The sequence below is a fragment of the Bubalus bubalis genome, chromosome 5 (genome assembly GCF_019923935.1).
Source record: "Bubalus bubalis isolate 160015118507 breed Murrah chromosome 5, NDDB_SH_1, whole genome shotgun sequence".
Taxonomy (NCBI): Eukaryota; Metazoa; Chordata; class Mammalia; order Artiodactyla; family Bovidae; genus Bubalus; species Bubalus bubalis.
In genome coordinates this window covers 78,138,849-78,205,759 of record NC_059161.1, presented here as the reverse complement: position 1 = coordinate 78,205,759, position 66,911 = coordinate 78,138,849, and the positions used below count along the sequence as shown (strand labels likewise).

The following is a 66,911-nucleotide window of genomic DNA, read 5'->3' as shown; positions in this document are numbered from 1 at the left end:
TCTATTTTTCCCCAGCTTGAGTCCTTTGAGGCACAGAGCTTATTGCCAACCCCAGAGGGAAAAGGCTAGGGAAGATCCAAAGAGACGATGTATTCATCTGTTCACCGAAGGTCTTTATGTCAGAGATGGAAGATACTGAGGTGAACTAGACAAACTCTTTCCCTTTGATCATCTCAAAATCTATCCAGAAAGATGGAGGTAAAAATAAGGTAAATGACAATAGAGCTCGGGAACTGCTACAATGAAGCCATGATATAAAGAGCATCCAGCTGCCAGAGGAGGGCTGGGTTAGCAAATTTCCCGTCCCTTGATGACACACCTTTCATCACATACGTTTCACCCATGCCTCGAAAGCCTTCCAGCCAGACAGTCCTTTCTGTCGCCTAAGTCCCTCTTGCTCAGCAGTGCCCAGTACTCCTGGCCATGCCCAGTTATCCTAGCCTGTGACTTTAGCAGCTAAGTGAAGGGCCGTGAGGCCTTCATGAAATCTCTAGCCAATGCTCCCATTATACAGATGTGGAAACTGAGGCCCAGAAGGGGGCAGTGACTTGCTCGAGATGGCCACAGTGAGGTGCAGCTTGAGTCTGGGCTCTCACTGCAGATGACACACACCTGGAACTGACTGAGGAGCCCCTGTGCTCTGTACAGGGTCGGAGAAGGAAGGTTAGGTGATTGAGGGAGGCAGAGGGGGTCCAGACTCCACCCTGACTAGAGGAAGCGCTGCAGACAGGGAGTAGAGGGAAGGTGGGAAGAAGGCCCTTGTCAGGAGGGGTTCAGATGGGGACAGGGCAGAAAGCTTACTTCCGAAGCCCTGCAGCATCATCCACTGTCTTACTGAACCCTCAAAAGCCAGGCCTAGTCATTATCAGAGTGGTGGTGGTGGTGGTTTAGTTGCTAGGTCATGTCCGACTCTTGCAACCCCATGGGCTGTAGCCTGCTAGGCTCTTCTCTTCATCGGATTCTCTAGGCAAGAATACTGGAGTGGGTTGCCGTTTCCTTCTTCAGGAGATCTTCCTGACCCAGGGATCGAATCCGGGTCTCCTGCACTGCAGGCAGATTCTTTACCAACTGAGCTACAAGGGAAGCCTCTGGTGGAGTTAATTATTGAATTCCAGTTAGGCGCAGGACACTGTTCTAAGTGCTTCATATAGTTGGCATAACATTATTTTCTTGGTTTCCTTGATGAGGAAACTGAGGCACAGAGAGGGAACGTCACCTACCCAGGGTCACACAGGAGGGGAAGAAGCAGACGTGGGATGAGAAGATGGGCAGTCTGGGTTGGAGCTCCTACCTCCTGCGCCACCCTGACCCTAATATAGTGCTGCTCTCGCATCTCGGACTCAGAACTCAGCCCTGACGCATACTCACGTGCGGCGAGACGTTGTGGGATGTAGCCGCTTCACCCACTGTGTGCGGGTGGGGTCAGCGCATGTGAGGGGAAAGAATCCCCCCAAAACGCACAAGACCAGAGCATGGCTCATCGCTCTGGTTTCCTGCTAGCTAAAATTTTGTATCTATTTGTGACTTGGGAAAAGGGGTTAGAATAAATTTGTAATTCAAAAAAAAAAAAAAAAAAAAAAGCCAGGCCTATTTAAGTTAAATATAAATTAATAAAAAATTGATAAAATTAAAAATTCATTTCCTCAGCGGCACTGGCCACATTTCAAGTCTCAGGAGCCACATGCAGACCGTGCCTGCCATACTGGGCAGCACGGATGGGGCGCATTTCCATCATGGCAGGGGTGCTGCTCTAGACACTACACGTACAATCTCATTTAAATAGCATTTCCTGAAGATCATTAATACATGCTTGTTGTAGAAAATTGGAGAAAACTCCAAAACAGAAGATGCCGTCCACCCACCTTTATTCTTTCTTTAAAAGAATATTCAAATAATGCACAGTTGGTGTAAAAAGTGCAAACAGTATGACGGCAGAGAGAGTAAAAATGTCCCTTGCCGGAGGAAAGCCCTGGGGGCAGCTTGGCACATGTGGCTCCCGAGTCTGGGCTCCACCCCAGGCTCAGGAACACGGAGGGGCCGCTTTAACCACAGGGCAGCCATTGCGCGGGCTTTGCCTCCAGCGGACTTCCGGCGCCTGCCTCCCACTAACCGGAAGTGCTGCGGGCCCTGGACCCAGCGCCCTTTCAGTGGGTCCGGCTTTGGACCCGGAAGCCCCTCTCTCGTCTTCCCTCACCCAGCTCTGCGCCCTGCGACACCTCATCAGGGCCTGGGGCGGGGGTGCTGCGGCCTTTCCCTTACTTGACCCGTCATCTCTCCCAGCCATCCTGGGGGGACAAGCACAGAATAGTGGGGCGGCCCAGAGCGCAGGCCCTGGGATCAGACTGTCGCGGGGGATGTCCCAGCTCTACCGCTCATGGGGTTCCCAAGATCCTAACGGCGGATGTGACCTCTGAGCCTGTTTTCTCATCTGAAGGTTGGAGACAGCGTTCACCTCAAAGGGTTTCTGTGAGACGCTACTGTTACTGCCACTGCTAAGTCACTTCAGTCGTGTCCGACTCGGTGCGACCCCATAGACGGCAGCCCACCAGGCTCCCCCGTCCTTGGGATTCTCCAGGCAAGAACACTGGAGTGGGTTGCCATTTCCTTCTCCAATGCCTGAAAGGGAAAAGTGAAAGTGAAGTCGTTCAGTCGTGTCCGACTCTTAGCGACCCCATGGACCGCAGCCCACCAGGCTCCTCCGCCCATGGGATTTTCCAGGCAAGAGTACTGGAGTGGGGTGCCATTGCCTTCTCCGCCGTGAGACGCTAGATGCGTGCTGAAATACATTCTGCATTTCCAGAGGCTAAGCAGTTGTCATTTTGCAGGTGACAAAACTGAGACTCAATGAGACCAGCGGTCAAGTTCCCGCTGGTAGGAGGTGGCAGGAACCGGGGTTCTGACTGTGTGTGTCTGGCTCCGGGCCCACGCTGCTGTCCCCACAGGCCACCCCTCTCTTTTGTCCCTTGGAGCACCTTCACATGGGCCCACAGAGAAGCCAAGAAGCAAGGACGGCAGCAGCAGAGCTGTACAGCGGCCCTACCCCTCTGGCTTTTCCCCGGTCAGAGGCTGCCCGGCCCGGAGGACAGGAGTCCCCCCCGCAGCAGACTGGGCAGCCTGCTGCTTGCGTCTGCTCTCTGAGGGCCTCAGTGTCTCCGAACATATAACAACCGTGACTGCCCGTCATTCTGCGCTTTCGCGACCTCCACAACCCCACAAGGCTTCAGGGACTCAGACTCGCCTGGAGGTGGGAGGCCTGCGTGCCCCTCAGAGCAGACCAGGCCCTGATGAGGGGCCGACCCACAGTTACCTCGCTCACCCTAGGCTCCCCTGGGGCCCTGAGGCGGGGCACGGCGCTCGACAGGCCTGCTTGATGAGAGCAAGTTTGGAAGGAGGTTTGGGATGGGTGTGGTGGAGAGGGCGCGCCGGGCAGGCTCAGGTGTGGTCACCAGAGAGGGGGCACGCCCGCCAGCTTCCTCGGCTGTGCCAGACAGGCCGGGCAGCTTCTCCCACAGGCTGCGCCCCTGGGCTGCCCTGTGTGACCCCCGCCCTTAGTGAAGAGTGGCGGAGGTGGACACACTCCCCTCAACACGGTCCAGGGCCCTGCCCTGCTGGGTGGTGGGTGAGGAGGGGCCCCGGAGCTGTGAGGCCAGGCGTGGGAGACCTGTCCTCACAGGCCCAGCTGGCCAGAGGCCTCGTCTGTCCCAGCCACCCTCCCCCAGAGGGAACGGGAGCAGACAATAGCCATGGGTGACTCACCAATGAGCCATCTTCCATCCCCACCCCCGGCCTGGCCCAGAACATCCCAGCCTGTCTGTCAAGGGGGCTGGAGCCTAGTCCCTTCCTCTGTCCTCACCCAGCCCTGGGTGCCGCCCTCTGCAGAACATCAGGCTTGAGGAGGGAGGGATTCGACTGCAGGGGATCCAGGCAGTTAGAGAATTCATTTGTGAAAGCAGACACAGGGTCCCAGATCCGGCCTGCTCTTCTCTGCCCTGCCCCTTCTCGCCTCTACAAGGCGACACCAACTCTCCCTGAATCCCAGAGGAGGAGTGGTCATTGTCTCTTCTTCTGGGATAGAGCTTGGACCCCACAATTTATTCCCTTCCGCCAGACCAAATAAGTGGAGAGTTCCAGTCTGTCTACTCCCTGAAGGACTGAGCTCACTGTTAAAAAACATTTCCCTTTTGCTGAGTTTCTATCTGCCTCCCTATAGAATCCACTAGATACTATTTCAAGAATTTAATATCCACTCCCAGTCTTCCTCTACTCCAAAGTCATTCCTCCTAGAAGACTGGATTTAAAACATTTTGACACCTTGGCCTATGTCCTCTGGAATCATTTCCATTTATCTGCTTTTTTCTTGTAACATGGTCTCTAGAATGGGAATTGGCTTTCCAGCCAAAATCAGGCCAGCACAGAGAATAGTACAGAATCATCGCCTCCTAAATTTTGGCATGATGTAGATCCCATGAGCTCTATTGTCTTGCTGGTCTGCATTGAACTTGGGGTCAGCAGACACTTCTTTGGCGATTTTGGACTCGTGGCTGTTTAGCCGTGTCCATGTTGAGTGGGTACACAGGTCACCCAGCCTGTGTGACTGTGGCCTCCAACAATTTGGAGGCCCCTCTGCCTTCTTGGGTCAGGGTTCCCTGGCACAGTATCTGCAGAGATGAAGCCCAAGGTTCAGGCAATGGCTCTCAACAGGTCTTCATTGTGGACTCTCTTGAGGGTCTGATGAAAAACTCGGCACCCTCTTCCCAGAAAATGTACCTTCTGAAATGAAAATGAACCCTGCAGATGACACCAGGACTCCCTGAAGAACATCTGGATCCTGGGTTAGGAATCCCCAGCTGGAAGATGGTGCCCGAAAAATAAACTCTGAGATAGCCTTCCTGTTCTAACTGTGGGGTCTGAGGGCTCCCACAAGTTAATAGACTCTCACACCAGTGCTGTGCTTTATAGCTCACAAAGCATGTTTACGCATATGGCACCAGACAGACCCTAGAGTACAGACTGCGTGCTAAGTTGCCTCTGCTGCTGCTGCTGCTAAGTCGCTTCAGTCGTGTCTGACTCCGTGCGACCCCAGAGACGGCAGCCCACCAGGCTCCCCCGTCCCTGGGATTCTCCAGGCAAGAACACTGGAGTGGGTTGCCATTTCCTTCTCCAATGCATGAAAGTGAAAAGTGAAAGGGAAGTTGCTCAGTCGTGTCCGACTCTTAGCGACCCCATGGACTGCAGCCCACCAGACTTCTCCATCCATGGGATTTTCCAGGCAAGAGTACTGGAGTGGGGTGCCATTGCCTTCTCCATAAGTCCAGTTCTTTGCGACACTATGGACCATAGCCCACCAGGCTCCTCTGTCCACGGGATTCTCCAGGCAAGAATACTGGTATGGGTTGCCTTTTCCTCCTGCAGGGGATATTCCTGACCCAGGGATCGAACCCACGTCCCATGTCTCCTGTATGGGCAGGCGGATTCTTTACCACTAGCACCACTTGGGAAGCCCAGAGTACAGATTACAATTGAACAAATAGGAGGCCAAGGTCCAGGGACTTGACTAAGGTCATGTAGACAATCTGGGCAGAGTTAACACGCTCCTACGCACACGGGGCCTCAGAAGAGCCCCCACAGTCTGTCTGCCAGCAGGGAAGACACAACAGAGGAATGGATGCATTTGGCCACAGGGGAGACTGGTCCTGACTGGTCCTGACGGGTCCAGCGGGCTCCCACCGCTGCTCCAGGAAGACACACCCAGCTGCCTCCATGCTGAGCTGTGCTTCTCACAGCCTCCATCCTGGCAAAGCAGTGCCAGGCTATGGCCTGAGGGAGAAGAGAGACAAGGGCAGAAACCAGGCCTAGAGCCTGAACCCCAGGAACCCAGTGGACCGGGAAAGAGCCTTTGGACCCTGCCTTTCCCTGGGGTGCAGACACCTGGGCAGATCAAATGGGCCTGGGAAAGAGTGGGAGTCAGGACCCAGAGAATACCCGAGGGACTAAGGTTTGCATATAGGCACCAGACAACTATTTGAGGTCAGTTTTAAGTTGTCAAGGAATTCTGGCTCCCGTAAAACACCTCTACTTGACCCAGTAAACTCCTCTGCCTGCAACACCCAGCTCAATCCCTCCAAGAAGCTTTCCCCCCTTGCCTGTGATGCAGGGCTTGCTCCAGCCCTGTGTTCACACCCTCCTCAGGCACTGTCTGCTCACTAACTGATCCCTGTAATGGCCTGTCCCCAGCAGGCCAGGGCTCTGGACTCAGCATCTCCCCGGTCCCCTGGCAACAGGGGCTCAATCCATGTTATTCAATAAGCTAGACACCAGAAGCAAGGAACCATCTTTTGTCTCGACCTGTTGTGTGACTTCAGGTTGGGTTCTAAACCTCCAGGGTCAAAGAAGGCCAGCCCTGCTCACACACGCCCCTTTAATCAGAAGCCAATAATGGCCTTTAGAAACCCTCTCAAGAAGCGTCTAACAGTTTTTCCCAGTCTGGCATGGGGTGAGAGAGAAGGTTAAAGAAAGAAAACTGTCATTTTTATGTCTTTCCCCAAACTAGGATTATTTTCCTTTGCTCCAAACAACCAGCAGAGATGTGTGGGGAGAGAAAGGGTCTGGAACTTGGAGCGTTGCTCTGCAAGCCTCTGGGCGGTTCTCCGTCCTCAGCTGGGTTGCAGCCTGGCCTGGGCTGGTGGTTGCTGAGGCAGAGGCCCAGGTTTGCAGTGGGTGGGTGACTCTTAGCACAACGAATTCATAAATTCGTGTCAGTTTTATACACCTGTCTTCTCTACTGGACTTCCTCCACTGCTTTGGAGGGCAGGAATCACATTTTATCCAAATTGAGATCCTCAAGGCCGGATACAATGCCAAGTACACAGTAGATGCTCAGTTACATAGTTAAAGGCCATTAAAAAAAATTAAAAAAAAAGCATCTTAACCTCCCTGCTAGTCTTATCTCTGGGGTACCCTTGCTTCTCTTTATGGAAAGAGCTTCTTAAAGTTTCCCCCTGCTGATGGGAGGAGGAACCTGTGACTGGTCTTCATTCTCTTAGCTGGAGGGGTGGGCCTTTCTCCCCTGGGCTGCTCCTGAGACTAATTCTTTGTTTCTATTTATTTCTAGCCCCAAATATGCCTCTTAGGTTTTCCTGCCACCTGGCCTGACACCCCAACCACCCCAGCTGCACCTCTGCACAGCCCCACCCAGACACGAAGGTTCACCCCTGGCTTCCTGACCGCACTCACCCCTATGGCAGCCACAGCTATTTTTAGCAGAGCTAAGTGACCTCACTGCCTCCTGTTTTTACATCCTCCAGAGACCTCAGTCCTCGCCAGCCCCCACCCAGCCTTCATCCAGCCAGCATCACGTCCTCCTTTTAACAACAACACGATGCTGAGTTTCACTTTCCTTTGCTTTTGCTCATCCTCCAGCTGCCTGGGTTTCCTCCTGGAGGCTAAGTGAACCTCAGGCCAGCCCAGGGAAGATCTTTGCTGCTCATACCCACTCCAGGTTGGCACCTCCAACCTTAAGCATTTAGGGCCCTCAGGCCCATTCGTTTTTGTTAAAAGTTGTCAGAAATTCTCCATCTGTTTCTGAGTTAGGATCCCAAAAATCTGATTCAGGTTCTCAGCCTGACCTAAATCGTTCCTACTGTCAGGGTTGACAGATTAGCAAATAAAAATACAGAATGCCCATTTAAATTTGAATTTCAGATAAATAATACATACTCTTTTAGTTTAGTATGTTTTAGGTAATATTACACTACAGAATTATTCATTGTTTAATTGAAATTCAAACTTAACTGAGAAGAGAATCCTGTATTTTGTCTGGCAACCCTACCTGCTATACTCCTTATTGGTAGAGCAGCAGTTTTTAATGTTTTGGTCTCTTTACACTCTAAAAAATTATTGAGGACACTCAAAGAGCTTTTATCTAGGTGAAATGATGTTTACCATATTATCAATTAAAACATAAATTTTAAAATATTAATTTATTTTAAAACAACAGTCTAAAAAACAATGGTAATAATAACTTACTACACGTTTATATATACAAAACACTTTTTACAAAAAAAGCTATATTTTTCAAAACAAAAAAATTAATGAGAAGAGTAGCATTGTTCTACGTTTTTGCAAATGTTTTTAATGGTTGGCTAAATGAAAAAGAGATAGATTTTTTTAATTAAAAAATTTAATTGCAGTAACAAAATACATAAAATTTACCATCTTAACTGTCTTAAGTGTGCAGTTCAATAGTATTAAGTAGTTCACATTGTGCAGAACTGGATTCTTGTACCTCCTCAACATTCAGTTTGCTATAATTCACACACTGTGAAGCTTCTGGAAGATTCCACTGTCCACTCATGAGAGAATGACAGCAAAAAGCCAAATGACATTTTCACATTATGATGAAAACAGTTTGACCTTGTGTATCCTGTGAAAGGACTTGGGGATCCCCCAGGAGACCCTGACTACCCCTGGAGACCTGGTGCTCCTTCAGTGGTGACCAGTACCGGACTTCCGTCTGGGATGGGTGCAGTATGGCACAGCACACACATGGCTGAATGTGATTCCAAGCTGGTTCTCATTTCTGAGCTAAGCGGCGGGGGTGGGAGGAGACTGAGGCTGGCTCTTGCCTGGTGCCCTAGCAGGGATGAAAAAAAATGGGCCTAGAAAGACTCGGGACCTAGGGACCTAGCAAATGGCACACAGGCTGTGAAGCAGACCAAGCTGGCTTAGAGAGAGAGACAATTCTGCTTCATCTTGAGGCTCTGAGAGACTAAAGAAGGCAAACTCCTCCAGGCAGGGAGGAAACAGTGGATGCCTTTCTCAGGACATGGTCAGTGACCAGCATGTTTGATGCCCCAACCCGCCCTCACGCGTGGCTGGCGAGGCGGGAGCTGTCCTTGCCCAGTGCCGGCTGCTCATTCTGGCCCTCACCCTCATTTCCTGCCATGACTAGTGGCTGTGGGGAAGGACCGCTGGGCCCTCCCATTTCTGCTGAGTGGGCTCAGGGAGACCCTGCCTTGGGGCTGGAACACCATGAGCCTTAGTTATGGGCGCTTATTCCTTTTCTGACCAACCTAGTGACCAAAGCCTGGGGGCCCAAGACAGCCAGCCAGGGGAACCTGGACACATTTCCTGTACCAGACACACAGCCTTAGCACGCTCACGTCTGTGCTGTTCACGGTCATCCTGTGGGTGTTATTTTATGCCTTCAACTTTATTATATACACATTCCTTGAGGGAGGGAGCCCTGTCTTGACTGCCTCTGTGTCTTCCATAGCGCCTACAACAAAGTAAGGTCTCGGTACGTGTTGACGGGTTTATTAGGGGGTGAGTTTTCACTGATGGAACTATCAGATCCCCTTTTCTAAGGGGCTGGGGCCACGGGAGCAGGTGGAGGCCCTTTATTAAACATTTATTGAGCACCTTCTCCCACTCCCACTCCCACTCGGTACATGTTGACGGCTTTATTAGGGGGTGAGTTTTCATTGATGGAACTATCAGATCCCCTTTTCTAAGGGGCTGGGGCCACGGGAGCAGGTGGAGACCCTTTATTAAACATTTATTGAGCACCTTCTCCCACTCCTTCATTTGCTTTGGGAAGGTGTTGCTTACAAAGCACGTTCAGGAGTCATCGTGTGATATCCCGGGGCAGCAGAGCTGACGTGAGTGCCCTGGGAAAGTGACTGTCTAAGTGATTGCACTGGGCTCTGCCTACAGGAGGAATGTGCTAAGCCAGGGAGCTTGACTCTGGGGCAGTGTGTGTGGGAGGCTCTCCAGAGGTCTGCTGGGGGAGGGCGCCCTGAACCAGCCACCTGGTGCATCCTGGCTGAGAGGCTGCCACGCCACGAAGGCCATTCATGGCCACAGTGTTCTCTGACCAGTTTCCATGCTCTCTGAGTAAGCTTCCCTCTGAATCTCAGCTTCCCCTCATGTGGAAGCAAAGGGGGAACATGCTCATCAGCAACCCAAGGGCCTGGTTGGTTTGACAGCAGTTTACAAACCAACAAACTGATGTTCTGGCTGTGTCTGTTCATCTCCTGGAGATTTTTTGCAAGTCTGCCCCTGAGTCTCCTCGGCCTGTGGCTAGCAAGGTTTCTGAGCAGCCATATGAGGCCCAGACCCTGAATTGAGAAAGCATCTTAAAGGGGACCTGGCCACCATGTGAGACTCTGAGGAGGAACCAGCCAGCTCCCCCCAGGTGCCACCCAGCCCGCGGTTTCTCCATTCATAGAGCACTGCGCTTAGAGACAGAGCCAAGCCAGTGGTCCTTCAGCAGAAGTGGGTCTCCATGCCAGGGGCCGACCTGCTTCAGTAGGAAGCCAAAGGACCAGGAAGACACTGCAGATCAGGCTGGAGGCGGATTCGGAATCCAGCCAGAGAACCTTGAAAGGTCACTGCACTCTTCCCCCTGCTGCTGGGTAAGGCATGTGGTCAGCCCTGCTGGGGAGCTGGGTCAGCACCCCTGGGAGCTGGTGTCCTCCAAGGAGGGGAAAGCAGGGACGAGCAGGGAGTAGGTGGAACCGGCTGGGCCCTCGCTTCCACCCGGAAATGGGATTTTGGCCTCTCGGGCTGGGAAAATCCCACTATGCTTTTCTGTTTATTAGGGAAGCTGAGTCAGTCTCCTATCTCCTAAAAAGCTATTGTTTCTAGAATTTCATTGGTCAAAGCCGGTACTCCCCTCTCCCAACAGCTTCCTTTTCTCTGGGGAATTCCTGTGGGGGTAGGAATTGGAGAGTGAGACCTGAAATCAGAGTTTTTACCCATTTATGGACTTGAAGCCCCCTCCCCAGCTCTAGGATGACTCATTCCCCCAACTCAACCTAAACATCCCCAGAGGGGAAAGGGTGAAATTGAGTCAGGGGATTAGCTGGAGTGAGGAGGGAAAAGCCTGAGAAGCATGGGGTGCTGTGCTCAGTGGCTTCAGTCGTGTCCGATTCTGTGCGACCCCATGGACTATAGCCCCCCAGGCGCCTCTGTCCGTGGGGTCCTCCAGGCAAGAACACTGGAGTGCTGTGCCCTCCCCCAGGGGGTTTTCCCGACCCAGGGATCCAATCTGGGTCTCTTATGTCTAAGCTGCACTGGCGGCTGGTTTTTTACGACTAGTGCCACCTTCTTATGAAACACAATCAGTAAGGAAGATTTTAGAGCCAAAACCAGGCGGAATAAAAGAGAGATAAAGAAGCTTGCAACCCAGAGAGGAAGCTGCCTGCCCAGTGGCCTGACATTTCTCTAAAGGCAGCAGCTCTGTAGAGAGAGGTTAAAAGCCCTCACTTGGAGTCAGTCCTCCAACTCTGGTGTCATCAGAGCCACTCACCAGGCCTGTTAAAATGCGGGCTGCGTGGAAGCTTGCCCATGATCTGAAGCAGGAAGTTCTGAAACAGCGGAAGAGAACTGGGACTCCGGGAGCCGGCTTGTTCTCTGGGGCCTGGGTTGTACAAGGCAACTCCCCTCCCCTTTGCCAATGTCAGAGGCAGAACCCTGGCCCAAGAGTGACATTTCCAATGTGCTTATAAAATCTCTAAAACCTTAGAAGATGTGCGGTCATGAAGTTTCACGGCTGCATGGTTTTGAGAGGTCTTTTAGCACAGCCCTCTTGTATAGGAAGACAAAGGACGATCCCCCTCAGTCTTCTCCTTCCATCCCTGGGAGAAGCCTGTGTCTTCCTCAGGAGGAGAAAGTCAGTTGCATATGGGCAAAACTGCCTTCCTGACTCAGCAATACCCATCTCCTCCACTGTCAAGCTTTCACAAACTGATCAGCCACAGAATAACTGCTTTCCTAGTTAATGCGTGTGTGCATGCTAAGTCGCTTTAGTTGTGTCTGTTCCTGCGTGACCCCACGGTCTACAGGCCACCAGGCTTCTTTGTCCATGGGGATTCTCCAGGCAAGAATACTGGAGTTGGTTTCCATGCCCTTCTCCAGGGCATCTTCCCGACCGGGGATGGAGCCCGTGTCTTTCACAGCTCCTGCTTTGGCAGGCAGGTTCTTTACTACTAGCGCCACCTGGGAAGTCCTTCCTAGTCAATGAAATCCAGGAACTTTAGAACTCAGGGACTTCAGAGATCAACTAAGCTGACTTTCCACCCAAAGCAGAAATTCTTTCCTAACAACTCCTGTCTTTATCTCCAACTCACATGTCTTTCCGAAATTCCAGACTCCAGATAACGTTCATCTCCACTGGAGATCTAAGTGCTCCCTAGCTTCCTGCCCCAGCCCCAGTCTCTTATAAATGCCAAGGCTGCTCAGCTAACCCTTTGTCCTGGTCCTTCCCAGCTCAGACGCTCTGGCTCTCAGTGAGTCTCCAGATTCTGACTGGCAGAGCTGAGCAGAAGCTCTGGTGGGGTGTGGGCACAATTTCATGCAGAGGACTACTGTTGCCCACCCATCTGAATTGCCATTTCCCCTTCCCACCAGCCCACCAGAAGGGTCCGAGGCAGCCCAACTGAATGGGGTCCCTGGGGATCGGGCGGCTCCTCCTGATGTGCCAGGGTGGGGGGGGGTCTCCCCACTGCATGAAGTGGAGCTTCCATGCTCCCCAGCGAGGGGGTTTCCACCCAGGGACAGCCTGGATGGACTTGCCCCAGGGAAGGGCTGAGGGTATGGAGAGAATTCTGACCAAGACTTTCTGGTCTGGTTTCTGAAGGCCCTTTCCTGTCTCCCAGAGTTGCTCCCCGGTGGTTGTCTGGGTTATTCACATTCCGGAAGCGCTGATGTGGCACTAAATATTCCTAGGGCCCCAGACTTCCCCCCTGGGGCTCAGAGTCATCTCTCTGAGTCTACTTTCTGGAATGTTTTTGGTATGAAGCATCTGGCAGGTGAGGGGAAGGGCCCAGCAATATGGAATCCACATCCCCAGAGCCTGGGTCTCCGTAGGGGCTGGTGTAATAGATACTCTTTTCCCCCCAGAGTCTCTTTCCCCAGCGGCCTGCCCACCTCCCCCTCTCTCCTGCCCACCCCTCCCAGCCCCTGGATTGAAAGAGATTAAGCAAACAAACCTCAAAGAGGACAAAAGATCTCAATCCTGGAGAATTGCATGGACTGTATAGTCCGTGGGGTTGCAGAGAGTTGGACACGACTGAGCGACTTTCACAGCCACAGCCCCTTCTTAGACTTTCCACCCCCAGCAGCGCTGGTAGGATGTGCTGCTGGAGCTGTGGTGTCCCTTCTCCGATCCCGGCTCCCCACACCAGCTTCTCCCTGTTCTCACTCACCCTCTGCTTTTCCAGCTCCCTTTTGAGGCTTTCGAGGGAAGGGGAAGGTATTTGGGGGCAGAAATAACTGCTACCTCCATTGTGCCTAGACAAGAGCGGGGCCTGTACATTTGTAGTTCCATTCACTGATAAACACTGGTATTCTCCCAACTCTCCACAGCCTATCTAGATTAAATAAATCCCACATCGCCCACTCCTGCTGAGATTTGGCATTCCCCCAGACCTGGATTTCAAGAGATGTGGTTTTATCCCTAGGATGGAAAGATCCCCTGGAGGAGGAAGTGGCAATCCACTCTAGTATTCTTGCCTGGGAAATCCCATGGAAAACCTAGCGTCGCAAAGAGCGGGACATGACTGAGTGAACTAACACTTTTCACTTTCACCTGCTGGTTCAGTGGTAAAGAATCCACTTTCAATGCAGGAGACACTGTTTGATCTCTGGGTCAGGAAGATCCCATGGAGTAGGAATGGTAACCCACTGCAGTATTCTTGCTGGGAATCCCATGGACAGAGAAGCCTGGTGGGCCACAGTCCCTGGGGTCACAAGAGTTGGACATGACTTAGTGGTTAAACCACCATCACCAAGTGTTTGATACATAAGCACTTAAATGGTAGCCCGTTACCTCCTAAATTGCAATTATTCTTTTCCATCACCCCATTTCCCCTTCACCATTATCTGAACTGACAATTTTTCTACTGAACTTTATTTTTAATACATGCTGGCTTGCTGCTCAGTCTGCACCCTCTTTGAGGTTACGATCTTCTGTGTCGCACCAGCAACAGAGCAATCACCTCTGTCTCTCACAGAGCTTTCACTTTTTTCCTGAGTCAGTGAATAAATGAACACAGTTGATTCCACATCTGAACTCTCTGCTTCTTGGGTAACGATTTTCTCTTAAGCTTTTCCTATGTCTACCCAGAGTTTGGCCCAGAGCTCTGGCATCCATTTGGACCACAAACAAAGATATCAGACTGAAGTATCCCATTTGCAGCCTGAACAGTTTGCTTCCTCTCCCATCCTGACCCCACATTACCTGGCCTCCTCACTTCCTTCCCAGACTCAGCAACTTTGCCAGCTTCGCACAAGCAAGAGGGGGAGGAGAGGGCAGGTGGTCCACACCAGCAGGCACTGCAGGCTGGCGGGAGAGCAGGTGTGCATGGAGCGGGCAGCTGGAGCTGGCCAGGACTGGGGCTGTTTGGGGGCCTGTGCACAGCAGAGGCGGGTAAGGCATGGGGGAGTGAGTCTGCTTGGAGCCGGAGCCAGCCGGTTGCTGGCCTGCACTTTGTGCTTATCCTCCCTTTCATCCTGGCCCTCGGAGCCTGGGAGTTTCTCAATGGAACAGGCGTCTGGGGAATGCTCTGCAGGGGGTGGAGAGGGCTGGCCAACGAGGGGGGCATTCCAGGCATTCTTCACATCCTCAGGGAGCCAGGCGGTTGGGCGCAGAGAAAGGAGAAGCTGCCCTGCACTAAAGGGAAAAGGATTTCTTTGGAAGGAGAGAATAAAGGTGGCGGGGGTGCCTTCAAGCAGCCAGGGACAGAGCTGGATAGGGGAGGAATGGAAGGGCTATATAACTTGACAAACCCAGTTCTTCAGTGCTAAAGGCAGAAAGGGCACGTTGGGATGCTCAGTCCAGGGCTCTCTCCCCTCTCTGCGCTTACAAGGGCAGAACTGCTGATGGAGGTATACCCGGGAGACTTTTGGGAGACAAGAGCTGGGTTTTTATTGTGTGTTTTGCTTTCATTAAGCAGGGTCTCCATTTTTCACCCCAGAGACTCCAAGGAAGTGTGTGTTAGGAGAAAACTCAAAGATCTGTGTCCCACTCCCCAAACAGAATGACTGAAGCTATTTTCCAATCACCATTCTCATTTTTAATGGGGTGGTTCTTTCTAGTCACAGGAGGGAAGAGGGACCATCAGGTAGACAGAATCAGGGCGTGGAGTGAGGGAGCCAGAGACCCCTTCCAGATAGTGCAGTGGGACATGTAGATTTACAAAAGATCCCCACCCCCGCCTTTAATCAGTAGGGAAGCACTGCAATAATACCTCCCTGTACACAATACTTAGATGTCACAGTGGAATTCCCCAGAACACAGCATTCACATTATTGAAAATAGTAAGATTTGCTTTTTTAAAAACACAGAGCTGAAAACATTAAAATAAATAAGAACTTTCTAGGGCCCTAAAGGCCCGGAGAAACAGATACATCCATTCTCAATAGCAGGAGCAGCTTGGAGGCTGGAGAAGTTCAGAGTCCTTGAGGTCCAAAGTGGGGTCCAGGGGAATCTGAGCCCCTTGAGATGAAGTCCATTAGCAGCCTGAGCCTTTTCAAGTCTTTTAGATTCATAGCAGCGACTCCATTCACCCTACAGCATGAGGACCTCCTGGCTGACCCTCCCTCAGGTGGACAGCTGGTCCCTGGGCGTTCTCCTCTACATCCTGGTGATGGGCAGGACCACAAAACACTGATAAAACAGATCAGCAACGGAGCCTACAGGCAGCCTCCTAAACCCTCTGGTGAGTGACGGATGTGGGCGTTCTCATCCAGACCCTGGGTGTCCTTTGCTAATTCCTGATGCAAGAATTAAACAGTGACAGTAAAGTGAAGCTTCCCTGGTGGGTAAAGAATTTGCCTGCAAAGCAAAGTGGGATTTGATCCCTGAGTCTAAAAAATCCCCTGGAGAAGGGAATGGCAATCCACTCCAGTATTCTTGCCTGGAGAATTCCGTGGACTGGGAATTGTCTGCAATTGCAGCCTGGTGGGCTACAGTCCATGGGGTTGCAATGAGTCAGATGTGACTGAGCGATTTTCACTCTCACTTTCCAAGTTTGGAGGATGGGAAAGGGGAGAGAACCTTTGAGGAAACAGAGGTTGTGTTCTCTTACTCCTCAGGTAAGTATGGAAGGGCACACTCTAGGAGACCATTCCCAAGACACCCCAGGGAAAACTGGCGGGGAGGGCCACATTCCAGTTTGAGTGGTTCTGTCAGGGGAAGCACACTGACTGAGGACCCCCCCCCCACCCTGGCCAGGCACCATAGTGACCATTTGCATGAGTTGTTTTACAGGAGGTCCTGGTAAGGAACACGGAGCTAATAAGCCTCCACCAACTGGCAGAGTTCAGGAAAGGTCAAAAGGAGACACCACCTGTCCCACCACCTCCCAGAATCCTTCTCTCTGGCATCCACCTTGGCTGAACAAGACGTGCACCACCAGGAAGGACTCTTGAGTCAGAATGACTGGCCAAGGGCAACCCGGAAACTAACCCCATCACCGTAAAACCCGAGACTGCGAGCCACGTGGCAGAGCAGCTCTCCTGGGTTCCCTTACCCTCCTGCTCTCCACCCGGGTGCCCTTTCCCAATAAAATCTCTTGCTTTGTCAGCGCGTCTCCTCGGACAATTCATTTCCGAGTGTTAGACAAGAGCCCAGTTTCGAGCCCTGAAAGGGGTCCCCCTTCCTGCAACAGTTGGTGGAGATGAGAATGTGTATGTGAATGAAGAGCTTCTAGCCCCACCTTGGCAGGATGGCATCACACACAAACTTACTCTTTACAGGAGCTAGGCACTAATAGAGTGCTCTTTCCAGCTCTCTGCAGCCCTACTATGGGGAGGGCACAGGCAACCCTGTGCCCACACACAGGTGGGCACCCGGCAGCAACCCTGGCTGGGCCTCCGTGGCTCAGTGGCTGCGGCGCCAGCCTTTGTTTAAGAAGTCCAGGAGTAAGAACTACACAGCCCAGACCCTCCAGGGGGATGCCGCCCCTCGTCCTGGTAAGGGTGGCCTCAAGCTGCCAAAGGCATTCTCAAGAAGAAGGCATCGACCCCCTAAGAGGGGGCAATGAGCAAGGCAACCTGGAAATTAACAGGCAACCTAGACTCGGCCACGGGCCTTCTTCGCTGCTTCTCTACTCATTTCCCCTCTAGGGCTACCTTCTTGGTTCCACGGGGCTGAAGACATTGAACCCTCAACGCACTTCACTTGCCCACTGCCCACATCCAGCCCTCCCCAGGGCTCAACTGAAGCCACCTCAGCCTTCTGGGCTGGGATGCGGGTCCTGGGAGGCAGGGAAGAAGGCAGTCTCCCCCTCAGGGTGCATCCAGCTGCATCTCAAAGCCTGCCCACATGGGCAATGCACCCCCCTTCAGCTGAGCTCCGAGCAGACCCTCAGTCCCTGCTGGCCGTCCTCTGTCCCCTCCGGGCAGTCCAGCAGGGAAAAGCAGCTAGTCCCCAGCAGGTCCTGCCTCCAGCGCCTCAGGCCTCGGCTTCCGGGGCCCTCCGACGGGGGTGCCTCCAGCCCCAGGAGGTTGTCCACAGACACAGAGCCCCGCAGTGGGGGCTCTGGGAGCCGTTCGGGCAAGTCCAGCTGGTCAAAGGACTCAGAGGACAGGATGCTATCCTCACTCACGGCCCCTGAGGGGCGGCTGGCCCTGGCTGGAGGGTGTGGGGAGGCCAGTTCATCCAAAGAGCCGAAGGTGGTGGGCGCTGTGTGCTCCAGAGCCGCGTGCGAGAACTTGCCGTTGTGTTTGAGAATGCCCTTGCGATGCGGCAGCCGCCCCGAGGCTGGAGGGGGCTTGTGCTCCACGGTATCCCCACTCACAAACACGTTCCCGGCATCCGTATCCCCACTCACAAACACGTCCCCCGCATCCAAGAGCTCCCCAGACTCACTGGGCTCAGGCGAGGAGTAGTAGCCGGACTCCCGCTGGCGCGCCTTCTTGAGGATCCCCTTCTTGGGGAGCAGCGGGCCGGCCTGGCCTGGGTTGGCGGGGCTGGGGCCGGGCTCAGGGCCCTGCCTCGCCCCCTCTGCGGGATTTGACGTCTTCTTCTTGAGAATGCTTTTCGGCAGCTTGAGGCCGCCCTTCCCAGGGCGAGGGGAGGCATCAGTGGCCGGGGCCCCCTGGAAGGTCTGGGCCATGTCGTTCTCCTTGCGGGACTTCTTGAGCGAGTGCTGGCGCTCCAGGTCAGGGGCGAGGGCCCTGCCGCCCGGCGCCTGCTGTTTCAGGAAGCTGCAGACCTTGGCGCCGTTCTCCAGGAGGGGGCGGGAGGAGCGCCAGAGCCACTGCGCCACGGAGGTCCGGCCGGGGTCGCTGCCGGGGTGCCCGCCCTCGTGCGGGGCCCCCTGCTCCCCGACACGGGTGGTGTAGCCCCAGTTGAGCCACCAGTGGCTGGCCACGTCCTCCAGGGTGGCCCGGCGGGTAGGGTTCACCATCAACAGCCACCGGATCAGGCCACAGGCATCTAGAAGGGGAGAGAGAGGCTTCAGCTCCGTAGCCACGAGCTCGGGCACCCGCAGCGTCCCTTCTGGCGCCCCCCATGGATGCTAAGACGGGGCTCCCCCCCAGGTCAGCTGTGCCCCCAGGCGGGCTCCCCAGTCTCCAGGCCCGCAGCCATGTTTACATGTCTGCTCCTTTGCTCCCGTGAAATGCAGGCCTCTGGGGGTGGGGCTGCGCTGCTCAAGAGTAAACCAAGGCCCTCACACCCTTCTTCTCACCTTATACATCGTACACAGAAGGACAAAAAGATTTCTAAGGACAAACGCAGTAGGAAATGAGACAACTGTGGCAGATAGGATCTAAACTAGGCTTTAGGACGCACGTCCCAAATAAGCATGCCCGTAAAGGAAGACTCAGCCCTTCCTTCCTTGCAGGTCACAGACACAGGAGGCAGAGAGATGAGAGCAGGAGGTGGGGTGGAAGGCACCTTCATCTACACTGGGTTGCCGTCTTCACTTAGAAAGTGAAAGTGAAAATCGCTCAGTCACGTCTGACTCTTTGCAACCCCATGGACTGTAGCCCACCAGGCTGCAATTGCAGATAATTCCCTCAGTCCATGGAATTCTCCAGGAAAGAATGCTGGAGTGGGTTGCCATTCCCTTCTCCAGCGGATCTTTCAGACCCAGGGATCGAACCCCAGTCTCCAGCTTTGCAGGCAAATTCTTTACAGTCTGAGCCACCAGGGAAGCTTCACTTTACTGTCACTGTTTAATTCTTGCACCAGGAATTAGCAAAGGACACCCAGGGTCTGGATGAGGACACCCACATCCCTCACTCACCAGAGGGTTTAGGAGGCTGCCGGTAGGCCCCGTTGCTGATCTGTTTCACCAGTGTCTTGTGGTCCTGCCCGTCAAAAGGCATGGAGCCGTGCACCAGGATGTAGAGGAGAACGCCCAGGGACCAGCTGTCCACCTGAGGGAGGGACGGGGTCAGCCAGGAGGTCCTCATGCTGCAGGGCGAATGGCTCCAGGCTCCCCTTCAGTACCCACAGAGGGGATCCCAGAGCCCGGAACATCTAGGGACCATCTCCTTCTAGTACCCAGGGGCCGAGAGGGCCATACTGTAGACGGGACTGGGAGTAACGGAGAGAGGTGTCACCTGCCTCTGCTTGGGGAGGCTGGCTGGGGGCTAGCAGAGGCAACGGGAATGCAGAAGGTGAGGAGCACCGAGCCACGCTGTCAGGGGTCAGAGGACTTAAGCTCTCATGCCAGTTTTGCTACTCCCAGCTACAGAACTGGCTGGACACTGCTCTGGCGGGGAAGTGAGTCTTGCAGTCTGAGAAAGGGAATCATTAGAAAATCAGCTCATCCCTCTCTCAAGGTCTAAGCCAAGAGATTAGGAGGAGGCCAGGTACTCACCTCTGGTCCTGTGTAGGGCTTTCCATTGACGATCTCGGGCGAGGCGTAGAGGGGGCTCCCACAGAACGTCTGCAGGAACTTGCCTTGGTGGTAGAGGTTGGAGAGGCCAAAGTCAGCAATCTGTAGGATTGGGTCAAACATGGACAGAGTCACACCAAGGCCTGGATTGTTTTGTAGCTCCTGGTCTGCCCCTCTCCAGACTCCAAGGAAACACAGGCCCTGCCAGAAGGAAACAGTGCCCATGACCTCTACCCCATACTGGGCACCACCAACACAGCTCAGGCCCTGGAAGAAAGAGCCCTTCAGAGGCTGTGTCAATGAGGTGTGCCTGGGCAGAGGTGAGGAGAGCTCCAGAGTCCTCACGGTTCCCCAGGCCCTTTGCTCATGCTGCGCTCCACTCCAGGGACGCTCAGTCTGCCTACACACGTTCTACTAACCCAGAAGGCTCCTCCTGGAAGCCTTCCATTGCCCTGAGATCTCCTCTTCCCATAAAGCCGTACAATTTCCAATGACTCACAGAAGCCCCTGCTCATCAGGTCTGTCTCCTCATGCTGCCACGTCAATACGCTCCCCACATGGACCACCTGCCCTGACCCCTTCTGCAGCTCCTCGCACAGCTGTGACCCATGGATGGGACTAATGGCCACTTAATGACTGAAAGACGGCTCTCAGTTGGAGGGGGAGAGGCAACGTCTCATGTCAATGCCAAGGACCTCAGAACACAGTTACCCCATGGGCTGGGGTTGCCTTTCCAGCAAAGGGCTCATCTCGGCCCACATCCAGGCAGGGAAGTGGTGGTGGGGCTGGGGTCAGTCCAGGAGATCTGAGAAGCCACAGTGAAGGCAGAGCAAAGATTAGGGCCATCATTATGGCCCAGGAGAAGCAATCTTCTTACAGGACCTCCTGAGCCCTCTGACACTGAGGGTTTGAGGGCCCTCAAGCCCATCTTCTTGCTCCTCAGAGAGACCCTTCCCCCAGCTCTCCTCAGACAGAGGCTGAGACCTATGCCCTTTTGCTCCCAGCCTTCCTCCCCAGCAGAGGGTCATGTGTGCCCAGGGTGGGGAGGAGCTGTTTATGAACTCTGGCTCCTTCATTTATGGGTTTTATTGGCTTCTTATCAAGCAGTTACCTACTGACGCCCATAACGAGGCAGATGACTGGTACAGATGGGAAAGTTCATGCCTACCTGGATTGTGTGCATTTACTGGCTCTGGCCTCCCCCTCCCTGGTCAGCATCAAAGCGAGCCCCACCTACTCCGGGAATTGGAAAGGAGAATGAACTCAGGGCACCTCAGGGCACAGGTCAGGGGCCACTGGGGAAGAGGCTGTGACCTGAGTTCGGGAAGATTCTGAGGAGGGTCCAAGTGCAGAGTCAGAGCCCTCCCAGGTGTCTGCAGGGCAGGCTCTTGCTGTCTGCCCCTTCCAGCCCTGAGATCCGAGCTTATCACGTCAACATGAACTTCTCAGACCTAAATTTAACTACTTAGCCATGGGAATTCAGCAGCAGAAGGAAGCAGGAAGCTGGCGCTGGAGTGCTTGCTGTGGTGAAAGGTGCCAAAGGGCTCCTTAATGGTGGCAGATTAAAGTGCACATGCGTGCGAGTGTATGTGTGCCTGCGTCACACGTGTGAGTGTATGTGTGCCTGCGTCACGCGTGTGAGTGTATGTATGCCTGCGTCTCTGTGTGCACGTGCAGCTGGGGCACACGCAGGCCACGGCCTCTCCCTGCCAGTCCCAAGGCCGTGAGCAGCAACCGACCCTAGATCTAGACTCCTTCAACCCTGTGATGTTGAGCAAGTTAGAAGACTGGTTCCAGCTGACCTTGCTAGACATGGGACCTTGTGCAAGACACTCCTTATCATGAGGCCGCAGTTTTCAACCCACAGAAGGAAGTGCTGAAATGGAGGATGGCTGAGGTCCTTACCGGGACTCAACTCCTCCTGGAACCTCCTAGAGACTAAAAGATGCTTAGCTGGGGCCAGTGTAGACGGTCTGGGGAGGGATGGGGGAGCAGTTTTACACAAGAAGTGAGGCTCACCTTGATATTTCCATTGGCATCTAAGAGGATATTCTCCAGCTTGAGATCCCGGTGGACAACCCCGTTCTGAAAGAGGGAGGGCAGGGGTCAGGGGAAGGCCATCAGGGGAGACGGACATGAAGACCTAGTCCAGACAGTGGGGAAGCAGCAAAGGCGGGGTAAGCACAGATAGGCAGGCAGCCCGTCTTTACCGGTACAAGTGCAACAAACCACAGGTCCTTCCAACCCCAGCCAAGACACATGAAGCCAGAGATGCCAACACTCCTGAGTGGAGAAGCACATCTCGCCTTTGCTTCCATCTCCCCGTGTGGTCCTGGCAGGCCGCGGGGCCTGTCGGGAAGCCCGGCCCAGCGCGGCTCACCTGGTGGCAGTGCCGCACGGCGGAGACGATCTGCCGGAAGAAGCGCCTGGCCTCGCGCTCGCTGAGCCGCTGCCGCCCGCTGAGGTAGTCGTACAGGTCGCCCCGGCTGGCGTACTCCATGACGATCACAATCCTGCTGCTGTTCTCAAACACTGGGGCAGAGCGAGGCAGCAGAGTCAGGCCCTGCGGAGGGCACGCTCCCGCCAGGGCCCACAGCCTCCTCCCGGCCCCAAACCAGAATCTGTAAGGGGGTAGGATGCTGCCCGCTGGTGCTCCCGGCACCTTCCAGGAGCAATGAGTTCAGGCCAAGAGGACTGGTTCACCTCCCTCTCCTTGGAAGTTCGGGCTTCTGAGCCTTCTTAAAACTAGCCTACGAATTCCAGGACATCACTGGATAAGAATGAGAAGTCAGGCTCCCTGGTTCAGAACTCAGTACTTTTTTGCCTGGTGACCTTCAGCAAATCTCTTTCAGATACCTCAGGAAGGACACAAGTTTGGGATTCAAATCCTGGCCCCATCACTTACTAGCTGGGTGACCACGGGAAGTTATTCAATCAGTGCGCCTCAGTTTCCTCATATGAAGAGGGATAATGATAGCAATGTCACAGGGCTGGGGCGAGAAACAGATACAAACAAGTGGCAGCTCTCAGGCTGGCTGAGCGAGCTGGTGCGGAGCCCGACAAGCAGGCAAGCACTCCACAGACGGTATCCACTGTTTATTTATTACTAGCATCCTCACGCATAGACTTGAAAAATAATACCCAGAAGATCAGAAGAGGGATAAAAGCATAGGAAAGTGGTGTGTAATCCATGGAGAGCTGAGACACTCATCACTCTCAACTTCTTTGATTTCCCGTCCAGAGTATTCAGGCTTGGGCCTTGTACACAGAAACAATCAATACATATTTGATAATTAATTGACTGGCTGGGCTCCTGGCGGTCAGCCTATTCCCGCTGGCTCATCTCCACGTGTGGGAGCGGCCCGCTTGCCACCACAGGCCTTGTCTGTTCTCCTGGAAAAGCAGGGAACGGCTGGTTCATCAAACTGGCCCTTCAGCTGGGTGTGTGTCAAAACATGCATGTCTGTGATATTGCATCTTTGTGTCAAGCGGGTCCTATGAGTCTGGCTTGCTCAGCCAACCCCAGAGCGATTCCTGTCTAGCCTGGGAGAAGGAGTTGAGAGAGGAAGCTACTCCCAGGGAAAGTCTGAGCTCCCAAGCAGTTGGGTATCTGGCCAGGAAGACTGTGCTTTTTCCCAGGAGAGCACCGTGGCCCAGACTTCTGGGGCCTGCCTAGAGACTCCAACCCTGTGGGTCTCTACAACCCTGCAGGGTGTGTGTAAACTCTGTGCCACGGAACTGGGGGTCAGGAGCCAGCCAGGGCACATTCTGGAGAGTAGCTATGTTAGAGGTCAGTTCCCAGGACTGGAGCTTTCTCCTTAGTCCCTATCTCTTGAAGTCTGTGGATGGGGATGGATCTGGGAGAGCTCTGCCAGTTACATAGTAACCATGATGCCCCAACATCCCCTGAATCTGAAGGTGCAATATGTAGCAGTTACATCCTAAGCTTCAAAGAATAGTTCCCAGACCTAGCTGGAGATACGGGATGGGGGATACTGGTGGGGGGAAGAATACACACACACACACACCAACCACCAAGCTTAACCTGACTTAACCAATACTCTATCATCTGCCCACTCTCCCCTGGAGGGATATACACAGACATACAATTAGCCTTCTCAGCCACTTGCTTGGGTTCCTCATGGGACAGGTTCAGGCCAGGGGACCATGGCAGTGGTTCTGCTCTTAAGCCTTCTTCTAAATAGAACTTGAGAGAGGAGCCCTCTCTTCCTCCCACCAGGAATATTCAGGCTGAGGGCAGAGCCACAGGCCGCCCCCCCTCCCCCTGCTGCTCCTGCCATTCCTCGCTTCCTGCCTAACTGATATCATGGAAAGGCTGCCAGCAGACAGGAGTGTGTGGGAGGCTGTTCCCGGTCTTTCCCTCTCGCTCACGTTGTTGTCTGGGTCACAGGGGGCAGGGCAGCTGGAGGGGAGAGCCGGCACTGATGTCAGTATAAGAGGAGGCTGCGAGATACGAGGACGGGTAGGAACCAGCCTCACGGCGGGAATGATTCAGAGGACAGGGGGCCTGGCTCTTGAGATGCACAAAGAAAGAGAGCACCCACACGCCGGAGACAGGTGCAGGTCTCCGTATGTTTCAGCTACCCCCACAGTGCCAAGGCTCTCACTGGGTTTGGGGAGGCAGTGTTTAAGTACGAAAAACCTAAGAACAAAAATGCCTCCAATCTGTGGAGTTCCTCTCCTGAGCTGAGTACTTGGTGACGTTCAATTTGATCTTTGCAACAACCTTGTGACGCAGGTGAGATTATCTCATTTTACAAAAGAGGAACTGAGACCCAGAGACTGCATTAAATTACTTGCCCAAAGTCATGCAGCTGGGCTTCAAATCCAGCTCCTGCCCAAGCCTAAAGCCCATGCCTTTTTCTACTCCTGTGTGTCATCTGTTCCGACTGCGCGTGTGCACACACACACACTCTCAGCTTCAAATGCTCTGCCTCTGTACCTTCGTGGATGGCAATGATGTGGGGGTGGTTGAGTGATGACATGATCTCAATCTCTCGCCGAATATGCATCAGATCTTGCTCATCTTTGATTTTGTCTTTCCGGATTGACTTGATGGCCACCTGGGAACAGAAGGTACAGGAGAGTGAGGAGGAAGGCCTGGCAGGCAAAGGCATCCCTGAGGACACTCTGGGGGAGCCCTGACCCTGCTGATCTGCCTCCAGCTGCTACAAAGGCCATAGGTTGCACCCAGAGAAGCCTCTCCACCCTTCACTGGGTCAGGCAGCAGGGAGGCTAGAGAGAACCTTCTCTGGCGAAGATTCTTGCCTGGGTTGGGTGCGGCTTATGTAGCAGGAATGAGGATAAATCAATGACCTCACTCAGAGTATGGATAGGTGAAGACGGTAGGTTACAATCTGTACTTGTAAGGCCGATGCTTTGTGATTCAAAGCAAATTTATCTTGGTCCACCACGAGGAAACGACTGGGCCTCTTTTGCTCCCCACTGGGTGGCGAGCATGGCGCCTGGCACGCAGTAGGCACTGAGTAGCCATTTGTTGCTGCTGTCACTGAGCTGGCCCTCTCAACCAGCCTGAGAGGCAGGCGCGGAAAGCACCACCATCCCCATCTCCAGGTGAGGAAGCGCGCTCCTAGAGGCTAAGTTTCCTTCCTGTTCAACGTCACACAGGCACTCACTGGCACAGATTGGCTTGCACTGTTGACCCACGTCTGATACTTTTTCCACCACAGCCCTCAACTTTGCTACAAACAGTCTCTAGCTAAAAGGTGGGAAACAACCCAAAGGCCCATTAACGGATGACTGATCAGACAAAATATGCTATGTTCACACAATGGAGTATTATTCAGCCACAAAGGAGAATGAAGTACCGATACATGCCCAACACGGAAGAATCCTGAAAGCATGCTCAGTGAAAGAAACCAGACACACAGGGACAAACGCTGCACAACTCTACTTATCTGAGTAACTAGGATAGACAAACGCACTGCACAGAGAGCAGGAGACTGGTTGCTGGGGTGGGGGTGCGGAGGTGATGGGGAGTTATTGCCTAGTGGATACTGAGCTTCCATTTGAGATGATGAAAAGGTTTTGGAAATGCATAGTGGTAATGATGTGCAGCACTATGAATATACTGAATTGTACACTTAAAATGATAACAATGGTAAATTTTATGTCTTACCCCATATACAAAAGTGAAGTCGCTCAGTTGTGTCTGACTCTGTGCAACCCCATGGACTGTAGCCCACCAGGTTCCTCGGTCCATGGGATTCTCCAGGCAAGAGTACTGGAGTGGGCTGCCATTTCCTTCTCCAGGGGATCTTCCCGACCCAGGGATTGAACCCAGGTCTCCCACATTGTAGGCAGATGCTTTACTGTCTGAGCCACTAGGGAAGTCCCAGCTTACAAAAAGATCACTCAAAAAAGTTATGAATAGTAAGGTCTCTCCCCCAGCACCAAACAACCAGACAGTTAAACCGAGTCCTCTGGGCTTTGCCACCTTGTCTGTAAAGGTGATCATGCCATATAAGGATTAAACTCTGACTGGTACCTGCAGTGGGTTCAGGAAGGGTGGAGTGAGGCAGAGGAAATGGAGAAAGAACTGCCAAGAAGCCGCTTAAGCATAGCTCTTAGACACAGACGGGTCCCGAGCCTCTGTCCTGCCACACTGAGCAGGGTGACAGAGGAAACGCGGGTGTGGAGCGTGGGCAGTCGGGGAATCGGCCCTCGAGGCTCTGCTGTCCTCCCGCGGCCTCGGAGCTCCGTGAGAACAATGGGCTGGACTAAGGAGTATGTCTGCCATGCTCTCCTTCTCTGCCTCTGTGAGATGACTGTATAAATGCCACGGGCCATGGGAGATGCAACGCGGGCACCGGGGCCGGGCGGGGGAGGGTGAACCGTTCCCGACAGGTCCTGTGCGAGGGCACGGGAGGCAGACACAAGACTTCCCCTTCCCCGGAGCCTGGAGAGTTGTAAGAAACCCAAGGAAAACGGCCCCTAGTTCATTTCCCAGGAGGGTTTGCCGCCCCTCGAGGTTCAAAAGGAGCCGGAAAAAGGAGCCCGGGGGCGGGGCCGCCCACCCCTTCCCAGGGCTCCGGGCAGACAAAGGCTTCCTGCTTCCGACGCGCTCGCGGGCCTGTGTCCCCTCAGCCAGGAATGCGGAACCGCCGCAATCCGGCAGAGGAGCGCTCACAATGCCCGGGCCGGTCACCCCAGCAACGGGCCAGGGCCGGCGAGCCTGAAAGAGGGGCGGCCGGGGGACAATGGCGGCGCGAGGGGCGGTCCCCATGGCGCCTCCTGCCCACGCCCCCGCAGGGGCCCCGCTGCAGCTGCAGGGCCGGCTGCGCCCCGGGCGTCTCCTCACACCCTCCACCCCTCCCGCTCCAAATGACCCAAAGGAGCGAGCCAAGCGAAAAATCCCTGGCTTAGAACTGGACAGGGGGTGGGGACGGGGGAGGGGCTTAAATCCTCCTCCAACTACAGGCTTCGACCGACAGCCTGGTTCCTGATCACTTCTCCTATACCCCTTTTCTCCCCCTGAAGGACAGATATTATGGACTAGTTCTTTTCTCTTTAAATTCTTTGTTTTAAAAATCAGGTAATACCCCGAGCTCTTCAGATAAAGGGCCATAAATTGAATCTACTTATGTAAAAGGAAAATCACATATAAATCACATACTTAGATACTGAAACAGAAATATTTGAGAATTTAAGATACATATGCAAAACCTAGGCACAGCTCAGATGTAGAACTGTGCACACACAAGCATAGACAATGAGCAAATCACTGTAGGCGGAGTCAGAGCTCTAAAGACAAGACTAACAGAAGAGAGGTCTCAGAAAAGGAAAGGGCCCTGAAGGGTGCTAGGAGGAGTCACTGCATGGGCAGAGGGTGTACAAGTTGAACCCTGAAATCCATTCAGGAAGCCTACGATTAAAACCAGAGTTGTTAATCCTCAATGGACAGCTCCATCCCCCTGCCAGCTCATGCCCTGGTCCCATTATCTATGCTAGGTCTTAGCAGACCACAGTTTGGCTGGCACTTCCCAGGAAGGAAACAGATTAGGTCATTGAGCCCCCACCAGTCCTCAAGCAAGTGACAGATAAGAAGAGCAATGTGTCACTGCCCTGGTGGGCCTGGGCACTTCCCCCACCCACCCTAGCCCCACCAGACAGGCCTCTAACTGCTGGAGAGCCTGTCAAAGCATATGAGCTATAGCAACAGCTCAGGCTTATAAGGAGTTCAGCATACAGAAAACACAATTGTTTACTGGCGAACACAAATCACAAATAAATATTTATTGGTTATGTCATTGGGCTGATCCCTGGGACTGAGGGGACCAGTGCCCAAATAAGATTTTCTGCCCTTTTTGTGAGGCATGCATGGAGTCAACCTTGTTTACTAGAACTCATTTCGGGGGACCTTTGTTCTCATGTGCAAGATAGTTGAGGAACCACTCTCTAGAATTAAAATATAGTGACCAGAGTAAAGGAAGAGAAAGATAGTCGCTGAATGGATCACCCAGAGGCAGGAAAGCCACCTGCGTACGGACAATCCTGGTTCATCCCGTGTAATTAACAGCGCCCTTTTTACTCTCCGAAGTATTCAGGCTGAGATGTTATATTACGTGGCCACCCTACTCAGAAGGGCCAGGAAACTGAAACACAATAATGACAATATAAATGTGAACATTAGATCAGTGGAGGGGTGCCAAGAGCCCAGGTATCTAATCTTTATTTGCCCCTTTGGAGCTATGCAACTCAAGACAAGTCACTTAAATGATCTGGTTAACTGGTCTGGCTAGTTTCAATGTCCTCATCTGAAAAATAAAAGGGCATTTATTCTCCAAACATTTGCTGAACGCCTACTACATGTCTGGCACTACAGTAGGTGCTGGACTCAGACAAAAACTGGACAATCCCTGCACTAAGGCCCTTGACCCAGTCAAGTGTGATTGAGATCCCTGCCCACCCAGGGGCTCCAAGAGCACTGGAGAGCTTTGCCTGGAGGAGCAAGGTCAATCACCCCTGGGAGAAAACTTTGTTTTAGATCTTGAAGGAAGAGTAGGGTTTACCAGGCCAAGGCACATAGGCTTTTGGAGGGGGGCAACAAGGGCTTTCCAGGCAGACAGAAAGGTTTGAGAACACACCAGAAAGAAAGGAAAGGAACTATTCATGAATTTGCACACTAGGATCTCTAAGCGCGCTTCTAAACTCCAGCATTTTCTGATGAGGTTCTTCAGAAATGGACCACCTGCTTCCACGCCAGGAAGGTGCTGGCCAAGGATTGTTATAATGGGCTTATTCAGAGGCCCCATGCCATAACCGTGTTAACCTGCAGAGCAAAATTCCCATTGATACCAGCCCAGTGGTTTTCTTGCCTCTGGGGCTCTGCCTGCCTGAAAGGCAGCATGGCTAATTCCCTATCCCATTTTGCAAAGGCAAACACTGAAGTCCAGAAAGGTGACTCTTCCCAGATTCCTCAACAAGGCCAGGCTGTCAGGATCCAAGATGTAAGGTTGCTGCGTGGAGAAGCTACCATCTCAGAAGACAAAAGGTCCTTATAGATGTTGTGGCCTGCCTCTAACCCCTGGAGAAGGGAATGCCCCACACCCTGGCTTGGGCTGGGCTGTACACCACCAGCCACCATCAACCCACTTACAGATAGACAAACATGTTGGACAGATGGGTGCTGAGGTCAATTGGTTAAACACTGCCTTCTCTCCTTCTAATTCCCATAGGAACTCAGATCAAGAATCATATGCATTCAGGAGAGGATGGCAGAAAGATCTTAGAAAAAGATGACCTACAGGTACTGGCTGCAGATGACAAGAGAGAGGCTACAAGCTGGGCATCTCTGGTCATAGCTATCAGCCCGAGTTGGAGCCAAGATCTTTGACTCCTTTTTGGCCTTTCACGGAGCAGCTGCCTCTGGGAGGCAGGTTGAGGAGCTGGAGGATGACCCATTTAGATTACAGAGGAGAAGCTGGGCTGGGCTGGCAGAGTGGGGATAGGCCTGGGGTGGCTCACCATCCCACCAAGCCTTCCAGAGAACCTGGCAGGGACCAGGAATGGGTTCTGAGGGGAGGGGGCGCTGCCTCCCCTAAATCCCATGCTGTGCCCACCCCTTCTTTGCCACCCTCTGGCCCACTCTGCCAGACAAAGCGCTTCCCTGCCCAGCCCTCCTGCACGGCTTGGCCAAAGCCCAAGAACAGGAGTCGCCTGCAACCAGAGTCTCTCTCCCTGCCCCTTAGCAGGCAGGTGCAGCAGGCGCTGGGAGGGCAGCATCACACAGAAGAGGCCTCTGGCACGCGGCCAGGTGGCAGCCCTTCTCTGGATCAGGGGCTAAAGGAGAGACTGGGACTCTGAACAAGGTAGAGACCAAAGGGCTTAGGAAATCAAGCACATGCCGTTCTCCTCCTCAGGGCAGGACAGACCCAGGATGGAGGGACTCCCCCTTCCCCAGGAGAGGGCGAGGAGGACCGTGACAAAGCCAGCCCTGCTAGGGTAACACGACTATGAGTGGCAGCTGACATGCACATCACCTTATTTAACCCTGGGAGAACCCCACGAGGTAGGAGTCATTATAATCCCCACTTTACAGATGAGGAAACTGAGACGCAGAGAGGTCACACGGCTCGGAAGCAGCAGAGCCGGGATTTTGAATGCTTGCACCCTGATGATGAGCTGAGCAGTTTTCCTGACAAAGCAAAAGCCTCGAATGTAGTGTAGTTCACCCACTCAGGATCCCTGGGCGCAGGCAGTGAGGACGCAGGGGTGCGGGTTGTTCCCGAAGACTCTTCCCACTCTCAGTGTGCCTGGAGCTCTGGGAAGGGCAGTTGGAGCTAGCTGCTGGAATGACAAAGCAAACTGAGGCAAGCCCGGGCTCAGCCCAGAGCCAGCTCCCAGTCTGAGACTCAGTCCTGGTCATCTCGCGCTGGGTGGTCAAGTCAGGAGCCGATGTTGCAGGCATGCCAGTAACCAGCCCCAGGACATGTCACCTGCCCTCCCTGGGCTTCAGTTTCCCCATCTGTCAGTGAAGGGATCAGACCATCTCGGTCGTGTTCAAACATTTTGAAATCCCATGCAATAATCCAATATAAAAATGAGACAGAAGCTCCCCTGGCCCAGATCACTCTCCCCTGGGACTCCCCTCTGCTCGTGCAGGTAAGAACGCTATGCAGACCACCCTAACAGCTGTGGTGGACTCCACCATTCCAGGCACCCAGGAGGTGCTTTTCTTCCTGGGGGAGGGCGTCAGAGCTAGGAGAGTCACAGGAGGAAATGTCATGTGGATATCAGGAATGTACTCAGAGCTAGAAGATCCAGAGCAAATATTTATTTTTCCTTTAATGTCCTCCTGGAGTAGCCCTTAGTCCTGCCCACCTGCCCCTCCCCCTAGACAATCCCATCGGGCCCTGAGAATCCGATCAGACAGGCTGGGAATTGGGAATGGGACGGAAGTCACCCAGCAGGCTTTCCTCTGATCGTCCTCCCCAAAGACCTTGGTTCATTTTGGGGGAGGTCGTGGGCTACTCCCACACTCCTCTCCTGGGACACCAGGTCGGTCTTTCTTCAGGGAGGACACTGCAGAGGCAGGAGTGGGGTGCAGTGGGGAAGAGGCTTTCCCTCCAGAATTTAGAGAAACCAGAGTTTAGCAGCATGTAGATCTGCTCTCCAAGGAGGTCGGAGGCCCTGAGCAAACTGCCAGCAGAAGTACAGGGTGATCTATGGATCAGGGAGCAGGTCCCATTCCTACTCATCTTGGCTCCCTGGAGACAAGAGACATGAAGCCAGGGAGCACCTCTGAATTCTCTGTTCTGATGTAATAAGAGCTGAAATCTCTGCCTACAGCCACTGAGGTTTGCAAACTGAAAGCTGGTTTATCTCATTCCAGAATCAATGATCTCTCCCTTTCTCTCTTACACACACACACACACCCATACACACGCAGTGACCCAGGTCAAGAGCTTAATGGGGTTTCTGAATTTCAGTCTCAGTTTCTGGGCCACCCCATTCCTCCCCAATCCAGTCTGCCCCCCAACAAGAGGTACGAGCCACAAGCCACAAGAAGCTATTTTTCAGCTGAGCCCCTAACAAAGCCTGGGTCCAGCAGTCTCAAGCCTGGAGGCTTATTGGGCCATCACACTTTATAGAAAGAGAAAGAAAAGGAAAGTCAGGAAGTACATGATTGCCCAATAGCTGTAACCTGGCAGTGGGCACCTGGGGACTGTGCCAGGTGTTAGCAGGAAAAACATACTCGGTTCTATTGATGGGGCCATAATCCACTCCCTTTCCCCAGCATCCACTCTCCTTCACCAATGAAATGACTTCCTGAATTTCAAACCAGCTACTGGCTGCAAAAGCAAACAATCTGGGAGGTGACTTGCTGCCACAGCCAATAGGCAAGCCACGGCCACGCATACATGCACGTCTCATAACCAGCACCCAACTGGATTTGGTACAACAATCCCTAAACCACCTGCTTTTACAAGGCTTCTTAAAATACAGATTATTTAGGGACTTGTCTGGTGGCTCAGATGGTAAAGAGTCTGCCTGCAATGCAGGAGACCTGGATTGGATCCCTGGGTTGGGAATATCCCCTGGAGAAGGAAATGACAACCTACTCCAGTATTCTTGCCTGGAAAATCCCTCGGACGGAGGAGCTTGGCAGGTTCAAGTCCACGGGGTCACGAAGAGTCAGACACGACCGAGCCACTAATACTTTCACTTTCGACCTTTCTGGAGGTTCAGTGGCTAAGACTCGATGCTTCCACTGTAGGGACACGAGTTCATCCCCGATCCCACATACTGCACAGTGTGGCCAAAAAAAAAAAATACAGATTATTTGGCCCCATCCCAGATCTTCAGAATGAAATCCTCCTGGTGCGGAACCAGAGAAGTGGCTTCAATAAGCACCCAGGTGATTCCAATGTACATTAAGCTCAGGTTAGGGAACCACTGTTAACTTCTGCAAACTTGCCATCCTTTTAGGGCTGGTCTTTCCAAATCAGTTCTCAATGCGGGTTCTATTGTCAGGAAACAATTTAAATTCATATTTGTACCTCATTCAGTCCTCATAGAAACTCTGAGGGAGCCCATATTTTCTTCATTTTTGCAAAAGGAGAAACTAAGTGCAGAGAAAATAAACTGCATAAGGTCCCACACATTAAAGTGACTCGGTAGTAAAGAATTCATCTGCAATGCAAGACATGCGGGTTTGATCCCTGGGTCGGGAAAATTCCCTGGAGACTGAAATGGCAAACCATTCCAGTATTCTTGCCTGGACAGTCCCATGGACAGGGGAGCCTGGTGGGCTATACAGTCAATAGTGCCACAAAAGAGTTGGACATGACTGAACAACTAAACAACCCACAGATTACTACTCCTATACACACCTACATCCGAAATGAACAGGACACATCCCTGAAAAGGCCCCAAATCCAAAGGCACCTTGGGGCACAGTGGATCCTTCACCAGAGCCTGGTTTCACATTTACCAGAATTAAAAGCACATCATAATAAAACTTTGATTGAATGTCAGAGCTGGCAAGGACCTAAATGTCAAACCCACCCACGCCCCTCAGGAGGGAGGGATATCTCCATAGTCTCCTGGGCTGCCAAACTCCCAGAACTGAACTGAGGAACTGGACGCCTCATTCCTTTATTCATTCGGCTACACATACGCACTACCCCCCTAAGATCAAGTGCCTTCTACTGCCTCTTCCCATGCTACTTACTACATTGGATAGTCTGTTACAAATAAAATTCCACTAAAGTCTCATCTCTAGGGAGCCTCCTCACCCTGCCTCACTTTGGAAACCATCACTTGCTGACAAGAGTTGTTCGGGGGGTTCTCAGGTCCACGACCATTGTCCCTATACTCACGGACAGACAAATGTACACAGAACACCATCAGCGCGCACACACACACACACACACACACACACACACACGAAGATGAAGACTGAAGGCAGGCAACCCCACCGAGCAGGGCACTGGCCCCAGCCCACCCTCCGCCCCCCCACAGGCGTGGCCGAGCCCTGAGGGCGCCGCACTCACCAGGCGCCCGGAGGTCTCCCGCGCCTTCTTCACCTTCCCGTAAGTCCCCTTGCCCAGGGTCTCCAGGAACTCGTAGCGGTGTCGCAGGTTGTGCTTGTGGTGATGCCGCTTCACCGCCTGCTTCTTCATCAGGGGCTTGGGCGACTTGAGGAGACCGTCGGCCAGGGGCCGGACCAGCTCGGCGGCCAGCGCGGCAGTGGCCGAGGGCGCAGGGCCGAGGCGCCGGGGAAAAGGCAAGGACTCCATGGCCAGACGGCGGGCGCGGGCGGAGCGGGATCGGCGGCACAGCACACCCGAAGACCCGGACACCTGCGCAGCTGCCGCCCGGGAACCCACGGTTGCACCTGCGTTCGCGAGCCAGCGCGGGGCTGCAAGCGGTTATAAACGCCCGGAGCCCGCGGGAGGACCACGCCCCCCGGCGCCCATTGGCCGGGCTGCCCGGAGCGCGTGACCAGGGCCGCTGGCATTGGCTCCTCCTGCGCGGCGGAGAGAGTGACAGTGGAGTCCCGCCCACCCGAGCTCCGAGGATGACTTGCAGCGGAAGGGGCGCGCGGGGAGGCCGCTGGGGCGGGGTGGGCTGCGGTTGATGCTGCCGGGACCAAGAAGCTTCGAGAGCCCCTGCACTGCTCTGTGCCTTTCAGAGGCTCTTGGTACTGCCTAGAGCCACCTGTTGACCTTTCACCAAGCTGTTTTCAGTTAGCAAGAGGCAAACTGACAATGATACTGACAATGATACTGTTCCCCAAAGGATTTCTCCATCCTGAGTAATTTGCTTCTCCCAAGTCAAAATCCATATAGTCACTCGACCACTTCTCTGTGACCATAAGGAGGAATAAGGGATGGATTGGAATGGAAGCAAACTCTCAAGTTAGAGGGTTAGGGGAGAGCCGTTTCAGGGTTCTGAGTTCTTCTGCCCTCGGTCGGATCAACCTTAAGTGTATCCCAGACATGCAGTTCTGGGAAGTTCCTACTTCTTCAGCAAATAAGGCTTCTAAGGTTGAGTGAGTTCCTCAGGATGTGGTAGAACTGATGAAGAAAGGGAAGGAGGCAGAAGCAAAGGGAAACATACATTCATTTAAAAATATATTACACTCCTATTATTTAATTTGTAAATAGCTGCCCATTCAAGTTTTCCTTTTTTTTTTTTTTTACTTTTATTTGCATTTATTTTTTGTGGCATTTATTCCCAGGCCATAAGTTTTTGTTTCTTCAGTTTCTTCTGGGATATCTTTTTCTTCTGTGCAACCTCCTCTTCTGGTTTAGGAACAATCTGTTCTTTTTCAGTAAGGATCATCTCAGTGTGGGATGGAGAGCTCATGTAGGGGCTGATCCAACCGTGAGCTCTGTAAGTCCTGCATCGCATCTTGGGGGCTTTGTTCACTTGGATTTGCTCAATGACCAGAGCATCTACATCTAAGCCCTTAAGTTAAGCATTACAATGGCAACCCACTCCAGTACTCTTGCCTGGAAAATCCCATGGACGGAGGAGCCTGGTAGGCTGCAGTCCATGGGGTCGCTAAGAGTCGGGCACGACTGAGTGACTTCACTTTCACTTTTCACTTTCCTGCATTGGAGAAGGAAATGGCAACCCACTCCAGTGTTCTTGCCTGGAGAATCCCAGGGACGGAGGAGCCTGGTGGGCTGCCGTCTATGGGGTCGCACAGAGTCGGGCACAACTGAAGCGACTTAGCAGCAGCAGCAGTAAAAATTCAGCACTCTTTTTGGGCCACTGATCCTGCGTCCAGCCCCACTGTTTGGCCTATGCACACCTACTAGCTCCACCGTTGTAAAGACGGAGTGGCAAACATTGCTTCTTTAAAGTGACATCCTTCAGATACTTGGTGGCTTTTCAAATATGCATACCCTTTATGGCCTGGGCAGTTTCACGAATGTTCTTAAAGTGAACACGAAGATTTGAACCTCTTGATTTGCATGATTTTGTGGGGTTTTCTGGGTTAAGTGAATAGTGCACCATTTTTAGGGGTCATCTCAGGCCACTTACTGGAAAAGGCTCAAGTTTTCCATTCTGTGGTTTTTGAGCTTGGTTTTTAAGGTCTGGAGCAGAATCCTTAGTCCAGAATCCCCATTGTGAGTGTCATTTAGAGTGAAAAGAGACTATCCATAGGCTTTCCTCTTTCCTCTAAATGTGGGATGCAATGGGGAGAAAGGAACATTTCCCCTTGAATCTTCATAGTAGTTCAGTCCTGTGAAGGGTGTATTATTCTGTCCAAGGCCACACGACTGGTGAGAAACTGGCAGAGCCTGGATTCAGAAGCCCCAGAGGGTGCTGCCTCCAGCTGTGTATTCAGGGCAGGTTGTGGATCAAGAAGGACTAGACCCGCAGTGACTGAATTTTGTATTTACTCTGCCCACTTTCCTACGTCCACTGTCCTTTCTAGTCTGAGTTAGGGCTGGAGAAGGGGGCCCTTGGCTTCCTTTGTAGCTACAGAGGATCCACTTATTCAGGAAACCAACCCCAAATCTGGAGGGCCACAGGAGGTGGTCGTCAGTTTGGCATTCTCCTCTCTGCAGCCTCCCCTTTGGGTCTGAATTATCTGAAAGTACAATGAGGTTCCACTCCACTCCAGTACTCTTGCCTGGAAAATCCCATGGGTGGAGGAGCCTGGAAGGCTGCAGTCCATGGGGTCACTAAGAGTTGGATACAACTGAGCGACTTCATTTTCACTTTTCACTTTCATGCATTGGAGAAGGAAATGGCAACCCACTCCAGTGTTCTTGCCTGGAGAATCCCAGGGACGGAGGAGCCTGGTGGGCTGCCGTCTATGGGGTCACACAGAGTCGGACACAACTGAAGTGACTTAGCAGCAGCAGAATGAGGTCCAGGTGAAAGTTCCCCCGACCTGCTGTTTCCTTTCCGCAATGAGATTAGCATCCATTCCTGGGATCTAGCTGGCTGGGGCCATTTAGATAGATAAGGGCTCTCAAGAGGAAGCATGGGTAATATAAGAGCAGCCATAGGGCTGAGTGTTAGGACCCCTGAGTTCTAGTTCTGACTGATACCTGCCGTGTCTGTGGCCTTTGATCCCATCACTTAGTCATTCTACAAATACAGTTGGCTACTAGGTACTACCTATGGATCCGAAGGTGACAGGGTGGCTTCTGCCCTCAGAGAGTTCTCAATCTAGTGAGAAATAAGCAAATCCTAGAGGTGGATGTATCCATGATGGGGGAAGAACAGAATGCCCTTGGGGTGTATTTCAGAAGGGCACCTCTAGCCCTCTCTGGAAGAGCCTGATCTGGGCAGCTTCCTGCAGACAGAGCATTTTAGGCCTAGACCTGAAAGATGTGAGATAGCCAGATGAATCAATATTTTCTCATAAGTAAGGTGAAAGAATTGTACAGATGAATCTAAAATTTCCTTTCAAGCTTGATCTAGACGCCTAAGAAGTCCAGACTAATCTAGACCTAATCTAGACTCCAGGTATCCCTAATACATAGCCCATTGCTAGGCACAAAAAGGCACTCAGCAAACGTTTATGAACTAAAAGAATGGATATACAGTGGAATTCAAAGACTTGAGGGATTTCCCTCTGTTCCCACCTAAACTGACTATTGCAGGGGTGGGGGATGAGGTGCTGGTTGATAGCGGGGGGATCCCTCCCCTGTACCCCTTGGACCTTCCCCACCCCTACTTCAGCTTCCTTTGATCAGAATGTGAATCCCCTTTTAGGCGGCAAGCTGTGATAGCCAAAGTCTTCAGAGAAAAGAGACCGCCTCAGTTCCAGACAAGGTGCTGGCTGGGCTTTAGTCATGAATACACGTGGCTGCTGTCTGTCTGCAGCAGACAGGCTGGGGGGCAGACAAACAGACATAGAGCCCGGAAATGATCCTAACTGCTGAAACTCAATGCTCAGACTCCTGGAAGGGAGACCTGGTCTGTCACAGAGTGAGAATGCCTGACAGAGGATCGGATTACGTCAGGGAGCTCGGCTGAGGCAGATAGCGGGGAATTCCTGGGTCATGTGCGTGGATGTGCCTAGGCGGCTGGGCTGGGCTGAGCTGAGCCCTCCGGTTGAAGGTGGGCGCGGATGAAGGTGGGCACGCAGGAGCTTACCCTTGGTGATCATGGTGTGAGGGGCTCTGGGATTAATGGTTTACTGAGCCTGCTAGATGCTTCGCTGGGAAGACAATTAGAAACACACATCCGTCCCAGCCCTGACACACTTCACAATCTGTGCCTGTGTCTGGGTGGGCCCAGATCAGCGGGAGCGGATGTTAAGACGGCTCAGAGTAAGGACTCCGTGATGGGTGAAGTGCAGGGTGCCCATGGGAGGGCTGGTGAGAGATATCAAGGCCATGCTTTGGGGGTGAGGTGGGGAGTGGTGGGAAAGCAGTTCTTCTGGAAAAGAAATATATCTCAGGTGACTCTTGAGGGATGATCGAGAATTAGCTCCTTGCTCTCAGGAAGTTTACAGTTTAGCAAGGGATATAAGATAAGTAAACAATTTACCATCTAATCCAAAGCAGACAGTGGGAAGGCTCTCAAGACCAGTGCATAACACAACACTGTAAATCAATTATACTCCAATAAAAATTTTGAAAGGTAAGATAAAAAATAAGAAAACTAGATAGGTGGTTGGGCCACTAGCACAAATTTAGGGCACAAGAGGAGCGCTTAAATGCCTGAAGAAAATATGAAGGAAAAGCTTTTATATGTTAACCAAAAAATAAGCAGCTTCTTGCAATCAGTTGCCCTATGCCTCATCTGATATCACAAATTTCACATCCCTGTATCTATAGTGTTAATTCTGTCATTCTCTTGAACAGATGAAAACAAGCTATAATACATTTAAATTACGTATGTATTGTTTTTAAGAGACAGGCACAAAATGCCATGTACAGTTAAAAGGATGGGTCTTATTCTGGCTCAGGGGTTCGAGGGAAGGCTTCACAGGAGGCCAGTTGGACCAAAGGGAGAGTAAACTGTGATGAAAGACGTCAGGGATGGGGTAGTGGGGTGAGAGCAGTAGGGGAGAAAAGTAGATGAGGGCTAGCTGAGCGCTCTGTAGATCTGCTGAGCTTTGCGGGGGTTCCCAGGCCCTAGAGCATCTCCTGCCTTGGGATTTATCTGGGTATAGATATCTGGACCCCTTTCCTTTCCTCTGGGAAAAGGGCTGCTGCAAGCTGGAGGGCTCAGCTTACCACTGCTTTGCCTGAGACCACAATCATTGCATTTCCCTTCCTCAGAGCTCTGAGTTATAGCCCTCTGTAACTGTCGCTCTCCGGTGGTGGACAGTATAGCCCTTTCTCTTTCAGGGGCTAGTGGAACTGCTTGATTATGAACCTGCTCATTAGTGGTGGCCTTCCAAGACTGGGAGGTGGGCTCTCAAAAGAGGACTGGGACTGAATTCTTCGTTGCTGACAAATTTGAGATTCTTGACTCAATGCTGCCCTCTGCTGACAAAATTAAGCCTAGCATGTTTTATGGCATGCCCAAAGCTGTGACCAACATCTGTTGGATCTTGGAAAAACTAAGAGAGTTCCCTAAAAACATCTACTTCTGTTTTATTGACTATGACAAAGCCTTTGACTGTGTGGATCACAACAAACTGTGGAAAATTCTTCAAGAGATGGGAATACCAGACCACCTGACCTGCCTCCTGAGAAATCCGTATGCAGGTCAAAAGCAACAGTTAGAACCAACATGGAACAATGGACTGATTCAAAACTGCGTCAAGGCTGTATATTGTCACCCTGCTTATTTAACTTATATGCAGAGTACATCATGCTAAATGCCAGGCTGGATGAGGCACAAGCTGGAATCAAGATTGCGGGGAGAAATAATAATCTCAGATATACAGATGACACCACCTTTATGACAGAAAGTGAAGAAGAACTGAAGAGCCTCTTGATGAAAGTGAAAGAGGAGAGAGAAAAAGTTGGTTTAAAATTCGACATTCAAAAAACTAAGATCATGGCATCCAGTCCTATCACTTCACGGCAAATAGATGGGGAAACAGTGGAAACAGAGGTGGAGTTTATTTGGGGGCTCTCCAAAATCACTGCAGATGGTGACTGCAGCCATGAAATTAAAAGATGCTTGCTCTTTGGAAGAAAATCTATGACCAGCCTAGTATATTAAAAAGCAAAGACATTACTTTGCCAACAAAGGTCTGTCTAGTCAAAGCTATAGTTTTTCCAGTAGTCATGTATGGATGTGAGAGTTGGACCATTTCTTTAGAAAGCTGAGCACTGAACAACTGATGCTTTTCAATTGTGGTGTTGGAGAAGACTCTTGGGAGTCCCTTGGACTGCAAGGAGACCCAACCAGTCAATCCTAAAGGAAATAAGTCCTGAACATTCATTGTAAGGACTGATGCTGAAGGTGGAACTCCAATACTTTGGCCACCTGATGTGAAGAACTGACTCCCTGGAAAAGACCCTGGTGCAGGGAAAGACTGAAAGTAGGAGGAGAAAGGGACGACAGAGGATGAGATGGTTGGATGGCATCACCAACTCAATGGACGTGAGTTTGAGCAAGCTCCGGAAGTTGGTGATGGATAGGGAAGCCTGGCGTGCTGCAGTCCATGGGGTTGCAAAGAGTCGAACTTGACTGAGCAACTGAACTAAAAGCTGTGACCACAAGTATATGTCTGCTTAGGCAATTTGCTCATTTAATGAGCCATTCATTCATTCAACAAATATATACTGAGCAACTACAATAATAGGTATAATATTATGCTTCCCTTGTGGTTTAGCTGGTAAGAAATCTGCCTGCAATGTGGGAGACCTAGGTTTGATCCCTGGGTTGGGAAGATTCCCTGGAGAAGGGAAAGGCTACCCACTCCAGTATTCTAGGCTAGAGAATTCAATGGACTGTATAGTCCATGGGGTCGCAAAGAGTCGGACATGACTGAGTGACTTTCACTTTCACTTTACTTTCTATATAACATTTATTGAGCCAGTTCTGGTTCTAAGCACCTTCAATATAGTATCATGTCCAAGACCACCCAGCCCTAGCTAGAAGTAACAGAGCTGGGAGGCAAACCCCATCAGTCTGACATCACAGCTCAAGTCCCTAAGAATCACGTTGTCTTGTGGGACCCAAATGGGCTCTGGAAATACAAGATGGAACTGATGAGCTACTTATAACCTAAATTCTAGTAAGCCTTACCAGGAGTCTGGGAAACTTTGTGCTACCAACTCTGAAAACAGTCCCCAGGCTATCCATTAAAATGTAAAATTTAATGTTATTCACAGGCCAGGCCTAGGAAAGATGTGACCAAGGAGAAGCTAGCTCTTCTCTCCAGGCCAGACAACTTGCACTGTCCCCCACCTGCAGCATCATGGAAAATACACATAGATGAACAGGAGTCCTGGGTGTTTTGGCAGTCCAAACGCGGGTATTGCAGAAAGGAGTGGGTTTATTAAGAGCAGAGGTAACGCGAGGGCTGTGAGCATGGTGAGCTGACCTCCTAACAGCCCAGGGAAGTCGACAGGACACAAGTTAGAACAGCAAGCTGGCTCAAGAGAGAGCTGACACTTCGTGGGTTAGTAGTCAATTTTTATAGCCTCAAAACAAAGATAATTCCCTCTGGAAAGTTGGCATAGGTGATTGGTTAGGGCGCTAGAGGGTGAGTACTGATGTGGGCACTTTTGCCGAATCTGGGGTCAGGAAGCTGGTGGGTGATCAGAGGCCCTTTTGGCAACGGTTACAAAGGTGCTCAGTCAGCTTCGGAGGTGATGTTGGTTCTGGGCTCCGTGTCTGTGGCCTTGGTGAAAGGTCTTGCACCTGTGGCCTTGGCACAGACTCCACGCTGGGTTCCAGGGAATTCCCTGGCCGTCCAGTGGTTAGGACTCTATGCTTTCACTGCCAAGGCCCAGGTTCAATCCCTGGTTGGGGAACCTTGCAAGCTGTGTGGAATGGGCAGAAAAAAAAAGTGTTAGTTGCTCAGTCATGCCCGACTCTTTGCAACCCCATGGACTGCAGCTCACCAGGCTCCTGTGTCCGTGAGATTTTCCAGGCAAGGATACTGGAGGAGTCCTGAATTCCCGCTTCCCTTTTACCACTATCCATGTATGGTCATGGCTGAGGACTTTCTCTCTGGAGGGCAGTTTCTTCATCTATACCAAGATATTTGGATTGAAAAAAATCTGAGTTACGTTTTGACTCTGCTGTAACTTGTCCTGTGGTATTTAGCAACATATTAGAAATCTCAGTCACACCTTTTTTTTTTTTTTTTTTTTTTTTTTTGCCCACCAGGCAACTGATTGCCTCACTACAGGACACTCAGGAGCCCTGTTCCTTCTGCTACCCCTGACACAATGTTTTGGCTCAGGAGTCTGATACCCTGCGCTCCAAGCTCCACTCTGCCACTAATAGCCTATCTCTTGGCACCTCTCTGGATAAGAATTATTTTCTTTTGGGCTTCCCTGGTGGCTCAGTAGTAAAGAAACTGCCAGTGCAGGAGACACAGATTCCATCCCTGATCTGGGAAGATCCCACACGCCTTGAAGCAACTAAGGCCATGAGTCACAACTATTGAGCCTGAGCTCTGGAGCCTGGGAACTGCAGCTACTAAGCCCACTATAACCACTGAAGCCTGGGTGCCCTAGAGAGGGTGCTCGGTACAAGAGAAGCCACCGCAGAGAGAAGGCCTCGCAGCGCAACGAAGAGTAGCTCCCGCTTGCTGCGACTAGAGAAAAGCCCGCGCAGCAGCAACGACCTGGCGTAGCCAAAAATAAATAACATCATATAAAAAAATAATAATTTCCCTTTGAACAGATAACTCTCACTGTGCCCTAGTCACCATAAGAATGAATTCACTCCTGATCACGGTTCTATGTAGATTCTAACATATGCTTATCCCCATTGCACAGATGAAGAAACTGAGACATAGAGAAATTAAGTAACTGCCCTTGTGGGGTTACAGAGCTGGAAGTGGTAGAGCCAGATTGGAGCCCAGGCAATCTGGCTCCAAAAACAGCACTCTCAGCCACCAGGCTTTGGCTTAGAGATGATTCTTTTTAATGGACTTGTTTTTTGACTGTGCTGGGTCTTCGGTGCCGCTCGGGCTTTTCTCTAGCTGCAGCGAACGGGAGCTGCTTGCTCTCTCTTGGGGCACGTGGGCTTCGCACTGCGGTGACTCCTTCTGTTGCTGAGCCTGGGCTCTAGGACCTGTGGGCTTCAGTAGTTCCCAGGCTCCAGAGAACAGGCTCAGCAGTTGTGACCCACGGGCTCAGTTGCTCGGCGGCACGTGGGATCTTCCCGGACCAGGGATTGAACGTGCGTCTCCTGCTTTGGCAGGTGGATTCCTAACCGCCGAGCCACCAGGGAAGCCCGGAGAGGATTCCTGAGTGGCTCAAGTCTCCAGTAGCCTAAGCTAAGTTATAGTTCATTCAACCTGAAATGCACCTCATGACCTCCTCGTGGGCTGGCTGTCGGATGAAACAAGACGTGACGCTGTCAGACAGATGTTTCTTCAGCCTACTCGGGGTTTTGCTGGACTCTGGTCCTCCCAAATCTCCTTCCTCCCCAACCCCCCATTCTGGCAGACACCCAAGCATGTGTTTCTGTGGATGGGAGCTGGGACAGCACGGGAGCTTACCAGACTCCCTGAGCTACAGCTGATCTGATCTGGGACAAAGAACTGTCAGATAAGCCCAGTGCTGGGAAGTGGTCCTGGAAACCGCCCGAGGCGGGAGCTCTGTGCTGGGGGAGGGAAAGAGCAGCCTTTCTGGGGTTGGGGGAAATGAGGGCCCTTGAATTACTCTCACTGCTGATTTTTAATGCAGACAAGGGCTCTTTCTGCGAGCTGGGAGGTGGGGTGGGTAGGTATTTGTGTCGATTTAGGTCTAGAACTTCTAGTCAGTATTTTGGAAAGGGGTCTCCTTACCTCATTTGTTAATGGCTGAATAAGAAGGTCTTTTTCTGCCCCTCACTTCTGTGTTCTTTTCTCAGTCTCTGAGGTTGTGTAACTCGCATTGCTGTGGAGTTGGGAAGTAGTGGGGGGCACTTACGGTTATGACTGGGGCAAAAGCTCTCATGGGATTCATCCGCTGGGTATCCAGTCACCAAGTTTGAATCCTTCCCACCAACCAACCCTAGTGTGTTACTGAGATGCTTGATGGACTGAGATGGAGAATAAGAAAATAAAAATAAACTCCTACCCAAAATAAAAATAAACTCCTACCTTGACAGGGGTCCATGCTTTCACACCCCATATTTGACTGATCCATCACTGACCCTATGAAGTCAGAGCCTTGGGTTAGACCCTAGGGCTGTTGATTCAGATGAAGCAGGGGGTTCATGAGACTCAGAATGGCAGCCAGAGAATGGGTTTCCATACTGAGGAGCCCCACCCCATGCTGGCCATGTGAACTGGGGCAGTTGACTCAATCCCCTCGAGGCAAGGTTCCTGTCCATCAGAGGAGATCCTGAACTCTGATGCTCTCTGTCAGCTGGAAAAGGCTTCCCAGTGGCCAGGGATTTACGGCTGCGCCTACTGTGCTCAGCACTTGGTATTTCAGGCTCCACTGAAATGCTGTTGCCCTGAAGGGGCTGAAGGCCCTCTTCCTGGCCTGTGCCACAGGGAGGTCCCGGGAGGTCCACACAGGGCAGGGGTGGGCGGGGTGCCCAGGAGGAGGATCTGCCCGTGCTTGGCTCCCAAGCGTGGCCTGAGCCCTTTGCCTCCCAAGCTGATCCTGGAATGCACACCCCTAGCCAAGCATATCCTTTCACCAGGGCACCAGCCCCTGGCCCCCAGGAAGGGATGCAGCAGCTACCACTCCCCTTGGCCCTGAATGGCACTTGTACAGTCTGGCGCTGGGGCTGCTACCTCCAGCCTGGGTTAACGGGCTGGCAATCACTCCTGTCAGAGCCTGAGGCAAAGGGGAGAGGGAACCTAGCCCTAAGCAGGAGGATTTGAAATCCTGCTGATTTCCTAGCTCTGGTTCCTTGCTGCACAGTCAGATATCTGTGCTCAGAGGCTGGGGGGCTTTGTAAAGTTATTCTCAAAGCTGGTGCTCTCTGAGCTCGTGGATGTCTGACATTCATTCAGTTCAGTCACTGGCTGCACTTTTACTCCATTCAGTTACACACTTAGGCTCTGGGTGCCTAGCGAGGGTTAGGCATAGAGTATCGTGGGCCCACAAGGGTTACTGATATCGCCATGTCCTGAGGGGAACCTGTGTGCAGGGGGTGAGGTGGGTGTACATAAGGGAGGGGGCATTCTATATTCTGGGGGCGGCCGGGCTGGGGATGGGAGCAGAGGCGAGCGGCAGGGGTGGTCCGGGGAGCTGCCTGCTCCCAGTGGTCTCCCAGGGGCCACCCGAGGCACCCGAGGCAGAGGTGAGGAGGGGTGGCTGGAAGGGCAGGGCTTTGGTGAAGGGTCTTAGGAACCGGGGCCGGGAATCACCCGGAGGACCAGGGAGGCTGGGGGATGGTGTCTAAGCTCTGTAACCATGTAGGTGAACTTGTAGACGGGAGCGATTTCCCAAAAGGCAGGGGAATCCAGCCACGATCTGTTGCGGGTGAGGGAGGTTGGAAGAAAGCAATGAGGTGGTCGTTTTCCACCCAGGGTTGAGTCGACTTCCCTGAGGTGCTGGGGCTTGAGATCTGAGGTAAGACCAGGTTGGAAGGGGAGCTCCAATCCAGTCCCTGCTTCTACAGATGGGGTGCTGATCCGGAGCGGGGAGGCTGGGAAAGGCTTTGGAAATTGTTCTTCCCTGATAAACATGTGTTGTTAAGAATGTGAATTGCTAACCTGAGTTGAGACCTCAGAGAGTCAGACTCAACTTTATGTTGAGAGAAACTTTCTGGGAGGCCAAACCCCCAGCACTCTCTCGGGCCCTCCAGATAAGGCGGATAACTCCTGGAGATAGTGGATGGGCCTCGGGGCCCTGCCCTCCTGGGACGGCCGCACCTCTGCAGCCGACCCAGGCTAGGGTCTGGACGGCCCAGTTAGGGCCCCAGCAGGTGAGAAGGCCGCCAGCGGCAAGCCTGGAGCTCCCAGTCCACCTCGTCACCTCGGGGCAGCACCTTGGATGGTGCAGGGAAGGGAGAGTGACCCCACCAGCCTGAGAGAGACGGAGCTCTCCTGAAGCCACCCAGAAAACCCATCACTTCTAAAGTGTCGCCTTAGGCATCAAGTCTTCAGACATTTCTGGCCTCCAGCCCCTCACCCCACCAACCTTCTGAGTCATCTGTCAGATATTTCCTCTTCAGAGGAGGTAGGTGGCTGGGAGGTTTTGCATGAAAAAAAAACATAGAAGTCTCAGGATCCAGGAGCATCTTGTCTGGTCAAACTAGGAACTGGGACTGGGGCATTAGGGTCTTTCCATACACTTGCTCAGCCCATGTGCTGAGCATGTGAAGTAAGCAGGGAAGACCTCAGTTCATTTCAGTTGCTCAGTCATGTCCGACTCTTTGCGACCCCATGGGCTGTAGCACACCAGGCCTTCCTGTCCATCACCAACTCCTGGAGCTTGCTCAAACTCATGTCCATCGAGTCGGTGATGCCATCCAACCATATCATCCTCTGTCATCCACTTCTCCTCCTGCCTTCAATCTTTCCCAGCATCAGGGTCTTTTCTAATGAGTCAGCTGTTTGGCTACATCAAGTAGCCAAAGTATTGGAGTTTCAGCTTCAGCATCAGTCTCTCCAGTGAATATTCAGTCTTGATTTCCTTTAGGATGGACTGGCTGGATCTCCTTGCAGTCCAAGGGACTCTCAAGAGTCTTCTCCAACACCACAGTTCAGAAGCATCAATTCTTCGAAGCTCAGCTTTCTTTATGCTTCAACTCTCACATCCATACATGACCACTGGAAAAACCATACCTCTTACTATGTGGAATTCTGTAGGCAAAGTAATGTCTCTGTTTTTAATATGCTGTCTAGGTTGCTTATAGATTTTCTTTCAAGGAGCAAGCATCTTTTAATTTCATACCTCCAGTCACCATCTGCAATGATTTTGAAGCCCAAGAAAAGAAAGTCTGTTACTGTTTCCATTGTTTCTCCATCTATTTGCCATGAAGTGATGGGACTGGATGCCATGATCTTCGTTTTCTGAATGTTGAGTTTTAAGCAAGCTTTTATTCTCTCCTCTTTCACTTTCATCAAGAGGCTCTTTAGTTCTTCTTCACTTTCTGCCATCAGGGTGCTGTCATCTGCATATCAGAGGTTATTGATATTTCTCTCGGCAATCTTGATTCCAGCTTGTGCTTCATCCAGCCCAGCATTTTGCATGATGTACTCTGCATATAAGTTAAATAAGCAGGGTAACAATATATAGTCTTGACGTACTCCTTTCCTGATTTGAAACCCAGTCTGTTGTTCCACGCCTGGTTCTAACTGTTGCTTCTTGACCTGCATACAGATTTCTCAGGAGGCAGGTCAGGTGGCCTGGTATTCCCATCTCTTGAGGAATTTTCCACAGTTTGTTGTGATCCACACAGTCAAAGGTTTTGTCATAGTCAATAAAGCAGTAGTAGATGTTTTTCAGGAACCTTTTCAATGATCCAGCGGATGTTGGCAATTTGGTCCTTCTGCCTTTTCTAAATTCAGCTTGAACATCTGGAAGTTCACGGTTCACCTACTGTTGAAGCCTGGCTTGGAGGATTTTGAGCATCACTTTGCTAGCATGTGAGATGAATGCCAATTGAGCGATAGTTTAAACATTCTTTGGCATTGCCTTTCTTTGGGATTGGAATGAACACTGACTTTTTCCAGTTCTGTGGCCACTGCTGAGTTTTCCAAATTTGCTGGCCTATTGAGTGCAGCAGTTTAACAGCATCATCTTTTATTATTTAAAATAGCTCAACTGGAATTCCATCACCTCCACTAGCTTTGTTCATAGTGATGCTTCCTAAGGTCCACTTGACTTCACATTCCAAGATGTCTGGCTCTAGGTGAGTGATCACACCATTGTGATTATCTGGGTCATGAAGATCTTTTTTTGTATATTTCTTCTGTGTATTCTTGCCACCTCATCTTAATATCTTCTGCTTCTGTTAGGTCCATACCATTTCTGTCCTTTATTGTGCCTATCTTTGGATGAAATGTTCCCTTGCTACCTCTAATTTTATTGTAGAGATCTCTAGTCTTTCCCATTCTAATGTTTTCCTCTATTTCTTTGCATTGATCGCTGAGGAAGGCTTTCTTATCTCTCCTTGCTATTCTTTGGAATTCTGCATTCAAATGGGTATATCTTTCCTTTTCTCCTTTGCCTTTTGCTTCTCTTCTATTCACAGCTATTTATAAGGCCTCCTCAGACAACCATTTTGCCTTTTTGCATTTCTTTTTCTTGGGGATGGTCTTGATCACTGCCTCTTATACAATGTCACGAACCTCTGTCCATAGTTCTTCAGGCACTCTATCAGATCTAACCCCTTGAATCGATTTCTCACTTCCACTGTATAATCACAAGGGAGTTGATTTAGGTCATACCTGAATGGCCTAGTGGTTTTCCCTACTTTCTTCAACTTAAGTCTGAATTTGGCAATAAGGAGTTCATGATCTGAGCCACAGTCAGCTCCCGGTCTTGTTTTTGCTGACTGTATAGAGTTTCTCCCTCTTTGGCTGCAAAGAATATAATCAATCTGATTTTAGAATTGACCATCTGGTGATGTCTATGTGTACAGTCTTCTCTTGTGTTGTTGGAAGAGGGTGTTTGCTATGACCAGTGTGTTCTCTTGGCAAAACTCTATTAGCCCTTGCCCTGCTTCATTTTGTACTCCAAGGTCAAACTTGCCTGTTACTCCAGGTATCTTTTGACTTCCTACTTTTGCATTCCCGTCCCCTATGATGAAAAGGACATCTTTTTTGGGTGTTAGTTCTAGGAGATCTTGTAGGTCTTCATAGAACCGTTCAACTTCAGGGAAGACCTGGTCCCCTGTTTATGGAGCACGGGACAAAATGGGGAGGTCACAGGACTCCTCTGGGTCTGTTTCCTGGAAAACTGATGAATCCCAGTCTTGCCCAAGCTCCTAGGGAAACAAGGGTGTGAACGTTCCTCTGGCTGTTTTGCAGCAAACTTTGCAGGGGGGTCTGGAGGGGGCGCAGGGTGGCTGTCGAAGCAGTGGGTGCTCCTGCGCTGGCAACTCACCATCCACACGGAAAGGGTTCTGAGCCCGGCCACCTGCTCCCAGGGTGTGTACCATAGCATAAGTGTGAGGGCTATATGTGTGAGTGCAAGGTGTGTGTAAGAGTGTAAATACGTGTGAGAAAAGGTGTGCACCAGCATGTGAGGTGCATGCAACTGTGTAAAAGTGTGAGGTGTGTTTGAGGTGTGTGAGTATGAGTTTAAGGCACGGGTGAGTGTGAGCCATACTGTAAGGGTATGAGACAAGCTTGAAGCATAAGAGGGAGGTGTGTGAGCCGTGTCTGTGAGCATGAGTGATTATGTGAGTGTAAGAGCATGAGTGATTATGTGAGTGTAAATATGTGTGCGTGTGTAAGGTCTGTGTTAGAGTGAGGGGTATGTGGGTGTTTGAGGTGTGTGTGAGCATGAAAGAGAGAGGGGTGGGAAAAGGGAGAAAGATGTGTGTATGTGTGAGTGTGTCTATGCATATGAGCTTGGCCATGTGTGTATGTTTGTGAGTATGCATGTGTGCAGGAGTCAGGCTGGCCCAGAGCCTGCTGGCTGGGGTCACAGGAAGCTCGTCTGGGGTGAAATGGCAAGTGCAGACAATCTGTAAAGGCTCCCTTGCTCTTGGAAAGAGGGCCACTCTGGCCTCTGGGCTGCGGCCGGGGGATTCTCCATGCTCCATTCCGTGCCGTCAGGAGCGTGGGCTCCAGGGCATCTTCACACCGGGCGTCTTCACACACCTGCCTGCTGAGCTCAAATGAATTGGAATATTTGGAGAAACAGTCTACAGTTTTAAGCATCGAAGGGTCACACCCCGAGGGAGAATTCAGGCTCTGTAGACACTGTGCTCTCAAGCCAGCTGGCCTGGCCCCTGCCCAGAGATCAGCTCCCCCTGGGCCCACCCCTACCCCCACCCCCTGACCTTGGGTTGGGAGGGGCACACCTGGAGGGGCTGAACCATCACCCTTCTTCTGAGGCACTCATCCACCGTTCAAGGTCAGCATAGGCTCCAGCTTGCCTTCCGATCTTTTCTCACATCACTCTCCACTCCCTTGTGCACTCTGGCACCAAGTCCCCGCTTCCCCTGAGGCCCAGTTACTACAGCAGGCTCCCCAGGAAGCCTTCCCAGGCCAGCTCAGTCCTCTGATTTAGGAAGAGGCAAGGAGACTCCCCCTCCCCTCCGATTCCGGACCTCAGAACTGTGGGACAGTACATTTCTGTTGTTTTTGAAGCCGCCAGTCTGCTGTGTTTTGTTGTGGCAGCCCTAGGAAACTCATCTGCCCGACCTGTCTGTGTGCTTTTATGAGCCGCCTCTTCAGCTCCTGCCTGTGCTCCGCCTCTTGCCTTCGCTTCTGCAGTTGTTTAATTCCAACAAGAAGCGCCTGCCCACGCAACTCTTTGATCTCACCAAGCAGATTTCTCCAGCTCTCTGGAGTTGGAGGCCTTTGACCTGAGCACTGGTCCTGCTCTGCAGACACTGGGAGTGGGGGTGGGGATGGGGGTGCCATCTCTTCCTGCAGTGGGGGCGGAGGTCTGCACGCCCCTCCACCCCCAAGCTGAAATCGAATCTCCTTCCCGTCACTTGTTAGCTGTTCATCACTTGTTAGCTGTGCCGCTGGATTTAGTCACAGGGTTGCTGGTTTAGTCTCTTCTACAAGATGGAGGTTGGAAAAGGCCGACGGTACCCCATCTCCTGTGAGGGTCTCTACGGGCCAGAAAGCTCAATCAAATGCAGGAGATCATTAGAAAGAAATTCTGGGGCAGAAGCAGCAATGGAAAGGAGGGACTAGTCTACTCCCTGTGGTCCCATCACTCCAATTCTTTGTTGTGACGAGACAAAGAACCGAGGAACATACACTCGCGTGACAGTCCCAAACCCTCCTGCCACTTTGATTGCACGGCAGGCAGACTTCCCTCCAGAGGAGCCTGGAGGGTTTGGCCCACATGGTTTTCTGAGGATTCCAACACCAACTGGGCTTCATTCTTTTTTTTTTTTTTTAAATTGTTATTATTGTCAAGCAAGTGATTGCTCCTCAGTTCTGTCTCGTCACAACAAAGATTTGGAGTGATGGACATTAAAGCCCTCGGCATGTCACAGCTCTTGGGTCTTGGGCAGACCGTGTTACAGCTCTCAGGTCTTGAACGGGCCTTGTTATAGCTCTTAGACAAATCAGTGTTACAGCTCAATTTTATTTAGAAGATAGCAGGAAAATTCATCTTCAAGGCATGAAGGCATGTCGACCCAAAGACACGAGGAGAAGAGCACCCTGCAGGGTGAGGGGGGGAGCCCTTTGGCTTCTCTTTTTATGTTTTCCTTCCCCCTGGGCCTGCGCTATGCAAATTGGGCTTAGTCAGGAGTGCTGTTCTACATGAAGTGCTCACTCCGGTCCTCGGACCTTCCTTTGACCTTCCTCTGTTCTATCTTCGCGGGCTTTTCTCTTCCTTGTCTTTTGGACTCCTTTTCCCTATTCTAACTGCCTAACATTATTATTATTCACATTTCGCTGTGCTGTGTGTTCATGGCTGTGCACAGACTCTCTCCAGTTGCTGTGAGCAGCACGGGCTCTGAGCTGCGTGGGCTTCAGTAGTGGTGGCTTGAAGGTTTGGCTGCTCTTGGCATGTGGAATCTTTCCAGACCAGGGATTGAATCCGTGTCCCTGTGTTGGCAGGCAGATTCTTTACCACTGGACCACCAGGGAAATCCACTGGGGTCCTCTGCGATTGTAGATATGCCCTGGTAATTTTACTCACTTCATTTTTCTCCGGAGAAGGTCCCATGATGCTTCTCCAGTCAAAATCCTTCATTTGCTCCCAGTGTCCCATATGGATCAAGTCCAGAGTCCTTCGCAAGGCACGCAAGGCCCCTAGACCGGCACTGCCTGCCTCTCCCCGGATTCTCTGTGTGTGCGCTGTCCCCCGTGGCTTGAGAACACTTCTGTCTCTCCCCCAACAACAGAAAATACTCATTCCTCAGGAAACCAAGTCTTTATCTTTTCAGGTTTGCCATTTTGAACCCCTTACCTCGTGCAGGGCAGCTGACTGTCTTCCTTTTCTACGTGCTATTCCGTTGGAGGCAACGCAGTGCTGCGGTCACAGCTTTTGGAGTCAGACTTGGTTCAGTCACTTACTAGCTTGTGCTCTTGGACAAGTTTATGTAACCTCTTGGAGCCTTAGTTGTCTCAAGTGCAAAATACTGGCTACTCTAGGGTTAACCTGAGGACGGAAGCACCGGTGAGATGGCACTGTCCTTGCTGTTGTTTTACCGGCTGGGAAGTGGAGATAAGCAGGTGGAGGGGCCCCGAGAGGTATGGGGATGAGAAGGGCTCCGGCGGGCAGCGGGCGAGGCCTGGCGCCAGGCCGCTGGACCCGACACTGAGCGCTCTCTGCAGCTCCACGGGGCTCAGCTGCGACGCGTGCTCCTGATACCCCCGATTTTCCTCGCTCCTCAGTGAGCTCCCCCAGTCCTCCCAGCATGGACTCCAACAGGTGAGTGAGTCCTAGCAGACGCCAGCTTGAGTCCGCCGGCCCTCACATTCCAGCGGTCAGTCCCCTATTCTCATGATGGGAAGAACCTTTGGGGCAGGCTGTACCCCCAAGGAACCCTGACTATTTGAAATGCCTCAGTCCAATCCACACATCTGGTCCCATTTGGGGTGCTTGGAAAGCCCCCTACACACAGGCTAGGCTTCTTATCAGAAAGGGTGAAGGGGCCCCAGTTGTAAATACCTTTCCTGGGGAGGGGTGAGAGGGAAGGAGGCAGGGCAGAGCCAGGAGGCAGCCAGGGCTGGGTTTGGCAATGCTCCCCATAACGTACCATCCATTCTTCACAGTGTTGGCTTCCGCAGCCCCCTTTCGTAACAGTCTCTTCAGAGGGCTAAACTAAAATGGAGAGGGGGTCTGGATGCAGTGGGGAAGGCCTCCTGCCGTCTGCTCACCGGGCAGCACCCGCTGCCATGCAATGCTAGGGTGGGAAGGAACAGCTTAGTCAGCAGGTGGCAGTGTCCTTCCAGGGCCCAGTAAAGAAGAGCAGGTGCCCAGAGAAAGGGAAGAAAAACCCCATCCTGTCCAGAACCTGGTTCCTCTTGTCTCTGAAGGTTTGGTGGAGGGGTTACCTCCTCCAGGAGGCTCCCCTGGCCCCTCAGACAGGTGCTCCTGCCTCAAGAGACATAACGATACCCTTGCGTAGTGAGTGCTATCTGACCCCCACAGCTCCTCCAGGGCAGGTATTTTTTTCATCTTTGTAGTCCTGGTGTTAGCACAGCTTTTAAAAACAACGTGGAATCGGGAAGAGGCGCCGTACCAGCTAAAAGGAGGCCCATCCTTTACGTTTTCACACCAGTGAGCCGTTCTCTTTCTGCTCTGGGCAAAACAGAAATGAGCATGCTGCTGCTGCTGCTGCTAAGTCGCTTCAGTCGTGTCCGACTCTGTGGAACCCCATAGAAATGAGCATGAGCTGAACGAAATGAGACTAGGCCTGACAAAGGTCAGGTCGAGAGTGACCTGACAAAGAGCTCAGCTAACGAGCACAACCTTTTCCCAGCACGCCCACGGCGCGTCAGCACTCCAGAGACCGAAAGCGTGCTGTTTTCCTAGGAGTGAGGCGACTGATTGGGGCGAGGTGGTTGGAAGGAGGAACCTTCCCAGAGTGAGCGGCCAAGAACGAGTGGCCCCTCAGGGTCCCGTGTGGCCTGAGAACGTTAGAGGGACTGCTTTATGGGGTCCCCTCCACGTAGCCAGACCCCATCCACCCAGCCCCTGCATGAGGGTGCCACGGAAGATAGGAATATAGGTTTTAATCATTGTGCTGCTGCTGTTAACCAGAGTGCGACGAATCCACCCTTCATGGATGTGGATGCCACAGTGTAAATGAGCGAGTTTCACACAGCCCATCGGCGACAAAGGGCCGGGGGGAGGGGTGCCCGCAGGAGAAGTGGGGTGAGGAGAAGGGTGGGGAGCAGACCCTGGGCTGGCAGTCTGCCCCTTCCACATTGTTACATTCCCACCAGGACCCCAAGCGGGACCGGTCCTTTCCGGCCAGGGTGGCCAACCTGGGCCAGCCCCCGTGAACCCGACTTCCCTCCCAATCCAGCCGCCTCCAGCCCCAGGGCCATTCTTGCTGAGCAGATGAGGTTTGGGGCAGGCCCACAGCCGGCCACCAGCGGGGAAGAGACGGAGACCAAGGGAGGCAAGAGGGCTTTGGGACAGCCCGTGTCTGTTCTTCATCCCAGAAGACCCTCGGACGGGTGCAGAGCCAGGGAGAGGACAGCAGTGAGCAGCCATCCCCTGGGTCAGAACCCAGGAGATGGCAGAGGTGAGCCCACAGCAGGCAGGTGGCAGACGCTCCCGTACCTTTCTCTGCCTGAGCATAAGTGAGGACTCCCCGCCCTGGTCACCTCGGCTCCAGTGGGGAGGAGGTGTGGCCGCATCCCAGACACGTCTTCCAGCTTCCTCGGGTTGGTAGGGATTGGAGGTGGAGAGATCACTTAGAGCCCCAGGGCCTGACCCCGCTGGCTGCGGACAGGAGCCGGTACCTGGGCAAGTGGCCCCAACTCTTGTTCAGAGCGGGTGTCCGGTCCGGGATGCTGTGGCCGGGCCCAGAGGCAGCTAGGAGTCTGAGACACACAGGGCCTCCACCGCGTCGCTCAGACCCTGGTTGACGCCGCCCACGGCCAGCAGACAGTTCCTGAGGACGAGGCTGGAGCAAGCGCAGCGGGGCGTGGGCATGGCGGGGAGGGCCTCCCAGCGGCTCTTCCCCGGGTGGAACGCCTCGGCTGTCTCCAGGACCGTGGGCTGGTTCCCTGAAAGTGCGAGGGGCCGGGTCTCACCAAGCGTCCAGCCACCAGCCCGCCTGGGGGAAAGGCCCTCCTCCGCCCTCCCTCTGGAACCACAGGCAGAAGGTGACCCACTGCCCGCCCTCCCTCCCTCCGCCCCGGGGGAGGTGACCCACCTCCCGCCTCCCTCTGGAACCACAGGCAGAAGCCCAGCACCCTGGACTCCCTGGGCCGCAGGCCTTCCCCACCCTCTGTCAAACAGCCATTCTGCCCTTCTTGCCATCTCGGTCCTTCTATCCCCTCAAGATGAAGACTCAGCTTTCTTCCCCCACTGCCTGCTTTTACCACACGTTTCTAGACACTACTGCCTCTCTCCTGCCTGTGACGAAGAAAGCTGCTCACACGGTCTAGCTCACGTCAAGTTCCTTTTCTGCGTGGTAAAGTCGGGGAATCTGTCCACACTGAGTAAACTCTGGGTTCCCAGGAGCCCCACTGCCCACTTATCTCTCCCTAGTTGACGGTGGGACCCCACCATCAAAGTTCCTTGACGTCTGGGAGGGCTCATTCAGCAAATCTTGAGTTCATCAGAATAGCTGATTTGATCAGACTGCTTTCCTACTCCTTGATAGAGCTGAGAGTCCAGGGAGAAGATAAAGAGGACCAAAGCCAATCCCTTCTACCTCCAGCTCTCCCCGTACAGGGCCCCGGGGACCTAGGCTCAGCCGGCCTGTGTCATGTGATTCTCAGCATGTCCCTTATGCTCTCTGAGCCTCAGTTTCCCCCGTGTAAGAGGACAGAGAGACCATATCCGAGGCCCACCCATGGAGGCAGGACGTCGAGGCTGGGAGGAAGAGAGTGCTTTGGAATCAGGTGGTAGGCAGGCAGTGTGCCCGGAGCCAGCACCCTCTCCTGCTCATGCACGTCCAGACTGCACGGAGCACCAGGCCACAGCCTGGAAGCTCTTTCCTTACCAAGCCCTCCAGCCACTATGACCCGACCACTCAGAGAGCCGGCCACAAAGTCTGCCCGCCGCTTCTTGAGGAAGAAGGAACGCTCCATCTTCAGCCATCCCCCTGCAGGCCGTGGGCGATGTCAGGAGAAACACAGAGAGAATGAGATGCTGACCGCCCCTGCCAAATACACACGAGTGCTAAACTGCTCTCACCCTGGGCGGCACCTTGACTCCATCTACCCTGTATGCTCAGGGCATGTACAACGCCTCCTGCCGTGCGAAATGGCATTCAACCGACCCTCTCCATGCCTGCTGCAGGCCAAGGAACCACAGCTCTTATCATGAATCACCTTGCCCCGCCTGTTTTCACGGACTTTAAGCTGGAAAGGCGGAGAGTGTCCCAGTCAGCATGCTCTGTTTCAAAGCCCTCCCTCATCTGGCCCTGTCTGGATGTTGTAAGAAGGAACAACAGCTGGGAAAGGCTTTGATAAAAACAGCCAGCCAATCAGAGGGAGCCCTGGACAGATGAAAGAATTTGATCCCAAGAGTAGCCCTGAATGGAGAGGAGCATTCAGACTTCTGAAAGGCTCACGCCGCTGAGTAAACGGGCCCGGGGCAGATGGGTGGGATGGGTGTAAGGTGGGAGGAGGGCAGAAGGGAGGTGGGTTGCTAGGGCCTGGTGTCCAGCTTACCTTGCTCCATGTCGAACACATCCATCGTCCGGAGGAACTTGGGCTGCCGGTACAGCCGGCCCTGCCGCAGGCCCCCCAGGCTATACAAGCGGTCGTCCAGGGTCACAAAGCTGGAGAAGGCCCGCTTGCAGGGGATGTTGGGGAACTTGGTCCAGGAGCGAGTCTCAATGTCAAAGACCTCGAAGGCATTGACCGCATACTTGGACTGCCGTCCTCCTGGAGGCCAGGGCAGGGCACATGTTGGGCAGGAGAGTAAGCCCCTGGGGACTGGGGCTGGGTTCCCCCTTCTCACTGTTATTCGATCACATAGGAAGCTCCCTGAGGGTGGGGGGCAGTGTGATTAACCCCCAGTGCCCAGGAGATGCTGGGCACACAAACACTGCTTCCAACAGGAACTGGTCCGGGAGGGAAGGAGAGACGGACATGGGCCAGACAGCACATCTATGTCCTTACCCAGCACATAGATCTTGGAGCCTCGGAGGAAGGAGGTGGCGGCGTATCTCGGGGTGGGCATGTGTGCCAGAGACACCCACATGTCCTTGAGCATGTCATAGTGTTGGAGGTGATTGTGCGGACGGAGGTCCAGGCCCATCCCGCCTGCTGCGTACACGCGGTAATCTAGGAGAAAGGGCACACGGCAGACACCGTGAGACAGGCCTGTGCACTCAGCCGCTACCTTGGCCAGGCTCTGTCAACCCCTTGAATCCCAGCACTGAAGCCCGGGCACGTTCCCAACCACTGCTCTGCCAGAGAATGGGTTGGTGGCACCAGTAAAAGCTCCTGCCACACTCAAGCCTGGGTCTTCTTGAAGCCACGTCAGGCCTACGTGCCTTACCTTCCTTGGTGCCTGGCCCTTGGTTAAGCCCAAGATGCCAAGCCATGCCCAGAGGTAGACTGCGGTGGAGTCCAGGCCTGGACAACCCTTTGCAGGTCTTGTCCCCCCCCCACCCCCGCCCCCCGTTCTCCTTCCTGGGCAGCCAGAGAGATGCCAAAGAGGGACAGTATTCCCCTGACGCCCTCCAGGAGCAGCCTGATGCCACGCACTCCCAGACCAGAACTCGAGACCTAGAGGGGGCCTCTGGAGATGAGGTCAGCCCTGCTGCCGCTGGCCTTGTGGGGCACTGGCCCGCTGCTGTCCCTTTCTTTCTCTGGATAGGGGAAGGCCATCCTCCTGGACATACAGGAAAGCTTGTGGGCTCCAGGAGGCAGTTTGCACTGAATGGGATAGGGCTAGGGGTGAAAGAGGGAGAGGCTTTGGACGAAAGAAGCTCTGAGCAGGCAGCGAGCTGGGCACTCTGAGGAAAGGACAGCTTCTCTACTCCTTGTGGCCGCAGGTGACACAGCACACCTGGAGGCCGTTGAGCCTCCAAGCTCCCCTCACCCCAGGACCTCAGGCAGCCCGCTCAGGACACAACCCAACCTCCAGGGCCCTCTTCTCCCAGGGACCCATCCCTGCTCTGGGTTCTGTCTACTAGAGGCCAGTCCTCACCACTTCTGGCTCTACGAGGCTTTTATTTTTCAATAGAATTACAGGAATGAGTACTTCTTTCTACTTTCCAATCTTACTAAAGAGAGAAACAAAGAAATCCAAACCCTACCCTGTGGCTAGGAGATGGGGCTTGCTAAAGAGACATTCACCTTACGCACACTCTGCGTGTCCCATTCCTGTTCTCACCTATATCTCTGAAGCTGGGAACCTGACCCTCCACTCCACACTACCAATCCTGCGTCCGATTCTTACTCATCCTTTCAGAATCACCTTGGTGTCCCTGACTGCAAGGCTGGGCTGAAGGTGGTGGCTCCTTCGGCCATCACCCTGCTTCCTACACTGTTACTGGGATAACCTTTGTATGTTTCTTTCAATAGATTGTTAGATCCTGAAAATTTGTTAATCTGTGGCCCCAGAATCTGGTATAAAGCCTGGCACACGAGCATGTACATTTTTAGTAAACTAACTGCTGAGCCCGTTCAGCGCCATAGTTAAAAGAGCACAGATGTAAAATGAGGGCAGTGGTACTACTTGCCTCATCTGACAAGTTCTGAGGGTCAAAGGGGTTAATACCTATTAAGCACCCATGGTAAGGACTCAATAAATGTTAGTTCTTAACCGTTCAGCACCACTTCTTGAGGCCTGGGGATAAAGGGCTCCCCTTTCCCTCTCCATTTCACCATGGACCTCCAGGCCTTCCATCTTTCTTACTGGGAATTCAGGAGGCTCTGTTGGCTACTCTGCCCTGAGGGCTTCTTGAGTTTCTCTGTCTGATCTTCATTGGTAAGACCTGGGCTCCTAAAGGCAGGGATCGGATCTTCTGCATCTTTCCTTCCCACCTGGGACCTAGAACTGTGCCAGGAACAGGGCAGGTGCTCAAGAAATACTGATTTCTGACCTACAGTAGACCTGACAGGGAGCTGAAATAATTTTGCAAGAGAAGGAGGTAAGGTTGCAAACCTCTAAGCCTGTCTGATCTACATTTGGGGTTTCCTAACTCCTACTGGGCCATTTCCCATAAAATTGTGTTTTAGAAAAACAGTTTCCAGGGCCCCTTCTCTGCTCTGGGCTATACCAGGCCGGAAAAGAAAGACAGGATGGGCTTGGAGAAACTGAGATAAGAAGCATAAAGCTATGTGGTGAGCACACACATGCCCTGAGAACCTAGTGAACCTGGGCAAGAAGCCGCAGGAGCATGAACCTCAGGAACGTTCTGGTCTCCACTCATCAGTACCTCTGAGATTACGAGGCAGACTGTAGGGAGAAGGTCCTGGAATTAGGTCCCAAGACCCTCCCTGTGGGGCCTGGGGATGGTATGAAGATGGCATGAACAGGCCCAGGACCCCAAATATGTGTCTGGAGGTGGTGGTACCTGCAAGGCAGATTTCAAGGGATTTGCTGCTGTGGGTGGGAGGCCCAACCATTCTGCTGAATGAAGGTATCCACAGGGATATGGACAGAGTGCCCTTTGGCTCTCCCCTCGGGCAGGCTTGCCCACCTTGCTGGGAGGAGGCTGCTGGGGTGGAGTGGAGCTCTGGCATCATGTGGATTTACTACACACTTCACTTGTTTGAGCCGCAATTTTCCCACCTATGAAACCAGGCCAGCGGGTCTTTAGTTTCAGTGCCCATGTAATGTGACTGTGGCCTCCAGTCCAGGGCTGGCTTCCACCCCTTTCCCGGGGCCTCCCACCCCTCCTCCGCCCGCCCTCAGCCCTGGCCCCACTCGCCTTTGGCGGTGACCGAAATGCCCATGGCGGCCTCGCGCAGCGCGCTCCTCTTCTTCCACTTGCCCTCGTCGATGTTGTACATCTCCACGACCTTCAGGGGCAGCTGACTGGCGCCCACACCCCCGATCACCATGATCCGCTTCCCCAGGGCGGTGACGGCCACGCCGGCCCGGGCCGTGGGCAGCGGGGGCAGGGCGGTCCACTGGTCGGCCTCGGGGGAGTAGACCTCGAAGCAGTCCATGGGGACGCCGTTGTCGTCACAGCCCCCGATGGCATAGACCTGTCCCCCGGTTTCCAGCAGGGAGCAGTACACCCGGCGGCTCGGCAGCGGTGCCAGGCGCTTCCACTGGAAGTCCTTGACGGTGGGCACCTCCATGGCAGCCCCGGGGGCCCCGCCCGCCGCGCCCCAGCGGAGCGCGGAGCGAGCCCGGGAGTCGGTCAGCTACTCCGCGCCGCCCCTCGCCGTCTCCATCTCGCTAGGGTCCGCCGCCGCCCGCCCCCCGGCTAGGGCCCCGACGCCGGCCAGCGCTTCTCGGTCCCTCAAGACTCGGCGGCCCGGCGACGTCTGCGCTCGGCCCCGCGGGATGAGCCGGGCGAATCAAGGGCGGCGGGGGCCCCGCGCGCGGCCTCCTGGCCTCCCAGCCCCCCGCCCCGGACAACTTTCAAGGGAAGACGCGGCGGGGTCTCCACGGCACCGCTCTGTCCCCCGCGGGTCCGAGACCCTGGGGCCGCGCGGAAGACCGGGAGGGCCCCTGCGCGCCGGGCGCCGGGCGGCCTGCGGGCGAAGCGAGGAGCTGACACCTCCGGGCGCCGCCGCCCGTCCCCCGCGGCTCTCCCCGCCCGCCGACTCCCGCCCCCGCCCCGCGCGGCTCACACAGCCAGGCCGGAGGGTGCGGCGGGCGGCGGGGCGCGGAAAGCGCATTACGCGAGAGCGGCGCGGGGCGCAGGGGAGGGGGCGCGCCGTCCTGCCCAGCGCGCGCCGCCGTCACCCAGGCGGATGCTGAGAACAAGTGAGCAGCGGGAGGAGAAGCCGAGCCGCCGCCGGGGGTGGGGCGGCCCCGCACACAGCCTCCCCGCGGCCGCCACACCTGTGCGAGAAGCCGCGTGCGCCCCGCGGCCGCTTTACATAAGCCTCGGTGCTACGGCCGCGGGGGAGGGAAAGGGCCCGGCGGGAGGCGCGCACCCCCTTGCCTACTGTTCAGGGAAAGCGGGGCCTTAGAGCCAAGTATCCGGATGACGGGCCGGGACTCGCTCCAGGGCGGGGTGGGCGGTTTGTGAGTGTTTGTTTTGGGTGAGGAGGCGGAGAGTCCAATTACCCGGTTTATCTACAATACACAAACCCAGTTCGTGACAGACTGGCTCAACAGTGGGCTCTGCTATGGGGGAGGTATTATCAGATGGTTTAACCTAATAGGAACGTGTTATGTGTGTGTGACACCACCAGACCTGACACAGGGGCATCCGAACAATGTACACGCTAACCTGTGCACACATGCATAATTTACACATCGCCACCACACCGTCCACCCGGAAATGGTCATATCCACAGAGAAACTGACAAATGCACAGTTTGGCGGACACACAGCCAGCCAGAGACAGAAGTGGAAAGGCAAACACGTGAGTGGTCCCTTCCACATCATCCTTCTTCACACACCTTAGGAAGGGAAAACCTGGGTACCAAATCTGGGCCCTCAAGCACCAACCCACAGGGCTTGCCAAATAATTCTTTCAAGACCGGCAATGGCCTTATCAGGACAGCAGTCTGCAGTAACAGAGGTGCCCCTGAGGCCGGTGAGCCGCCTGGTGTGAGGAACTGCAGGCTTCTGGGGTCCCCCTATGCGGTTCTCCTGAACAGAGCCAAGTCTTGAAACACTCAGGCCTGGGAATCTGACAGACGTGGATTTAAATTCTGACTCTAAGAGAATTTAACTACTTACTCTGAACTTCAGTTTCCTTATTTTGTTTAGATTAAACTTTGTATTTTGAGATAAATTGTGGATTCCCTCGTGGTTGTAAGAAATAACACCTTTTACCCAACTTCCCTCAATGGTAACATCTTGCAAAATGTATAGTATAATAATATCCTAACCAAAATATGGAAGTTATCAGTCAAGATACAGAAAATTCCCATCACCACAAGAACTCTTCATGTTGCCTTTTTTTTTAAAAAAAGTTGAGCTATAATTGATTTACACCATGTTAGTTTCCGGAGAAGGCAATGGCACCCCACTCCAGTACTCTTGCCTGGAAAATCCCATGGACGGAGGAGCCTGGTGGGCTGCAGTCCATGGGGTAGCTAAGAGTCGGACACGACTGAACGACTTCACTTTCACTTTTCACTTTCATGCATTGGAGAAGGAAATGGCAACCCACTCCAGTGTTCTTGCCTGGAGAATCCCAGGGACAGGGGAGCCTGATGGGCTGCCGTCTACAGGGTCGCACAGAGTTGGACACGACTGAAGCAACTTAGCAGCAGCAACAACGTTAGTTTCAGGTGTACATGTTGCCTTCTTATACCCATACATTCTTCCCTCTTGCCTCTATCTCTCCAACCCCTGGCAACCACTAATCTATTCTCCATTTCCATAATTTTGTCATTTCAAGAATGTTATGTAGAGAATTCTCTGGCAGTCCAGTGGTTAGGACTTGGCACTTTCACTGCTGGGTCCTGGGGTTCAGTCTTTGGTTGGGGAACTAAGATCCCACAGTGATGGTCCACCACCACCACCCCCTGCTCCCACAAAAAAAGAATATTATTGGGATTAGCGTTTTTTTTTTTTTTTTTGCTCCCAGCATAATTCTGAGGAGATTCATCCAAGTTGCTGCATGTATCACCAGTTCACTGCTTTCTGAGTAGCATTCCATGGTATAGATACATCACTGTAGATTTTTGCAAAGATTAAAAGAGAAGACATTTGTAAAGCGTTCAGTTCAGCTTCTGACACACGGCAAGGGCCTGGTAAATCGCCATTAATGCCGTAACTATTACAACTACTGTCAACAAAACCAAGAAAAAGGAAATTTGCCCCTCACTGAGAAATGACTTCCTGTGAGAAACGGAAGTCACAGCTCCCAATAGGCCCATCTTAACATCTTGAGATCTTGGCTTAGAAATTCCACTGCTTTTTAGTTTGAGTTCTCTGTACTTACATATTAAGCACCTCTAGAACCTCACAGAAGATGGCTGTGGTGGGGCTCAGAGCAGGCCACCCCGAGATATACCACAATGGCATATTGACTGTTTTAAGTTAGTTATTTAAGAAACAGCCAGCGGGAAAAAAATTGATGTTGGAAAACACTCTGAACTCCTTCTTTACCCATGAAAGTGGGAAATAAATCTTCCATGTCAAAGTACCCTACCCAAACCAAGAGGAGAGAAAGCAACCTCACCACCAGAGGTAGGGAATTCAAGGCTAAGAAATTTGTATAAACAAATTTTGTTATTTTATTAGTCTGCTATACCAGGCATGAATTCCTTTGTTAAATTTTCACAAATAGTGTTTCTTTGTCTAAAAATGATATATAAACAACCTGCCCTGGTCACTTTGGGGGTCCCATTTCTATGGGATCTCTGGATATGTGAGTTAAATTTTTTATCCCTGCTGATAATCTTGTGTCCTTTTAATTATTAGACCAGCCAAAAGAACTCAAGATGGGGAAGGGAAATATTTCCCCCTCCCTGAAAGTAATGTTCTGTTTATTTAATAAGAATGCATAAATTCCAAAAAATGTGATCTGCATTAATGAAGTTTCACTGGAAGCAACAAACATTTCTCTTTTTCCTGGAGGTCACAATCTGCCCAGAGGAACTGGGAACAAACCCTCAACCATCAACTTAAACTGTCTGCACAAGATCTGGACACGGTGATCAGGAGAAAGCCGTACATATTCCTCAAAGGGGTTTGTTGGGTGGGTCCACTTTCAGCCTCTTTTGCCCACTGAGCCTTCTACCAAAGCAGTGAGGCAAGGCTTCTTGTGGCCCCACCCACCCCAGCTGGGACAGGTCAGTGAGCAGGTATATAAAGCTCATACTACTTTATGTTTGCCTAACTTGAAATAAACTTGCACATCCGCTTTCCCATAATCTTGAAAACAACCCTAGGAAATGTTGTCAGTTAGGTATCAGTATCTGCTTTTTGAGATGAGGACTCTGAGCCTTAGTGAAACGAAGTAATTGACTTATGACCATGTGAGCCGTTCAGGGTGGGTCTAGTTGGTGAATTCCAAATCCAGTGCCTTTCACTGTATTCCAGTTAAATCACAAATGAAAGAATTGTATATTACTAAGGGCGTCAAACTTCTCTCCTCTCACTTTCAGCCCAATTACAGTGAAGGAAGGAGCAGGGGCCCTCAGAGGTTTCAGGGACTACCCTCTCCCCGTTGCCATACAGTCTGGGCCAGGCAGCATAGCTGGGAAAGGACCAGAGTCAGCCCCCAGAATAGGACAGTTCTAACCTAATGTTCATGTCCTGCAAGCATAATGCTCTTTGAAGGCTGTGGGATCCAGGGAGTCAGACCCTTGGAAAAGTACTAAGGCAGGATGCCTTCCAGGCCACGGCCTCGTTGCTTGTTCTGGAAGTCCTGGCCTCTCTGCATCGCCCCCGCTCCTTGCCCCACAGCTCTTCCTCCCAGCCAGGTGACATCCTTTATCCTTCCACTGAGTGCGCAGTGAGGAAGCTTGTAACCTAGCAACAGCCACTTAGGATTCCCTGAGTCACCTGCCGTTTCCATGCCTGGGCTGAGTGCACCAGGCTGGGGGCTTACGCAGTGCCAAGCAGAGGTGGGGGTCCAGTGATCCCTTTGATTCCTCACCAGCTCACTCCAGTGAGTAACCGCATTACCTGTCAGGAAGCTCTTCCTCTTTAGAGGAAGGATTTAGAAGCCTAACTCCTTCTTGCTTTCAGACTTTGTGTTGCATTGGTCTGGGTTTCTCTTCATTTTTAGATACTGTTTGAGTTTTTACCTTGGTTATAAGGTAGCACTGGAAAGGTAGGAAGGTGGGGAGAGGAAGTTCATGAAAGTCTCTAAACATGAAGCCTTGATACTCAGGAGCCTTTATTATTGTGATATTGATGCCTCAGTCAAATTGGTTGAAGGCGTATTTAGCCTCAGAAATACTTATTAAGTATATCTTTAAAGAAGTCTCTTTTCGGGTGTTGTTTAGTCGCCGAGTCAGGTCTGACTTTTTTACAACCCCATGGACTGTGGGGTCATCCATGGAATTTCCTAGGCTCCTCTGTCCATAGGATTTCCTAGGCAAGAATACTGCAGTGTGTTGCCATCTCCTTCTCCAGGTTTTGGGTTTATTAAGGCCTAATTTACATACAAGAAACTGCACAGTCTGACTCAGCATCAATTGAGTTTATTAGATATTCAGGGGCTGGCCTTCACTGAACTCTGTGGTAGGTAGTGGGGAAGCTGAGGGTGTTGGTGAGGGGACAGTCTCTGCCCAGGACAGCAGGCAGAGTCCCAGCGAGGCATACTGTGGTGACGTATGTGTGTGCAGGGCCTCAGGGGGCTGGTGGAGTGCCGGGTGCAGAGCACAGCTGTGGTGGGAGTGGGGAAAGGAGAGTTGTGTGGCTCTTACGTGCCGCAGTAGCTTCTTTCTCCGTCTTCAGAAACGCAGTTTACCCTCCCGGGTGCGATGCTGGGGGACGGCAGCCTGCATCCCCCTGGGGCCGGTCTCCGTCCCTGTGCAGTTCTCTCTCCGCAGGCAGGTGGCCTTGGGAAGGTGTGTGGACTTTGGAGTCAGACAGACAGGGCTGAATCCTGGATTGCCCACTCCCGGCTGTGTGACCTTGAATGAGTCCCTGACGTCCTGAATCTCAGCTCCTCATCCGTGAGAAAGGGAAGAAGGAAACTACTTGTAGCACGACGTGGGGAACAAGACGCCAGGCGTGGCTCTGGGGCAGGCAGCAGGTCCTCTGTAAAGCGTAGTGTGCTTTCTTCCCCTTGCAGGTTTCCATACTTCTGGCCAGAGAGCCTGAATAGCAGGCGCCAGTCTCACAAGGGAGGCACCTCACCAGAGCCCACACCTGTCCAGAAATCCAGCCATTTCTGGGTGTGTGTCTTGAACAGGATATTTCCTCCTAGCTAACTGGAATCTCTTCCACTGCAGCCTGAACAGTATTCTGATCAGGAGAACAGCTGGTGCTCTTCCTTTAGATAATCACCTTCTTATTCCTCATCTGAGACTTGGGCTGGATTCAGGGAGCCGGGGACGAGGATGACTCATCCGATTAGGACAGAGGCCACAGCAGACTAAGGGGAGGGTCGATCCCTCCCCCAACTTGGAAAAGCCTCATTAGAGCCCCCTCCTGCCCAGCCCCGAGGAAGAATTCAGGGCTCAGGTGGACCTGAGTGGAGCCAGGGCGGCACCGGGTCAGCAGTCACAACCATCATCTGCATCTGTTCGCACGGCACCACCAGCCTCTGGGGTGGCAGTCGGGGGCCCCTCAGGATGGCCTTGAATGAGAGGGCCTCACCTCCTGACTATGCAGCCTCAACTGGAGGGCTGACTCAGCCACATTCCTTCCGCTACCCTCACCCCCCAAGAGTGTGGAGCGCAGCTCACAGAGCGCAGCACGCAGCATGGCACTCAGCACAGAGCATAGAGCCTGGAGCCTAGAGGGACGAAACGGGGGTCACTATACACGCATCAGTCTGCCTGGGAGCAACCTCTGCCCATTTAGGTAAAACCAGGACATTGGAAAGTGGATCACGGATAAGGCATTGGCAGGGTGGTCATCTTGATTTTCAGAGTCACAAGATACGCAATTTAGAAGGAAGAGTTGGGGAGCACAAATTCCTCTGCTCCTTAAAGCATCAGATGATAAAAGACAGCAGGAAGAGGAGCCTTCTCAGAAAGACCTCGGCTACTTCTCTGTGTTTATTGAGGAAATTGTAAGAGGAAATGGGGCTTGTAATAAAGCCTGAGGATCTGGGTTATAAAAAGGAAGAATTTCCTGCCCTGGGAGCATCAGAAAATCAAAATACCAGCATGAGGTGAGGTGAGAGACCATGGTGTCACTTCCCCTGGGAGGTACTGGAAATAGGAAAGACACAGGGCTGAGAGTCAAAAGACCTCTGTTCCAGCTCACATCTTGTCATAACCAGGCTGTGCACCTCTGGACCAAGCATATCTATTCTGGTGTCTGTAAAATGAGAAAGGAGGGAAGTAGACAGTGGCCTGAGGTCTCTCCCAGCTGGAGCGTCCTTCTGCAGCGGGCACGCAGGGTGGGAAGCCCTAGAGAAATAATCGTTTAACCAGAGTGACAAAGCAGGAGGTTCCAGAATGGACATCCTCATGTTCTTCTGGGTGGGGCAACCGTACAG

At 52.6% G+C, this 66,911-nt stretch overlaps 2 protein-coding genes across 2 annotated transcripts; both read right to left on the bottom strand.

The window, feature by feature from the left end:
• Positions 1-16,548: 16,548 nt before the first annotated feature.
• Positions 16,549-34,266, bottom strand: NUAK2 (NUAK family kinase 2). The gene is made up of 7 exons (XM_006062264.4): positions 33,896-34,266; positions 24,820-24,940; positions 22,237-22,388; positions 21,876-21,941; positions 19,839-19,958; positions 19,260-19,392; positions 16,549-18,445 (listed from the first exon to the last, which is right to left on the bottom strand). The coding sequence occupies exons 1-7, from the start codon at positions 34,139-34,141 to the stop codon at positions 17,349-17,351; spliced, it is 1,935 nt and encodes a 644-aa protein (XP_006062326.4). The 5' UTR covers positions 34,142-34,266; the 3' UTR covers positions 16,549-17,348.
• A 19,455-nt stretch (positions 34,267-53,721) lies between these two features.
• On the bottom strand, positions 53,722-60,415 carry KLHDC8A (kelch domain containing 8A). The gene is made up of 5 exons (XM_006062263.4): positions 59,577-60,415; positions 56,812-56,976; positions 56,359-56,574; positions 55,686-55,787; positions 53,722-54,741 (listed from the first exon to the last, which is right to left on the bottom strand). Exons 1-5 carry the CDS (start codon positions 59,950-59,952, stop codon positions 54,548-54,550), a joined length of 1,053 nt encoding a protein of 350 aa, XP_006062325.3. The 5' UTR covers positions 59,953-60,415; the 3' UTR covers positions 53,722-54,547.
• Between the last annotated feature and the right edge of the window lie 6,496 nt (positions 60,416-66,911).

Bases quoted from the DNA above. Each gene is read 5' to 3' on its own strand.
- NUAK2 (XM_006062264.4), bottom strand. From the start codon at position 34,141: ATGGAGTCCTTGCCTTTTCCCCGGCGCCTCGGCCCTGCGCCCTCGGCC. The intron at 22,389-24,819 runs GTACAGAGGCAG...GCTCTGCCCCAG, and splicing joins CATCATTGCCATCCACGAAG to TGTTTGAGAACAGCAGCAGG. The intron at 19,959-21,875 runs GTGAGCCTCACT...CCAATCCTACAG, and splicing joins ATGCCAATGGAAATATCAAG to ATTGCTGACTTTGGCCTCTC.
- KLHDC8A (XM_006062263.4), bottom strand. From the start codon at position 59,952: ATGGAGGTGCCCACCGTCAAGGACTTCCAGTGGAAGCGCCTGGCACCG. The intron at 55,788-56,358 runs GTAAGCTGGACA...CACGGCCTGCAG, and splicing joins TGTGTTCGACATGGAGCAAG to GGGGATGGCTGAAGATGGAG. The intron at 54,742-55,685 runs GTAAGGAAAGAG...TCGCACTTTCAG, and splicing joins CATAGTGGCTGGAGGGCTTG to GGAACCAGCCCACGGTCCTG.